The following is a 60,948-nucleotide window of genomic DNA, read 5'->3' as shown; positions in this document are numbered from 1 at the left end:
ATGAACCGATTGAAAGTTATCGGAAAGTATCACAGATGGGTTGATGCGCGACTAATATTCGGAAGTGCGCCGGCTCGAATCTCCGTACAAGAAACACCAAATTATAGAAAATGTTTTTTCTAACGTAAAAAACGGTGTAAGCGTGAATTATTTATGTTTTCTAATCCCAGAAAAGGGAATCAAAGCTAAATCGCAAAGGTACTGTCCAAGAGTAAAAGAGTGTAATCATCATTTCGCAAGTTGGTTGACAAATAACTGTCGAAAATTATATGTTGATTACTTCGTTTAACTGGTTAACCAAGCCCGATAATGTTGTGAGCATTGAAATAGAAAGTTCTCTTACGACAAACAAAAAACATGTATGATTATATGAGAGTATCCGAAAGTATTTATGACGTGAGTATAGGGACCTTTAAAGTGACTAAAATATACATATTGAAGCGAATTTAGTACAGCGATTGCCATTGCTCTCGCTCTGAAAGTATTAGAAAGGCTCGGTTTGCGTCGGGTCGACCAATCGCAGAAGCATTTCGCTTCACTCGGGAGTTGCTGTTTGCCGCCTATTGGCTGATGTGCTTTCTTATGTTCGGTTTAGATTGCTTAAGCTGTTCCTCTGCCACTTAATTGAACTTCTTCAACTTCTTCAACTGTAATACTTTTCTCTTAGAAAGTAACTTTATCAAATTGCAAAATTTATTTGTAGCAACAGAGGCAATCGGATTGACAGGGCTGCACAGGGATGCCTCAAGACTTTCTTGCAAACGGCAATTTCTCGGATCCCCTCTAATATAAAATATAAATCAGTAATCAGTAATGAAAGCACACGTACATATAACTCGCAATCGATAGTCATATAAATGCAGCAATCTATCACTGTCCTCTCAGTTTAATTTGAAAATCCGCGGTGTTCTCAACCTTCATTTGCATCCAATCAGATTAGAACCGTTGTTGACTCCTATTTGTACTTGCAATTACATGCATAAGCGCATTTAAGTGAGTTAATCACATTCCGTTAAATTCAATACATACGTATATAAATATATATTTTTGATTTGAACACTAATCAAAATAACCAAAATTTATCGATTAGGCAAGTGAATGAATACAGTGAACACTCAATGTAACGATTTTCTGAAGTTTTTTGTAAAAATATTGTACACAGCTAAGACAAAGAAGTTTCGAATATGAAAGTCTATCTGGAAACTCAAGGCAAACAGCTAAATTTCCGCCATAAAAAAGTACCTCTGCATAGTGAAATGGTTACTCAATAGGGGAACTAAAGTGTGATCAATTTAGAGGTATCGGATTTTAAATTGAAATAAAACAACGAAAATTAAAATTGATTGAACAGTCTCTATTATTTTTGTGTAGGACCATTCATGATGTTTGTTTTTTAAAGATAATCTCTTTCAAATGTTGGTCGCAACTGGGCCGTAATTTGGCTATCCGTAAGCACACATTTCGAATGACTGACGGTCAGTATCTCGTGAATAACTTTAGTAATGTTAGCTTCCAATGCCTCAAGCTGGATTTCTGGTTTATCCATAAAGCATTTAGACTTTACATAACCCCACAAATAAAAGTCCAAAGGTGTGATATCACACGATCGACGTGGCGAATTCACCGGTCCCTGACGAGAGATAAATTGCACACTGAAACGACGACCCAGTAAATCCTTTGTTTCACAGGCTGTGTGACAAGTAGAGTAGAATGGGGTAAGATAGGTATGGGGGCACAATAGGTAGGTGGGGTTTTCGTCGCACTGTTTTTCCAGAGGTCACTCGTCTTATGTGAATTGAATACGTGGTGGGGAACAACGTTCGCGACTGTCATTTCGGCCGTCACCATTGATTAGTTATCCTAGTTCTGGCGTCGTGTAGTTTTTTGTGAGGTTTTCTCCGACATAGCATTTTTTTTATTCTACAGTGCAGTGCATTTAATGTATGTAAATATTTGTCAGGTGAGTTTTATTTTACGTAGAAAATAATGCTGAACACGAATAATGTGTTAGTTTTTTGATATTTTTGTTTTTAAAAAAACTATCGACACTAACATAAAACATGTGCTTGGGGGCACTATAGGTCAGCCGTCTGGGGGCATTATAGGTCACTACTTTTAATTGAATAAAATAAATTTTAATTGTTTTTGCAGCGAAATGGTGCGTAATTATGTGCGAAAAACGCCGAAACGAAGTGAAGAAGACGTAAAAAACGCAATCGCGGCAGTCCGAGATGGCGCTAGTGTTCGATCAGCCTCTAAACAATTTAAAATTCCGTTCGAAACATTGCGTGCTCGCGTGATGAATTAAAGAAAAATTCCTAACTTTTATAACATGTGCAGTGTTCATACTCTATGAATAAAAGTTAAAACGTTTATTTCCAAGCCATGTACATTGTTCTTTTCCCCTCACATATAGTGACCTATCGTGCCCCCCGATTTTGAAAATATCGAAAAAAAGTACCTTTGTCTTATTGAATGCAGCTTCCAAAATATTTAGCCAAACATAAGTCATTATAACCAAAATGTTAGCAGATAAATAACCTTTCAAAATCTTGCTTATTTTTCAAAATCAATGCAAAAACACCGTAGCAAGAGCTCTCCAAAAAAAAATGACCTATCTTACCCCATTCTACTCTACTAGAAGTAAACTAGCGCCGTGTTTTTGTGGGCATCATGGACTTCAATTTCCGGCATCAAAAAGTCGTTCATAATGGCGCGTAAGAATTCGCCATTCACTGTTACATTGACATCAGCCTCGTCTTTGAAGAAATATGTGTCGATGATTCCTCCAGCCCATGGGTCGCACCAAACGGTTGTTTTCAATGGATGTAATGGCTGTTCTAGAATGGCTTCGGGTTGCTCTTCAGCTTATTGCTTTTGCTTATTGACGTAGCGAATGGACCTCATCGCTGAACGGTTAAGTAGGCTATAAGTTGGCCTGAGTGCGCGATGAACACTTTTCACAGAGCGTCGATTTTCGTAATACAATTGTCCGATTTGTAAACGTTGTTAAGACTTAAGTCTTTCCATGATGAAATGTCAATGAATACTGAATAAAATGATGTATTTAGTTCGACTGTAGTCATGCGTGATCTGTCAAAAACGCCATTGGAAAGGGTACTTCCAATCTGATGAGTCGCAAAAAAAGGTTTTATTTTGCATGAAATTAAAGAAGCTGATTTTATTTCTACAAAACCCTAGATGATGCGATACTAATAAGGCGAAAAAATATTAAAGGTAAAGAAGTAAGTGGTGGTTGAAGATATGTTGGATAAGGGTTTTAAAAAGTAACTATATAATTTTTTTACAAAACTGCATTTAATGAGAATGAGGATTTTAAATCGCAAAATTTATTGCTGTCACGGGGAATACCACTGAACTTTAGAATATTAGTACTAACGCGCTTATATCACCAATCTACATTAATTAAATTCGAAAATTTGCAGATATGATTGATTTATTGCCATATACCATACCTCCAATACATCAGGACTATTTTCGAAATCTTGATCATAATGAGGAAAGTTCAAATATGTTAATAGTACGAGTATAAATAATGTTGGTTGAATGTTAATGTTGAAATAAAGCCTTTTAGTTTTTTTATTTTTACTTTAATTCTTCCGGAATTTAATAAGAATTGCATAAAAATAAATTGATTTGTTTCAATTGAAATTCCATAGTTAGTATTTTGTAAATGTAAGATTTTTACTTTTTGCTGATTTTGAAAGTGATATAAGACCTTTTGTAGGCAATAAAAGTATGCATTTTTGTTAAGGGGTTATATACAGTTAGAAGGCCGAAAAAAGCGAATTTTCTAGAATTTTTTCTGAGAAAACTTTTAAATTTATTGATCTAAAAATTTTTACGCATATTATGTAACCTTTTAACTGTATTTTACGGCTTAGTATTGGTAAAAATATTTATTTGGAAAGGAGCTACAGCTGATATCCGGGAGCTTCTTTCAAAAAAGGCGTTTTGAGGTGACCACTATATCTCTGAACTGGATCCTCTGAAATTAAAAAACCAAACCGATTTCGTTAAAGAAATGTTAAATCTAGTAACTAATCGAAAGAATAAGCAAAATAAATTTTTTGAGACAAAATGGCGGTTTCTCAAACAAAAAAAACCAAACGGATGTTTGACCAAAATTTCGGCCTTAAATTGTTTATAAAAAAATATTTATCGGTGAGAAAAAATCTTCGTTTAATTACTAAAAAATATATTTAAGTAACTCCGGTTAAAGTTTGAGAATCGGTTTAGCCGTTTTCGAGTAATGTTGGTCACCGACTTTGAAAACACCATTTTGAGAAAAACGCGCTTAAAGTTTGAAACGCACTGCTCTGCCGCTCCGGCATTGTACTTTCAAGCACTCTGAAACGCCTTCTCAAATTTGCGTGTAACTTCGAAAAATATTCACCGGAACGATATTAAATTTTCTGTGTGTATTCTTAAACATACATATGTATATTAAGAAAAAAAAAAATAAAAAAATCGATTTTTTTTAATTCTAACTGTATATAAATTATGAATTTAAATCAATGTAATGTTTAAAAAACACTAAACTAGTGTAATAATATTCACTCTTTTTTTCAAATTATTCAAGTACAAAACCTTAAATATCTCCACATTAAGTAAAATACACTTAACCCACTTTCAAAGAAAATGGCTCAAATAAAGATCATAAAAAATACAAAAATTTAAAGACTTATTTAATCGCCTTCACATACAAAGCATTTTTCGGAGCCACTGTTTTTAGTATGCAATTTATTCTCTTATTTATAATTATTGATAAGAATTGCAATGCCATATACAATAATTTGTAGGAAACCCGAGTATTAGTTGCTTTCTTGAAAAAAAAACTACGAAACATCGTAATTTGTTGTTTAAAACACTTCAGATACTGCAACTACCTATACAGAGGTTTGTAACAGTTCACTATCTCTTATTTTCAATTTATTATTATTTATTTATTTGTTTATCAAACAGAAAACTGAAAAGTCCCTGTCCTAACAAAGGAAACATGTTTTTTTTTGTTCAAAATTAGCTTTATTCATCAACGTAATTTGCATCAAGAACAACGCAATGAGTCCAGCGCCGCTCTAGCATTTCAATATTAATTACTTTTGTAGAATGATTTATCTTTTGCCTCAAATTAGGGCTCCGTTTCAGCGATAACCTCTTCATTCAAGCAAAATTTCTTACTGGCGATCATTTTTTTCTAGGTCTGCGAATAGCCAGTAGTTGCTGGGTGCCAAATCTGGCGAATTCTGTGGATGTGGGAACAATTCGAAGTTCAACTCATGTAGTTTTGCCACTGCTCAGAATCATCGGCATGTTCTTGTTTTTCGTCAACACTGACAAACGCGGCATCGAATTTGAACAGAGCTTTCTCATAGTGAAATGCTCATGCAATATAAAGCCAACACGTTCCTTTGATATCTTTACGAGGGCAGCTAACTCACGCAACTTCACTTTTCGATCATTCAACACGACTTTGTGGATTTTTAATGTTTTCTGGTGTTACCGTCTCATTTAAACGTCCACTGCGTTGTTCATCATCGGTGTCTCGGTGTCTCTACGACCACATTTGAAGTCAGCAAACCACCGTTTTATTGTTGTGTCTGATGGAGCTAAATCCCCATAACACTTTTCAGGTCATTGCTGCGCTTCAACGGTATTTTCTCCCATCAAAAACAACGAGTTCCATCTATGTGTTATGCCCGGGACTTTTCAGCCCATGTGTTAGTCTGTAAGGGTCTTTAAATCATAGAATTAAATAAATAAACCTAAACGCCATGTTTACTAGAATACCTGGAAGTTCCAAAATATGACACGAATGGGAAATTGACACAAAGGACGTACAAGGCGCTCACTGCCAAATTCGCACATAACTACGACAAAATGCTACGGGAAGGGGACTTAAAAGCTTAAAAATCGATATTATACAAGGTGAAGTCCAAAACAAACAAGACTAGTGTCATAAAAATGTTTTTGATGGCGCCATCTTTTTAATGAGCTAGTGCGTTAGAAGTTACATCCCTAGCTTAGAGAGTTGTGAGGACATAAATGACAATGAACATACGGGCCGCCCAAAATCAGTAACCACCGAAAACTCCATCGAAATTGTTCGTAAATGTATCAAAAATGAACCGAAATCATTGTTGAAATTTATGGAATCGATTTATCGCATTTGCACTAAACATTTGGGCTTACGAAAAGTCTGTGCACGTTTCATTCCGCAAAGTTAACTGAAGACCAAAAATTGTTCAGAATTCAAAATTCGAAAGACCCTATAAAGAGGCAAGAAAAGGCGAGAACTTCCTTTACAACATTACTGGTGATGAAACGTAGTGTTTCCAACATGAACCAGAAACTAAGAGTCAAAGGGGCGAATGGAAGGCCCCAGACGAGCTACCACCCAAAAATTCGCGTTTGGAGAAGTCAAAAATCAAGTCGATTCTCATTTGGTTTTACGACTCCAAGGGAATTATCGAAGAAGTGTTCGTGCCAACGGGCCAATCTGTCAATACAATTTTCTATCTTGGCGTTTTGAAGCGTTTGTTGCATCGCATTCGTCGAATTCGCGCTGAATACCGCTTATTGAATGTTAAGGCACCATCTCATCGATCCACTCTTGTGACTGATTTTTTGACTAGAAACCGCATTTAGCCATCAATCACTCACCGTATTTGCTTCCTGTGACTTCTACCTATTCGGAAAATTGCATTTGGCCATGAAAGGAAAACGTTTTGCGTCCGTAGAGGCCATCCAAAAGGCTTGTACCGACATCCTGAAATACATTCCGGTCAATGACCTGAAACACTTTTTCGAAAAGCTTTGAGATCGCGCCAAACAGTGTATTGAGGCCTGAGGGGACTATTTTGAATAAATAAACTCGAAGTTATCAGAACAAAGCTCCTGTTATTTCCATTTTAGCTCAGCCTTGTTTATTTTGGGCTTCGTCTTGCAGATATAAAAAATAAATAACATATAATTGGCGAGTATACTTCTGCTAGGTGTTTGACCGAGCTCCTCCACCTATTTGTGACGTGCGTCTTGATGTTGCCCCACAAATGGAGGGACTTACCGTTTTAAGCCGCCCCGGAACGGTAGATGGTTTTTATGAGGAGCGTTTTCATGGCAGAAATACACTAAGAAAAAAATGTTCTATTATTTGATGCATGGATATTCGAACCTACGCACTCCCGAATGCTAGTCAAACATAAATATATTTTGCCTAAAAAGTATTCATTTAAAAAATTTTCAATTGGAGCAAATTTTTTGTTATAACTGGCCATATAAAAAAATCTTATCGCAAAAATTAATTTCGTGGAAAAAGTTATTTTAAAATATAGTAGGTTTATTATACATATGTATGTGAAAAATAACTGTATTTTTCCTTTTGTATTTCTTTTACTTGGTCCGAGATTTAGGAATATCCACTGTCCGATCGCAATGGCGCCTCAAATGACGATTATCGCTATATGTTTTTTATCATTTTGGATAAATGCAACTCAATCTGAAACGGATTTCGATGGTCTATTAAATAAAGTATTCAATGATACTGATGGAAATCTATTAGGAAATGTAGAGTTAGAACCACAAGGCAAGATATGTGGAATTGGCAAAGAATGTGTTCAACGCAAGCTCTGTAAGGAGGATGGTACCGTTAAGAGGTTTGGTCAGGGTATGGTTGACCTAAAAATCGACCTTGAAAATCCTTGTACTTATTTGGAAACATGTTGTAAAGTAGACGAAATGGTAAGCGATCCCCACAATGTTCTTTTTAAAATACTTGCACATACACACATACAAATAAATATATTACAGTTAGAGCAAGCCACACCAGAGATAGTACCACTCGTACAAGAAAGTCATTGTGGCACCCGCAATGCGGAGGGCGTGTTCTTCAAAATTACTGGTGCTACAAATGGAGAGGCAGAATTCGCTGAATTTCCGTGGATGGTTGCCATTTCAACAATTGAGGAAACTTATCAAATTTACACATGCGGCGGGGCAATTATCGCACCGAATGTAGTCCTTACAGCTGCACATTGTGTGTTGAACCAACCACCGGAAAAGTTGGTGGCACGTGCTGGTGAGTGGGATACACAGACCACTCAAGAACCGCAGCGACATCAAGATGCTCGTGTCAAGGAAATAATAAGTAATGAAGATTTCGATCCCAGCAAAATAGCTGGAGATATCGCGCTTTTAATATTGGAAACTCCTTACATTTGGGCTCCGAATGTGCAACCCATCTGCTTGCCAGATGCTAATAGAACTTTTGATAATTCTCGTTGCTTTGCCACCGGCTGGGGTAAAGACAAGTTTGGAAAAGCGGGTGTTTATCAGGTTATACTGAAAAAGATTGAATTGCCTATTGTACCACATGCCACCTGTGAAGCCAATTTACGTAGAACACGTCTGAGTCGTTTCTTTCAATTGGACAAGAGTTTCATATGCGCTGGTGGAGAGGGTGGCTCTGACACTTGCAAGGGCGATGGTGGCTCACCGTTAGTTTGTCCAGATCCAAAGAATCCCAATCGCTACTATCAAGCTGGTATTGTATCTTGGGGTATCAACTGTGGCGAGAAAAATATTCCAGGCGTGTATAGCAATGTGCCGTACCTGCGCAGCTGGATCAATGAGAAACTTGTTGCGAGAGGAATTGATTTTAAATATTTTACGCAGTAAAATTCTTTATGAATAAACTATATTTGTAGTATACAATTTGTGGAAGTCTTTTTCTACTTTACTGCTTTATGTTGCCGTAAATGGTATGAATGCCGCCATATTTTTACGTCCCGAAAGGGGTTTAATTTGAATATTGAATAAATGTTGACCTTTTTCATTGGTACATCTAAGCTTTGAAAATTATGAAATTGTACACAAACATAAAGAGTTTTCCAATAAGAGGTGTTATTGTTGAATAGATTACGCTATCGAGAGGATTAACGATTTTTTATGGCCGAAATTGGATGGTATTGATCTGGACAACGTTTATTTTCAACAAGGCGGCACTACGTGCCACACAAGCAACGAAACCATTGATATTTTAAGGGAAAAGTTTCCGGACCGTGTTATCTCTCGAAGAGGTGATCACAATTGGCCACCGAGATCTTGTGATTTAATAACCATCCGATCACATATATTAAAAATAGCATTTTTCTTTGAATATCAAAATAACACCTCTATTTGAAAATCCTATAGTTTTATTTAAAGGAAGGTTTCATTTCACTCATTAGTTGTTCCAGTGCCGATTTATTAAAACAAATGAATATTATTTCACACGATATTATCACATTATAAAGGTGTATAAATAACAAAAACAAAAGAGTACGAGGGCGTTTTATTATTGTAACTACCCGTGTTTGATGACAGAAGGTGTTCCTGAGGGAAGTTGGTGTAGAATCGTATGCTGTCATCTATCAAATGACGGCAAAACAAAATTTCAGCCTGATGATAGGTAAGTTTGGATTTGGCAGCTATTCGTTCGATAATTCGCTTTTTGTTTTTGGATGGGAAAAAATACGAGGAGATAAAAGCAAAGCTGAATGCTGTATATGGGGACGCTTCGCTATCTATGACTACAGTTACATAGATGTTGGTTCAACGGATTTGAACGTGGGGAACATCCGTTTTTGATGATTAGCGACCAAGACTCACGGCAGACGTGGTTACCGAAGAAATCATTCAAAAAGTACACGACATGATTCCCGCTGATCAACGAACGAAAGTGCGCAAAGTAACAGAGGTCATAGGTGTCACGACCGGAACGGCAATTAATATTTTACATGTTAAGTTGGCGATGAAAAAATTGTTGGCCCGATGGGTGCCATGATTGCTCAAAGGGAACCACAAGCGTATGCGGCTGTTAACTGCGAAGCAGTGTTTGGAGCAATTTAAGAGAGATCCGAACGAAAACTGGATTCATCATTACCAGAAACTAAGCAACAATCAAAACAATGGATTTCTTCCGGTGAATCTGCTCCGAAATAGGCGGAGGTAGTCCCTTCGGGCGGAAAGGTCATGGCGACAATTTTTTGCGAACGGTCTTCCTCATAGATTTTTTAGAAAAAGAATGAACTATCACTATAGTGAGTTATTGGACCGCTTTCACAGAAAAATTGAAGGAGACACGGCCACATTTGTGCGAAAAAGAAGGTGCTGTTTCACCACGATAACGCAGCAGCACATTATTCGGGAGTTGTCGCTGAATTTTGCATGAATTGCGTTATGAATTGCTGCCGCACCCTCCACATTCAGCCGATCTGGCTCCATGCGACTTTTTCTTATTCCCTAACATGAAGAAATGGTTCGCAACAAAAAAAAAATGAATTCAAACTAGGAAGTCATCGCCGAGACAGATGCGTATTTTGGAGAGTTCGACAAATCCTATTTTTTGGAGGGGTTAAAAAATGGCCGAAGCCTTGGGAGAGGTGTATCTTTCTAAAAGGCGATGTTGAAAAATAAAAATTAAAAAAAAAACAGGTGTCTTCATTTCTAACACGGGTATTTACTGAATCCCCCTCATATATCCTTTTCAAAGGTCAAAATGAAAGTGTAAATTAAATTTAAAAAAAATAATAATTGGAGTGTACACTTTTGTTAAGTGTTTGGCAGAGCTCCTCCTCCTATTTGTGGTGTGCCGCTTGTTGTTTTTCCACAAATGGAGGAACCTACAGTTTTAAGCCGACTCCGAACGGCAAATGGTTTTTATGAGGAGGTTTTTTTATTGCAGAAGTACACTCAGGGGTTTGCCATTGCCTACCGAGGACGACTGCTATTAGAAAACGTTAGGAAAAACATTTTCTTTACTTTTGCTGTTTCAGGCCCGGAGATCCACAACAACGCACTCCCGAATAGTAGTCACGCACCAACAGTGGACGCAAATAAATTGGCAAAACTAAATTTGGTAGTTGGTAATCCCATTTTTGCTCTGAATTACATGACGTTTTGGCATACTTTGAACCAAGTTTTCTAAAATTTCCGATGAAATATTAACCCGCTTTAAGTTTTTGCTGCTGCTTTTTGGTACCTTGGAGTCCAAAATCGAGTACAAGTGCTGCATCGAAATACAAGTGCTTTGGCCAGATCAGCTTTTAGATGGCGTTTTCTTCAAAAAAGCTAGTAGCAAGGCGGGACATGGGTTATCTTGTGGGAAGATAAACGACCCGAAATGCATTTTTTTCGCGCTTGTTGCCAAATTTTCGCTAACGACGTCAACATAAGCTGCTGTAGTCATTCTTCCATCGATGTTTACCAAATTACCCACACCGAATTTTGAGAAACAGCCTCAAACCATAAGAGACCCGTCACCATGCTTTACCGTTAAATATACGTACTTTATTTTCAAGCGATCCGCAGGCTTACACCACACTCGTTAACGTTTGTTTGAGTTAATCAGCTCGAATTTGGACTCATTCCACCAAATTACTTTGTCCCAAATTGCGGGGAGCATGTTTACATACTTTTTCGCAAACTGAAGTCGTTTTTCCTATTTGCAATGGAAACCAGGAATCATTTTTTGGCGGCATAGGTCAACGATGACTACATCCGGTGAGGCGGCTCTTGGAGTGTTTGAGAGAAAGTTTCCTTGGAAGATTTTTGGACTTTTGTACGTTAGTGAAGGCGAGTATCGTAAGCTGTATGAGCATTACGACGGACGACACAGGCATAAAGCGGTATCAGCTGGTGGTAGCTGAAGAAGAGAAAGGCCACTTCAGCGCCGAAAAAATCAGGTGGAGAAGGGCTTGGCTTGAATTGGTGTGCCCGAATGGCGCCGGTTAGCATGAGAAAGACACGACGGGCTTTGTTAAACTCGGCCAAATAAGAAGAAGAAGAAGAACTTTGGCTACCAAGTACCCGGTGGCAACAGAAGTCTACCCGCTCATTTTACACGCACTCACACTTCAGACGGCAACGAAGCAACATGGGTGGCGATCAAGGAGAAATAAAAGGTTTCGCCTTCCAAATTCGCTGTTTTGTCGAGCTCCATGAATAAGCAAAGAAGAGGAAGAGTAGTCGAAACCATTAGAAACTACCAAACGTAAAAAATTGCCACGGCGCCTTCAGCATAAAATCCCAAACAAACTGCATTTGGATGATTTAAATTACTTGTGCTTTCACAAATTTAACACGCGGTACTTCGTTTTCATTAGTTGGTTTAATTTAATGCTCACAAATCACAATATTACCAAGCCATCCACTGATTTTTCACAAGCATGTAATGGCTTTTCCTTCTGCTTATTTTATTCGATAATTTTGTATAGAAAAGTGGCTGACGTCAGACTTGTCAAAATGGCAAAAAATAAAACAAATATTTCGTGACGAGGTTTTTTTTCGTATATCACCATATCGTAAGCATATCGCTGTCATAACCCCAGTTACGTTAGCAAATCGCCGATTTCTTCAAAATCCCTGACCTTCAAAACGGTCTGATGTTGGCTACACCTCTGCATTCTGTACATCGTGACATGGCATTACACATACATACGTACATATTTGATAGTTTATATTACACTTACGCTTTGCTCTTCCAACAAACTTTCCATACTTAAAGATGTATCGTCCAATAACTCCAAACATTTTGCAATTTCTTGCGCGCTGATAGAACTCTTCAAAATAATTTAAACCATTAAATTATAAAAAAAAATAATTTTTTCTAGGCAAATAAAACTTACATTTTGAAGTTAAAAAACCAATAAAAACCCAAAAAGTCTAACTTTTCGCTATTGAACATTTCTCCGCAACCCAGTTACTATTTGCCCGACATGCTTATTCATATAAAGAGTGATCAATTTAGAGATATTGGATTTTAAATTGAAATAAAACAACGAAAATTCAAAGTGATTGGGCGATCTTTAATATTTTTGTGTAAAACCATTCATGGCACGTCGTTTTTAAAGATAATCCATTTCAAATGTTGACCGTAACTGCGCCGTAATTCGACCATCCGTAAACACTAATTTTGAGTGACTCTCTGAAGGACTTCAGTCTGTATCTCGTGAATAACTTTAGTAATATTGGTTTCCAATGACTCAATCGAAGCTGGTTTATCCACGAAATATTTAGACTTTAAGTGCACTTACAAATAAAAGTCCACAGGTGTTATGTTACACGATCTTGGTGGCCAATCCATTGGTCAGAAACGAAAGATAAATTACTCACCGAAACGACGACGCAATCCATTGGTTCACGGGCTGTTGCAAGTAGCGTCGTCTTGTTGGAACCAGCGCCGTGCTTTTGTGGAGATCATGGGCTTCACTTTTCGACAAGTCGTTAATCAGGGCCTGTTACATTGGCGCTTGTCTTTGAAGGAATATGGGCGGATGATCCAGCCCATAAGCTGCACCAAACGATTGTTTGGGGCTTGGGGTTGCTCTTTAGCTCAAATACGGCAATTTTGCTTATTGACGTAGCTATTAAGCCAAAAACGGGCCTCATCGCTGAACACCATAAGTTGGCCTGAGTGCGCGATGAACACTTTTCACAGAGCGCCGATTTTCGTAATACAATTGTACGATTTGTAAACGTTGTTAAGACTTAAGTCTTTCCATGATGAAATGTCAATGGATACTGAATAAAATGATGTATTTAGTTCGACAGTAGTCTCGCGTGATCTGTCAATAAAAACGCGATTGAAAAAAGTACCTCCACACTGATCACCCTTTAAAATAAAAAATAAATTTAAAAAAATATAAACTACAATAAATTAAAAAAAAATTATATAAAATTGAAAACAGGTACTTTCGTATCAGCAGCCAATAAAAGCCGCATAAGCACACAAGAATATGGCAGCCACCGTTCATATACATATGAAAAATGTCTGGCGGAGGCGACGTGTTATTCTACTTAAATTTGCTTTGGTTTGTTTGCGGTTTTACCAGTGCTTATGAAGGCCCACTTATACTCGTACATACTGATGTATGCATAAACATACATACATACGATTATACGCATATTAACGTATGTATGAATGTGAACAGTCAACAATGGGAATATCCCAAGAGTAACAATAGTTTAATACAATATTTTTTGTTTGTTTGCGTGACTGCTTGAATTGGTTTGTATTTTTAACGAAACAATTAAATGATTAACATCAATCTGGTTCTACAAGTAGTTTGAAAAAAGGCAAAGATTATAACTCGGCTGACTAGTACTGCTTTCAATGAGACCTAAACTGGTCCCTAGTAATGCTAGGAGATCTTATCGAGGCGGATGATTCAGATCCAACTCGTGACGTGTAGTTTCGTGAGTTTTAGTAAATTGTTAATTCTTTGATGCAGAATGGTTCTCTAACACGGCGAGAATACAAACCCGAAGCAGCTAAGTGACGATCTGCAAGCTTTGGCACAGAAGATGCTTCTATTCTAGTTTTGCCGCGTGAGATGTTGTAGGAAAATGTGCCGTTAGTACTCCAACTACTAATCTACAATCCATACTCGCGAGCGTTAAAAGATAATTAATAGGCCTCTTCTCTTCGCCAAACGTTAGCAAGTGGCGAATAGATGAAGCAACTGGTATAAATAGACATACATATCTTGGCAGAGCTGGGATTGAGTTGCCTACAATTACGCTTCTTTGTAAAATAGTGAGTTATACCAGTTTTATGGGGTGGAACCCTACTCACTAGCGGCGAATCTTGCTCGACAACTTTGTTGTTGCTTTCACATGCAAATTTTTCGTCAGGTGAGCCGAGCAGAGAAGTGCCAGAGAACACCTAGAACATAGAACACCCAGCACCCTATGAATATGCTGAGAAAAGAATGCGAAAATTAGACAGCGCGGAATAAATGCGAAATTATTGCGAGAAAAAAAAAACACTTGAGACATATACCTGTGGTCACATAATAAAGGTACTTCATTCTTTTACAATATTCGCAATAATTTTCATGCTAATTTTTCTTTCGTTAACTCTTTATCAAAATAAATGTAGTTCATAAGGGGTTGGGGTAGTCGGAATTTTCGAAAAATTCTATTATTTTTTTGCATTTTCTTAAAGCACAAACAGCGATAACTTTCACAATTATTAATTTTTTTGTTTGAAATTTTGCTAAGGTCAGGTCGAAACATGATGCATTAATGTTATATTTTTATTTTTGTATAATAAAGAAATTAACTAGCAAAAAAGATGATTTAAAAGCATTATTTTTTCGGGCCACTGACTACCCCTAACCCCATAATACAAAAAAAGCCTTGTCAGTCAAAGTTAGAAACTTTTTACAATATTCACAAACATTTAACAAAATTTAAAGATAACCTTCGATTGTTTCAATTTTTCAATCAAAATTTTTACAAGCTGAAGATTTTCATCACTGAAAATTTTATTTATTTAGTAAAACAGTTATTCAAAAACAAGATTTTTTTCTCCTCTTGATTGGCGTAATTTTGATCGAATTCAACAAAGCGCACCAGTCATTTCTTTCTCGTGCTAACTGATGCCAGTTAAATGTATCAAGTGAGGTCGAGTTCATATCCACCTGATCTTTTCAACACAGAGGAGGTCTTCCTCTTCCTCTGCTACCACCAGTTGGTACCGCATCGATTACTTTCAGATCCGGAGAGTTGTATCCATTCGGACAACATGACCCAGCCAACGAAGCCGCTGGATCTTTATTCGTTGCCCTATGTCTATGCCGTCGTAAAGCTCAAAAAGCTTACGATACTCGCCGTCACCAATGTGCAAGGGTCCAAAAATCATACACAGAATCTGTCTCTGAAACACTCCAAGAGACGCCTTGTCATCGTCCAAGCTTCTGCGTCACACGTTAGGACGGGCATGACAAGGCTCGGTAGAGTGTGAGTTTCGTTCGTCATGAGAGGACTTTACTACTCAATTGCCTACTTAGTGCAAAGCAGCATTTGTTGGTTAGAGAGATTCCACGTTGGATTTCGAGCCTGACTTTGTTATCGGTGTTAAAGCTGGTTCCCAAATAAACGAATTCTTTTACGATCTCGAAATTATAACTGTCAACAGTGACGTGGGTGTCGATACGCGAGTGCGTGTGCGAGTGTTTAATGGCAGGAGGTACTTTGTTTTGTCCTCGTACTTCACCATACCCATTCGCTTTGCTTCTTTTATCGAATTTGGATAAGGCAGAACTAACTAACGCACAAAAACAAGATTAGATGATTACCATGGCGCCACCTTGTATATGCACATATGTTTGATTAAGAGCATATGCGAATTGGTAAAACAATCAAAGTATTACTCATAAACAAAGTAAACATTTTTTGGCACAGAAGATGGGAATGGAGCCAAATGCCAAATGCCGCCAAGTGTATTTAAGATGATGAAAATAGCTTTATTTTTATTGATGATTTCAAAAATTATGTTGGTTTATATAGTATTAGGACGGTTGATTAAGTAGGTAAGGTGATAATGAGGCAAAGTGATGGGCATATAATTGATAAAGATGTTTGTAAAATTTATCATAGAATAAATCTTTCGGGTTTTCCAACCTCTTAAATACTTTGTAGTGCAAGGTCCGGCACTCGGAGTGTAGCCACTTTAACCCAATCGTTTTCATCGAGCCTGGTGAAATATTATCGGGAAGGTATTCTGGAGGTTACCTTGAAGCCGTGGGCAGGCAAACATTTCGGGGGCAGACCATGTCCATTTCAACAGGACTCGACACCGTCTCACAAAGCTCGAGTGAACCAAGAATGGCTCAAAAACAACTTTCCGAACTTCATAACGTCCGCACAATGGCTTTCAAATTCACCAGACGCGAATCCGATGTATTATTCTCTTTGGGCCATTTTGGAGAGCAAGGACCGAACTAATAGATTCACCAGTCTCGAGGCGCTGAAAACAGCCATTGTCCGCGAGTGGGCAGAAATACCTGTAAGCCACATTCAGGCAGCTTGCGATTCGTTTCTGGGCCGTCTCATGGCCATAGTCAAGGCAAAATATGGTCATATCGAGCAAAAGTAAATTGATCCTAATTTTGTATTATTTTCACACATTTTTTACTTCGAGATGCCGGACCCTGTATATAAGATAAGAGGGCGCTGCCACCTCAAATTTAACATTTAAGTTGTGACTAAGCTGTGTCGCATTTGGTCACCGAAATCTTGATATTATAATAATAATCCGATGGCTCCATGGGAGAAGGGGAGGGCATCGGAGTAAATATTTGCTTCGAAGTTTTGAAACATTAGGCAGCTAAGCCATCTGCGAAATAACGCACTATTTTCCAAACATTTTCACTAGAATTATGGCGATATACGTCGATTCATCGAAAATCAGTTTGATTTAAAACAGATAAAAAGGAACACAAATTCTATACAGTAGACCATGTGGAATGTGAATCCTGCTCTCTACACGTGTTAATTGTCCAATTCCAAATAAAAAAAGAGATTTTAGAAGTCAAATAGTACATAAAAATCAAAAAATTTATCAAAAGTCAAATGTACGATAAATTACTCCGTTTGCGACTATCTCCTGCTGACACACAATCTCTTCTAAGGAAATTCAATAAAATGCATTTGAAACTCCTTTAGATTAGGACGAAGGCGTATACTAGTGCCATTGCTGCGAATTAATCCAGTCAAGTTCTCCCTTAGCCAATTTTTCTTCTTCTCTCATTTTTATAATCATGACACTAACCACCTCTTCACATGACCATTTCAACCTACTCATCGAACACCACTCTCCCTTTGGCGCCACTCAGTCAAAACATCGTCTTTCCTAGACCTGCAGTTAGATGAGATTGATGAGGACGAGTGATGGGTTCACCGCTGTAGGCAGCGAACTTTTAGGGATCCCTGTGATCTAAAGCTCGAACATTTAGGGTATTTTCAGGATTTTTTTACAATAAAAAAATGAGAAACGATATTCAAATTTTTTAGGATTTTTATTTAACTTAAAGTACAGCCGATATGTTATTTAGACTATTAATAGGATGTCAGCAGTTCATGTCGAACCAAGGTCAAAATAGATAAGCATGAAAAAAGTCCTAAACTAGTGAGCTAGCAAGCTTCTCTACAGAGTTACATTTGTGTGTGTGCACACTCCTATATCAACAAATATATGTACATACATACATTTGTATATCCAAAAACTTGAATTTAAATCAAGTTCAAGAAAATATGTATGCATATACTCGTACATTAGGGCGGGTGAATTTTTTTTCGGCATTATCTCTACCAGATTCGTATTCACATAGATTTATAAGAAAAAAAGTCCCACAACATAGCTCTAAAGTCTTTCGAGCCCCCCGAATTCTAGAAGAGACTATCTTTATTTATTATTTCATTTTATATTAATTTATAAAGGTTAATATTTACTTAGGACGAGTATTATGTTATTTACAATCTTACACTTGAAATCTTATACTTGAAGATTTTTTGATACAAATAATTTATTTTTAATTTCTATTTTTTATTTAAAGAATTCAAAGATTGCGCTACTACGTACTGTGTTGGTACACTCTTTATGCGAACGTATGTGAAGTTTCAGTTCAATCTGTGAATTTATTCTTTGTTACCAAGCCTTTTAGTATCGACGTGTCACAAAGTTTTTTACAATGGAAAAATCAAGTAACGTGCAGTGATTGATTTTTTATTTTGGGAAGGTTTAAAAACAAAGGAAATTTATGAGCAAATGTTGAAAGTGCATACAAACTTTTCGCCATCAATTAGTACAATAAGAAGATGGGTGATGGAGGACTGGAGCCTTGAATACAGTCCGCTTCAAGGAAGGGCGTCCAAAAATAGCAACAACACCAGAAATCGTAGAAAAAATACTGGATTTCGCGTTGTAAAAACGTGATTGAAAGCCATTTAGTCGAACCCAGGAAAAGCTAGGCATCTCATTGGGCAAGGTAAACAATAGTTTGACAGAAGTATTGGGTTTCAGAAAGCTGTGTGGACAATGGGTGCCGCATTCGCAAACAATGGAGCAAAAACATATTCGAATGCGGCTATCTCAGTAACATTTAAAGCGCTTTCCAAAGGGTTAAGTGGATTTTGTGCATCAATTCATCCCTATGAAGGAAAAAATGCGTGAAAAAGGTCCAGTTTGGGAAAGGAAAAAATTATTTTTCATCAGGACAACGCACCGTGTCACAAGAGCATTTTGACAATGGCTAAAATCCAAGATTTCTGGTTCGAATAAGGTTCTAGCGACTTCCAAACCCAAAAAATCTTGCGTGGAAAGAGTTTTTGGTGTTCAGGGAGACTATACTGAATAATTAAAACCATAAAATTGCGGTTTTCTTATCGAACCGCAAAACTTATTGAACTACCTAATATATGTAGGCTTTTACTATTGTAATGGGGAAAGTTGCTGCATGTACGTTTTTGATATGTAAGTCAAACTAAGCTTGCAAAAAATAAATTAAAAAATTCTTCGAAAACTTATAATTTTTGCAAATGAGGTTGTGCGCCAATAATATTTGATCCTTGTGAACTCGACAGCCACGGTATCGAAACAGGCAAGCATTGGAGCGCGTAACGGTCAAAGTAAAGGTTTCCATCACTCATCACATCATTTTGGTTTTTATTTAGTAAAAAAGTTGTTCGAAAATGAAATTGGATGATTCATTTTGCGCCGCATTGTTCTTTAACATATTTTTCTAATGAAAAATAATTTTTTTTTATACTCTTTTTTTATAATTTTTTTTTTTCTTTAATTAAAAACACCTACTATTAATTTGATTTTAAATAGTCTTAGGTTATGTTGGACTGATCCTGTAGATCGCACATAGACTAGAAATTGATGCATAGTTTTAACTTACAACTCTTTCTAACTTCATTCTGTTTTCATATTAATCTTTGTATAAATTTCAATTTTTCAGATTCAAGAGACTCGAAATTGGTCTTAGAGTTATGCTCTAATAAAATCTGTGTCTTATAATTTCATGTAGAGTTCGAATCTGCCAAGAACGAACACGGAAAAAATAGTTTCATACAAATTGATCCGTCCTAATATATAAACATATACGAAAGTAAATTTATAAGTATTAACTCAGTCTTATTGAGTTACTTATAAAAACAGTTATTTGAATTCAAATTTTTTAATGTAACTTTTTAAATTTATTGGTAATTAATTCTGGTAAATCCTGTTCATTTTCCATACATTTGTACATAGTACATACATATGTATATATGTATGTGCATACCTACAATGCCGGTATAAGGTCGGTCGATCGCGTGTAATGAATACCTATATGAAACAATTATCAGGCATGTTTGTGGGGTTTTATCCATATACTCATATATTATATACCTATACATACATACAAATAAGCGATGTATGAATATTAATACTTTTCATATTAAATGTGTGCGAATACAAACAAACAAACTGAAAAAACCAATGAAAGCTTTTCATCAGAAATGTGCGAGAGTGTGTATACAAGTGTATGTATATATACATATACATATATATGCACATATGTACGCATCTCATCTTCACTATCACCGATTAGGTTCTCCGCTAGAAAACAGAGCGGGAGTCACAGCTTAAGCTACAAAGTTTTTGGCAAATTTTCTTGTTTTGATGTGAAGATTCTACTCATTGGCAATCAGTTGCTTTTTGATCGTCATCGCGTTCGTGTCGTGTTTGGACAATACACATAAATCAAAATCGATTAATTGAGAATATTTTTGTTGTTGCCGTTTTTTTTTTACTGTCTAACTACTATAGACACACATATATACGAGAAACTGTGGGAAGTAAGTGAATGAGAGAAAAATTTACATATACTAAGAAATAAGAAAGTAAGAGAAAAATGTTTCTCGTCAGCTGAGAAGATTTGTAGTGAGTAGTTCGTAGGGATGCCCACTGTGGGCATGAAACATCAAATGAGAAAAGAAGTTTTTCAAAAAACTCTTACCCTTTTTGCAGTCTGTCGCAAATTTGCGATTGTATTTCTGACTCAAATGAAATTTTCATGAAACCCTTCTATCATTAGGAGGTGGGATAAAGCTCTAAGGGCCTTATTTTGTGAAAAATTTTCAAAAAACTGGTTCTATCGAGGATAGAGAAAGGGCTGGCTGACCAGACTGAGGTGTTTTTGGAAACTTATATATCTGTGAATAAGCCAACTATGACTTCAGAGCTGAAACACAACATCTGGATCAAGGTTGCTAAACTAAATGAGATAATGTGTGAGCGAGTCCTTGAAAATTTTAATTCCCGTGTGACAGCCTGTAGAAGTGATCGTGGCACTGATATTATTTTTTATATATAAGCAGTATAAGAAATAAAAGTAGTGAAACCTGAAGGAATCTAAATTTTTATATTGGCGTCAAACTTTTGGTTTTACGGTGCGATAATGCGCCTTTTCATTTGACTAAAAATTCGACCCATGCCTTTGCCTGTTTTAGCTCCCTGCGACCTCAGTATACTCAATAAAATTGAAAAAAAAAAGAAAAACGGTCCTCGAATACCGCTTCGAGTTCATAGAAAAGATGATATGTGTGTATATCACTGCGTAACATGAAGGCCTTTTCGAAAATCCGGTTTAAATTTCAAGTTCCGAGGGTTGGGAAAAATGTTTTTGTTTTTTGTTGAAATTTTCATTAAGCTTAGCTCTTGTTTGTCGTACGCTCTGTTGCCGTGATCAATCAATTACTAAATTTCTCATAGCACATTATGAATCTCATCGACTTTGTTGCTTTTTATTTAATAATAAGCAGTCATACATACAAACTTGTGCGTAGTACATAGAGACTTGCACAAATGGCAGCAAGTTCGTTTTCATAGTCTTTCGTTTAGTGTAAATGGTTGAAATCGATTCTCAATTGTATATTGTATAAGAAATATAAGAATGCAAAATTGTAGGTGCATTCATTTGGAAGACAATATCGACATGCCGAATCACAAGCGGGAGCGGATGTGATTTACATTTGCAGATTTTATGCTAATATACTTCTATTATATAAATATTCATACAAATATTTCAATTCAGATGCATCAAATTAATTAATAATGGTAAATAGATTTACCACAAAATGATAGCCAGCACAGATACCCAAAAAAATGAATAGAAGTGGAAGAATAATGGAAGCAAGTGTTCTCGCAATTTAGCAGGTGGCACTTTATTTTTATGGTTTTGTTTAATTTCAATACTCTTGCAATTCCCGTATTCACTGAATAATTCACAAACAATTAACTTTGCAGACAAAGGTTTGTTTATTTTCGTTGCTCAAAGCAGCTGATTCTATTAAATTTGCCAAGATCAAAGTAGCGGTTAAATCTCTATTCACCAAAAAACAAGTTTTCATTTGCCTAAACTTGTAGCCCTTTGTTTATCTCCACAGGTTTAGAATGGGCAAATAACTAAATAAATATGTGTGTATACGTACCTGTGAATAGTATTAGTATAGTATTCGTATAAATATTTGTACATACATATGCACGTATGGTTGTAGCAGCATTGCTGGGGAAAACCAGTTTCCGCAATTGAGTATGAGAGTATTGAGAATAGCTTTGACGGGGATTTTATTTAACGAATTTCTTTTTTCGTTTTACTCTAAATATGATAACACCAAGGGCCGGTTTTTCAGCACTAGTTTAACTGTGGTGAATTTGTTAAACTGCAAAATTCACCGTTAAAACTAAAAAAAATGTTTCATTTATAAAATATTGAAAAGATTTTGATACAATAAATTATGAAAAATTGGGTTCGATGAGAACGCGAATATTGAACCATTTCAAACTGACATTATACCAAAATTCAATGACTTACAAATTTCCTAAAGATTCTAATTAAAAAGTTTGAACTTTATATGATTTTTTTTTATTTTGTACAAAGTGTCATACTTTAAGGGGTCCCGGTGGTCTAGAGCTCGACAGTTTAGAGTATTTTCAGTATTTTTTTTTTATAAAACAAAAATTAAAAAGGATATTTAAATTCTTTAGGATTTTTATTTAACTTCTTTTATATACAAAAATGAAAAAAAAAATTGTTTTGTAATTTTAATAATTTAAAAAACGGCGCTGAAGTTGACCCTCCCTGAAAATTGGACCTGGACGGTGTTGTCCATTTTGGCTCTTCTCTCTTCTATTTATCTGAAACACAAAAACCAATATAATATTAATGAGTATGAATGTATCTATGCCCCGTACTAGAATAAAAAAAAAATTGACAAAATGGCGCGGTTTTGAATTTGACGCTCTAAAAATCGTTTTTTTTTTTCAGTTTTTTAATCAAAAAAATAGCCATTGATGTTGTAAACAACATATTAAAATTTCAGACGATTCCGTTGAATATTTTTTTTTTGACAACACCAGGCCGAAAAAAGTAGTATTGAGATAATTGAGTTTAAAGTTTTGAGAGTGGGTACTTTCCATTGATTTCGTCGCGTGACGAATCTGACTCTACCTGCTAAAACGGCTGCAGAATCGAAAATACTGTGAATTCTTAAAAGCGCGTACTTTTGAAATATCAAAATCAAAATCGATTTTTTGAAAATTCTATACTACCGAAACTCCTTAAGGGGTTTGTTTTTTTTGTGGTATCACCTATACCAGTTTGATACCAGTACTTGTATGAACCATATTTTTTATAAATACAAAAAATTAAAAAACAATTTAATGTTAAGTACAGGATGGCGTAAAATTTGTCATCAATTTTGTTTTTGAATAATGTTTTTACTAAGTAAAAAATGATTTTGGGTGATGGAAATCTTTATTTGCAAATTAACGTGTTCCATTACTTCTTGTCTGTTGGTATACTGCGGCTGCATAACTAACAGGAATATGGTCGTAGAGAAAATAAAATCCAAAAAATAAACCCGAATTCTATGTTCTGTTTTGTTCTTTCGCCAAACTTTTATAATCTAATTGGGCGAATTTGTGGCATTTTCTGCCGTCCGCAAAAAGTGAGAACACAAATCAATCAGCATAGGAATTTGAAAACTCTATTGAATAATTTACCAATTCGTCCTGATTCATGATGCTGGCAATGGATTTGTATGTAATAAAATCATAAAATCGTTTATAATTTTCTTTTGATGGACGATTGCTGGTTTATTTCATTGACGTCGGAGTTTTTTGGTGTCAAAATAGCATATTTGCAAAGCTGTTTATGATTTTTATAATTTGTACCAATTGCTATGAAAATATTTGTCCCGACGCATCACGCTGCAAATATACACGTATTCAGCTTTTTTTTATTAATGTAGACGTTGCACAAAGCCGAAGTTTCGGACTTTCCTTCCCAACTCCCCACTAAAAACTCAGCCCTGCTTCGTTTCTCTTTGTGCTTGGAACTACCGTTAGGTAGTACTTCGCAGAGGGGTAGTGGCTTATTTTCTTTGTGTGAAAATTTCCACACAACGCAACTTTGTGATGATTTTCTTTGCTACATTGCAAACACCGGACCAATTTTTTTTGTTTTTGACTCAAGCAAGGTTCGATGCTTTGAGGCAAGCATTGAGCTCATCAGCTGCCGTTGGATAAATATTGATGGATTATATTCTTTCGATCCTTCTGGCAGAAAAATGTAAAACACAAATAGCGCTCCAAGCAGTATAAAGGCGTTGTTCCTAAGTTGAGGACTTGTCAGAAATCAAATGGATTAACGTAACCAACGCAAGGCAAATGTCTTGTCGAGGCCCTATGCCCCCGAGAGGAGTGAACAAGGAAAAAAAGTTCTTGCAGTACTTACATACTTTTTGTTTGTTATGCTCCCTTTACCAATTCCCGAATGGTTTTGAAATCAAGCAATATTTAAAAATTGGTTTGTATGAGTGATGCAATGCCTTCTTTAACAAAACCGCCCACATTTCATTGTTATTAAGGCGTTGAAATATTATGTATGCATGTGTGCCAAATCCGATCACTCTACCATAAATCGTTTCGAAACTATGCAATATTAAATAAATGGCCTGTATGGGAAGGTCCACACCCCCCTATTTAAAATTTTTTTTTTTATGCCTATATCCTTTCCGGCAATTGCGAGCAATAAGTTGACGAAGTTTTATTGCAATCGAATGATTGGTTTGGCTGCCTTTAAAACACGTACAAACAAATATTCATTTTTATATTTATATTTAATTACATTCTTTTTTTATTTCTTTAATATTAAATTCGTATAATAACTAGTTATACAAATATAAAGAAGCAGCAGCACTAGCATCATTGTCAGAGATGGAATGTTGCATTTTTCCGATTCTATTCTCTATATAATTCTTCTATATATTATATAATGAGGTGAAGTTTTTTCGAGAAAATAAAGCACTATTAGTTTAACTCTGGAAGGCGGTTGCTACGCATTTACTCGTACTAAAGCACTTGAAAACTGGGCCGATGTAACACAAGTTTTCAGCCAGAACTGCCACAATTGTTTCTTATGTAATTCGATCTAAAAACCATGAAAATCAAGAAACAACAATTTGAGTACTAATATTGTTTCTTTACAATATTTGGTTTGTTTTTTCAATTTCTTAAGACGAATTTGGCGAGTTGGATGACATATATGTATGTTTACAAATTGTTTTTTCAGATCAGAACGGAGATTTGGTGTGATAGGGTTTTATACGACCAGGTACTAACTTTGCCGAGGTTGTGCTGCAATTAAGGCAAAATATAATTTTTTTCATTACAACCATATCGATCTCATTTGTAGCTGTGTGCGTGTTTTTGTCAAGGGTAGACAGCTGCAAAATATTCTCTCTTTTCTAGCGCTGCTCTAGCGAAGTTATAGACAAAATTAATATGCCCAATGGTCGAATAGTGTTGACGAAATCCAAGCTGGTGTGTGGGGATTAGTTTCATCTGTCCAATGATCGGCTTGAGTCTTTTTAAGAATAGTTTTTCAAAAGCTTGTGTTAACGCGGCTAGTAGGATATTGGCCCATAGGAGGAAACCAAATCTGGAGGTTTATCTGGCTTTGGTTAAGGATGAGTTGGGCTACTTTCCAGGGCGCAGGAAAATACTCAAATTCTTGAAATTGCATTGAAAACGTAAATATTGTACATACACAATTCTTCCGGGACAGAAAAATTCTGCGTACACAGCTAGCAAAAGGTAACGAAATGGAAAGTCAAATCGTGATATCTGATATTTCTGTTTAGCTTAGGGAGAGTAGAGAGGCCATGGATAATGGGAGTGTTAGCCGAGCTCATAGTTGTCAACTTGGAGCTTTAAGCTCTAGACTTAATGATTTTTGAAAACAAGACAATGGTTTAGTGCTTAGTGCACTCTTGAATGTTTTTTTCTGAGCTCAAATGCTATGTGAATGCATTTCTTATAGAGAGTTAGAGGCATGAAATAATGCGAAATACTGAAAGTTGGCGATTGTTCTTCAAATATACGAATTCTCTTTGAAGCCATCCGTTGTATCAATTTTTTTTTAATTTTTGAAAATTACCGGCATATGGAAAATCCCATCTTGACTACTTTAGCGGCAAGCATTCCTGTCGGAAAGACTGAGTAAGCCGTGAGACAGCAGCAACTGTTTGCTGCCCTCGCATTGAGTGCAGGTAATACTCGTATACGGTTTTGAGTTATGACACTCTTCCCTCAAGTGCGCGATTTGTGCATGCAAACCCTATTTACAAATGAGTACATAGAACACAAACATACATATGCAAATACAATTTTTGTTGATTGGGTGGAAGGTCAATCTTTAATACGCCGATAAGAATATTTTTACACAAAGTACAAGTGATTACGAAAAATAGGTTTTTAAACAGCACTGACGTTCTCATTTTCTTATCAATTTATATATAATATTTCTTTATTATTGATTTCCGAAATGGGAATGTATGGGTGTATGTATGTATGTATATTTTCATGTCATAGGTACCTAAATTTTTATACAAAGTAAAACTACCTTTAAACGAAATGAAATATTTTCGCACAACATGAGCTGGATTCTGTTGAATCCTAAATAAATATATAGCCCTAAAAATTGAGCTTCTCATAAAAAATACTTTATATTTTATTAAAATTTTAATGGGAATATGTTTATGTTAAAAAATCGTTAAATCGTAAGAAAGGGATTTTTTAAAGCTTTTTTCCAATAAACATTCAAGAGTTTTATGAAAACGATTTAGTATCTAAAAGTGGGTAATTTGAGCTCTTAATGAAAATGAAAAGTTTGAAATGTGAAGAAAGTAGAACTAGTTGGCAGCTCAAAGCAACGTTTTCTGGAGAAATGTGTTTTGCGGTGGCCAACATTTTGCAAATCTGATTCGTCTGAAATGCAAAAATCAAATAGATTTCCTTTAAAAATCAAAATCCTTTAAAAATCAAATAAATAAATTTTCTTTAAAATTTTTGTAATTCGGGAAAATTATGGGATTAGATGATCGAATTTCAGAAACCAAACGAATGTAAGAAATTGTGAAAATTTTGTGTGCTACACTAGGCTAAACTTTTTACTAAGCATTTTTTTTAACATCAATATTTCTGATTTCAATAAAACTGTAATATATTTTGGCACAAATAAGATTCTTTCAGGCTATTAAATTCTTTCTTATAAACGTCAAAATGTGCATTAAAAATTCTAATAAATGTTTTCAAAAGTTAGTTAGACTTTTAAGATATTACTTATACAAAATCGAGCAAAGAGTTATTATGAAAAAAAAATGCTTATTTCAGGAGCAAAACTTTGCTTCCGCCAATTCTTCCTCAAAATTGAAAGCGTTTTTTTATTTACTTTTCGAAGTACTCCCAATCATTTACCACTACTTTTTGTTATTCTTCGATTATCGCAAGACCTTATTTCGTTTCATTTGTTTGAAGTCTAAAACATAATTATAGTTTTTACAGATCATTTAGATCTAATATAAGCCTAAATTACTACAGATAGTAAAATAAATAAATAAAAAAACATAGTTGAGAAATTTATAAAATTCCTTCTTTGACACCGATCAGTCAAGCGGAATAGAACTGAAGATCTCGCATTATTTCGTGTTTAGGGGTCCCGGTGGTCTAAAGCTCGAACATTTAGGGTATTTTCAGTATTTTTTTTTACAATAAAAAAATGAAAAACGATATTTAAATTTTTTAGGATTTTTATTTAAATTATTTAAATTATTTAAATAAAAAATATTAATCAGTATGACTGTAGCTATGCCCCGTACTAGAATAAAAAAAAAACAAAAATTGACAAAATGGCGCGGTTTTGAATTTGACGCTCTAAAAATCGTTTTTTTTCAGTTTTTTAATCAAAAAAATACGAAATAATTGAAATATTGTAATAATATGGTTCTACGAGTAGTACGGGCGATAGCCATTGAAGTGAAGTGAACAACATATTAAAATTTCAGACGATTCGGTGGAATTTTTTTTTCACAACAGACCGAAGAAAGTAGTTTTGAGATAAATGAGTTTAAAGTTTTGAGAGTGGATATTTTCCATTGATGCCGCCGCGTGACGAATCTGGCTCTACCTGCTAAACCGGCTATAGAATCGAAAATACTGGGAATATCATTCCAAAAATTTGTCAGTGTATTTTTAAAAGCCAATGCTTTCGAAATATCAAAAAAAAACATTGATTTTTTTTTAATCTAAAGAAATCTAGTAGGGATATGAAAGTGAATGGTTCGTAATAGGGATGAACAATCAATTTCTCCTTTAATTATACTAAAAGCAAAAGGCAGTAAGAGTAAAGACCTTCTACTCCCTAGAGTTAGGAGAAATTATAGGAAGGGATAGGATTTGAAAATTTTACCGACCTGAGTGCATATTTAAGGAAGACCTTCTGTACACATTCAATTCTCTCAATTGCAAATTGGTGACAAGGTCAGATAAATGTTGAATGCTCTAATCTAGAGCGAACAAAGGAAGTAAAAAGTAATTTGAGAGTGTAAGGGGTCGAGAACTTCAAGCTATTACGCCGTATTAAACCTTAGATTGAGTAAGAAGTGGATCTTTGAATTCATGAACAGATTGAAGTCAAGTATTAGTAGTATTAAAAAAATGTCAAATGCTTTAGAAAAGTTCGCGTAAACGCTATCGAATCAGCAAAAGTCGAAAAACAATGTTCACCAAAAGCAGCTAGGTTGGAAACTGTAGACCTACCCTTGAGAAAGCCATGCTGATTGGTGGAAATTAGCAATGTACATTCCTTTTGCTTATAGTTCCTTTGAAAAGTTTGGTTATAATAGAAAGTTTTGAGATCGGCCTATAATTGCACACATCATTTTGTTTTGCCACTTTTGAAAATTTGGGTAATAGTAGTGATTTTCCAATCGTTGATAAAAACTCCAGAAGATAGAGCTTTATTAAAAATTAGTTTGAGGGGAATAACAATAGGCGGGCAGTTTTTGAGAAGAATTACGGACAGCCAATCCATATCCGTCTGCGAAGAAGTTTTTTAAACCCAAGATCCCATTCTCAATGTCCAGAGAAAAAAAGGTTTAAATAGCCCAAATTCAAAGATGAACCTAGATTAACATAACAAGAAGAAAACGAGTATGCATCATCACTAGTGATATTAGATATCAAAAAATCGGCCAAAAAATTGGCTATGTCCACAGGTGTAGTATGCAGATTTGTCATTAAAACGAGCAGCAGAAAACCGTAACTGCAGTTACGCACGAAAGAAACCCTCGCCTTTTTTGTCTTTTTGACTTTTTCAACGATCACCACATATGATAGTACAGCGAGTGAGTTGAGACCTCCATTTTCAGTGTTACCAAGTATGTCTCACTCCTTTTGCAATACGAGACCCAGCGTATCGTGCCAGCTGAGAATTTTTTCGTTTCCACCTTGACAGTCCACGCTCGCCCCAAACGTATTAAACACATTCGATGCCAATCTCCTCCGATGGTATCACTCGGTTTAGATAGTTCATGGTATATTATACCTGGCTGGTTCAACCAAATAAAAGCATAATCTTGGCGTTGTGAACACTCGGCTTTTCCATAAACGTGGAAGTGCATTTTTATCTTTGCAAGCAAATAATTTTCACGGCCTCTACTCGTACTCTACCTATTGTCCTTGCTTCTGAAACATTCGCATGTATCTAGCGATATCTCTGACTCTTTAGCTAGGGTGGGCTCCGAGCCAAAGAAGTTGTCACTCCCTTCTGCAGCCATCAAAGCCACGGTTAGCAAACGGGTTACTCTAACCCACAAGCGAGCGTGGGAGGCTGAGAGGGGCTACAGATGGACAAACCTGATGTTACCTGTCAGATCCGACCGACTGTCGCTGATCCTCATCTCATTAAGCAAAAGGGACTGTAGGTAGCTGGTTAGACTGATGAAAAAGTAGGCATCTCAGATAGTACACTCTGCCCAGCATGTGGGAAGAAGGATGAGACGGTGCGTCTGCCCGGCCTTCGCTCAAACCAGGCTTGGGGTCTTTGGCACTGATATGTTAAGAAGCAAACACCTTGGCGCCTTAGCACCACAAGCTCTACTCAGATTTCTTCGGAGGTCGGGTAGATTTAAAGAAAATTAAAAAGGGAACCCGAGTGCAGTAGAATGGACTTAATGTTGTCTTAGTGCTGTGCTTGCACTTCTTGCCCCGAAGAAAAAAAAAAACAACTCTCAAGACACGTTCTTCCGCTAATTACAGCCTTAGCTTAAGCATTTAAAAATATTCGATAAGCCTCAGCTGTAATTTCCTTCGAATGGAAGCAGAAATTAAAACTTCCCATAAACGACGAGAAATTGGCAAGTGCCATATTTTACTGAAAATAAATTGATGAAGTAATACAAACTCACTCCGGTTGTACCCACAGGTGTCCAAATTTAGTAGGTTTTGTTGTAGTTGTGTCAGTATAAAACATTCCCTATCCATTTCTGGAGAATACTGTTGAAGTACTTGGTTGGATATAAATCCGCACCGTGACTGTCGGGGAGAGTGTAATATATAATCGCTCCCAGCATAAGACCTTAGTCTAAAATAAATAAGTATAATAAATTTTCTGATGGTCTCTATTTTTTCTATCGTGGAAATGTGAATATAATTGGTTTGCCTTGCCTTCCTTTGCCAAACATTCACATTCATTACTCAAAGTTTGGGTAAACTGAAGTTGTAAACATTTCTATAGCTAGCCACTCCTTCTAAAGCAGGCATATCTATGTGTGCTTGGTGAACTCGTTTATAATGCGGCATCAGTTTAAAAATCCATGCTTTTAATTTATAAAATGTCTGCTCTTTTCTTTCTTGCCAGTATTCAATAATTTAATTTTCTTATATATTAATTTCAGCCGCATATCAAAAATGGCTTCTAACTTGGCGGTTTTTGCCGTGTGTCTGCTATCTCTGTGGATAGTCACTTCCGACGGTCAATCAACGCCAAATCTAGATGATTTATTAAATAAAATCTTCACCACAGAACCAACACCGTTCCAACCAACACCTACCAAAACCACCGTTCTTCAGCCGGAACCTCAACCTCAACCGCAACCGGATCCTGGCAGTGGCAAAAATTGTGGAGTAGACAAAGAGTGCGTTGCGCGTTTCCTATGTAACGAAGATGGCGCAGTCAACACGGATGGTTCGACCCTGATTGACATTCGTTTCGATGGCGAAGAGCAGTGCACTTATTTGGAAGTGTGCTGTAATACACCAGACAAAGTATGCGTCTGCCATTTTAATGTGAAGTCCATAGATATGAGAAAATAAAACTATTATTTTCATTTCAGTTGGAGAAACCGAAGGTACCCATCAAGCCAGACGTGACACATGATGGTTGTGGTTATCGTAACCCAGATGGTGTCGGATTCAGAATTACAGGCGACAAAGAAGGCGAATCACAGTTTGGCGAGTTCCCTTGGATGGTAGCAATCTTGCGTGACGAAGTGATTGGCGGAGAAACTTTAAACATTTATGAATGCGGTGGCGCAGTAATCGCACCAAATGTAGTCTTGACAGCTACGCATTGCGTGCTAAATCTGGACCCAAGTGTATTGGTGGCACGTGCTGGTGAATGGGACACACAAACCAAACAAGAAGTACTCCCACATCAAGATGCGCGCGTAAAAGAGATCATCCGTCATGAACAATACAATAAGGGCGCTCTTTATAATGACGTAGCACTGCTCATCTTAGAAACGCCATACTATTGGGAAGAAAATGTGCGTCCTATATGTTTACCTGAACCGGATGCTAATTTCGATCACTCACGTTGTTATGCCACTGGCTGGGGTAAGGACAAGTTCGGCAAAGATGGCACTTATCAACTGATTTTAAAGAAAATCGATTTACCTGCTGTACCACGAGATACTTGTGAAGCCAATCTACGCAAAACTCGTCTGGGTAAATTCTTCAATTTGGACAAGAGTTTCTTGTGTGCTGGTGGCGAAAAAGGCAAAGACACTTGCAAGGGTGATGGCGGCTCACCGTTAGTTTGTCCAGATCCAAACAATCCCAATCGTTACTATCAAGCTGGTATTGTTGCTTGGGGTATAGGTTGTGGCGTAGAGAATGTTCCCGGAGTTTACGCCAATGTGCCTTACCTGCGTAACTGGATCAACGAGAAACTTTCCGCACGAGGAATTGATTTCAAATATTTTACAGCTTAAAGATCTCTTAGTTTTGCAGTCACACACACGCGCATTGTTGCTACAATACTTCAGGTTATTAATACAGTACTTTGATGATGATATTTGGAATGATTTGAGATTAAAAAATACAATTAAATTGATTTAAAACCCTAATAAGATTTATGAATATTGAATTTCAATGGAGGGACATGGGGTTGAAAATGAAAGAAAAGTATTTCGAATAATTTTAAGAACACATCAAATATACTCTCTTACAAAACTTGTCTGAAAAAAATTTTTTATAAAATCCTGTTAGATTAGTGAAGACTTGCAGTTAATTTTAATTTTTGATTTTTAAGGAAAGAAAACCAGGTCGTAACTTTGTGATCATTTCACTGGTACACATTTATACTCGGTGTTGTAAGTTCCATGCCAATATGGGGTGAATCATTAAAATAATTTCTTCTCTCATATCGATGATCCGGCTGTAGGCGAAAATATTCTTACAAGCTCTTTCATGCATCGATGCAACTAAAATAAATTCGAAAAATATCATTAGACGATATTACCGTAATCACTTTTAATAGCTTTCGACAACGCAGCTCGACTAGAATATAAAAAATAATACACTTCTGTTAGGTATTTGGCCGGGCTCCTGATGTTGTTCCACAAATGGAGGGACCTACAATTTTAAGTGGACTCCGAATAGCAGATGGTTTTTTATGAGGAGCTTTTTCATGGAAGAAATACACTCGGAGGTTTGCCATTGCTTATCGAAGTAAGATCGCTATTACAATAGAAAAAATATTTTCAATCGCTTTGCTGTTTCATGCTTGGAGTTTCGAACCTACGCACTCCCGAATGTACCAACCCATTCGGCTACGGCGAACGTGAAAAAATGTTGTAATTGTCACTCATTTTGCCCTCGTATTACATGACGTGAACCCTTCCAATAAAGTTGTACCACATATCTTAAATGTTCAAGAAAAGTTCAAGAAAATGGTTGTACAGGGTAAAATGCATAGACCTTTGCGTGTTATTTACAAAAACGGAACGAAGAATTCAGTTAAACAGCTATAGTAGCAAGCAAGAAGAGAAATAACGAGGCAAAATTGAGAGAAGCACTCTTTCTTGGATGTACAATCAATTTGATCCTGCAGCCACGGCCTGTTTACCACCTCCCATTAAATTTTGTATTTCTCGGAATATTTAGATGATGAGCAGGCGTGGGATCCTTTCTAAACTACCTGTACAGACAACTTGGCATTTTGTTCGACACAATCTGCATTATGGCTGGAACTGTGAAAAATTAGAAAAATTTGCATAAGAAATAAATTACGGCATTCGCTTCGATGGCAAAGAGCAGTGTATTTGCGTAAGAAATAACATTCCGACAGGGTTGGGCATTTTGCACTACCACTAAATGGCGCTGTCACTAATTTTTTAGTGGTAGTTAAAATAGGGGTTTCATTATCACTAAATCTTCAATTCACTAAATCCGCTTATTTCACTAATTATTTAGTGCACTATGCCCAACCCAGTTTTCCGATCAGCTACCGCTGCATTTATATATAATTTACATAACTAACATCTTTTATAACTACACAATTTGAAAATCCCAACTGAAGCTATTTACTCTGAGAATACACTTTCGAAAATATAGCCTCCTCATAAAATAATTTCGCATAGGCTGAACAATTCTGTTTTGCGTTGGCACATTTTTTTCGTAATAGTTATTTGCAAATCTATGAACCACAATTTAAAGGTGATTAGGATGCCTAATTTCCAATCTGTGTCGGCCATCTTGAGCTTCTAGACCTAATAAATCCGTGATATCCTCATGGAAAAACTACTTTTTATTTGAGAGCAAATTCCAAAGAAAACACATAGAATTTAAAACTTTTGCTACAAAAGTTAGCAGTTTGCCCATTCTGCTTTGTTTACGTGAGGTCGTCGACTTTGACAGTTCATATAAAGATACCCTTGAGTACATTGTCGGATGCATAATACGAAAATTGAAGTTGACCGATTGTTCGTGCAATGAGCCTACATTCATTCCCTTTGGTTGACACTTTATCTAAGTGCGGATTGGTTAAACAAGCACCGAGTGCTTGAACACAACTAAAATCTTAGGATCAGCGATTAACGATTTCAACGGCAGGTTAAGTGAAAATGTGAGCTTGCTCAATAATATTTAAGGATTTTTTTCAAATGCTGGATGCATTTCCGGTAAAATGAGCCAAAAAGGAAAATACAGGGTCCGGCACTCGAAATGTAACCAACTACAGAGCGCTCGCGTTGATGCCCGTGCATCAGCTGTCTGTTAGTTGGCTAAATGACAGTCCAGAGTATTGATTACAAGCGTGCGGAAGCATTTTGGGGAGGGTAAGCACGAAAAAAGAAAATCAGCAATGGATTTCAAACGTAATAGTGTAATTGCATTATATTTGGCTGGAAAATCGGAACCAGCGATTGTTCGTGAGCTCGAGCCCCTTAACGTAAATAAAGTCTTTGTCTATCGCACCATTACTCATTCGGGCAGCTTGCGATTTGTTTCTGGACCGTCTCAAGGCCATAGTCAAGGCCGTAATTCTGTATTATTTTCACACATTTTTTACTTTGCATTGAATAAAAGTAATTTTTCAAACTAGATTTATGACCTTTTTAATTGGTTACACTTCGAGTGCCGGAACCTGTAATGAACAGACGATAAGATAGTTGTAATTGAACTATGTATTGCTCTCGGTGTCTCCTTACATATATTTTTGCGTACATCTACATTTATTTACCTTTTTCTAGCACAGATTTTAAACTTGGAACTTTGCAGTTAATCTAATAGGGTTTTGTTTATTACTTCGGTGTAGGTTTAGAAGTGGAATTAAAGTATAACTAACCCTTTCCGAAGGAAATACATTTTTTAGCAGGCAAACGATGTCCTCAAAATTCGCAAATGGATGAACATGGGTATTTTGAGAATGGAAAAAATATCTTTTTTTTTGTGGGAAATTTATAGTTTTTAAGATATACCACGGGTTGTCAAATCTTTTGTGCAACATATTGAAAGTGGCAGATTTTGTTAAAATCCAACAGATTAAGTTGATTCAGGTGTATTTTATTTCTGCACGGTTTTGGTTATCAAAACTGTTTATTAAACTACGGGCTTTTGGACTTGCGATATTACTCCTTCTAAAACCTGAAAAAAGTATAACAAATTTGGGAAACATTACTAAATATAGATGCCAATTACATACATGTCAATATAAATTCTGTCAAAAAAGTACCGGGAATTGTTTAATAAAACGTAAAATAATTGTTTAATCGTAAACATTTATTTTGTCGCCTTCAAAATAGGCTCCATTCGAAGCAATACACCAACGTCAAAGGCCAACGTTTAGTTCAGTCAGCAAAGCACCTTTTAAATGCCTTTGAAGAGATCTTCTTCAGCTCCTCCATCGAATTCTCCTTAATGGCCTCTATCGACTCAAAGCGGCGTCCGCGGAGTGGCAATTCAAGTTTTGGGAAAATGAAAAAGTCTCAGGGGGTTAAATCTGTTGAATACGGTGGTTGTTCGATGATATTTGTCGAGTTTTGGTCAAAAAAAGTGTTCACTATATGCGCCTTGTGAGACCGTGCGTTATCATGGTGCAAGATCCACATTCTCTCTCAAACTTCCATAGTAATATTCTTTATTAGCCGTAGAACCATTTGGAACGAATTCCGAGTGCATAACACCATGATAATCAAAGGAAACGAGTAATATGAGTTTTGACCGACTTTAACGTGGTTTTTTGGTTTTAGGCTCATGTATAATTAATGTATACATGTGTGACAAATCCACGGAAATGGTTAAGTAAAAAATAGATCATAATATCATAAAATAACATAAAATTATTCTATGGTTTACATCGATCTTTTTTAAATTTTTTACTCCCTGTTCAGAAAGGGGATAAACTTTTGCCCTTTTCTCCTTACTTCCAAATTGCACCAATGGATTAAGTAGCATTTGAAATCAATTGACAAACTTTACACCATCTTTTAGTATTGAATCATGTTACAAATCGTTGCTGCCCATAAATTTAATGATATAAAAAAGAATGGGTAAAATAGACTAAAGCATAAAGAGGTAGCAAATTTTAAATTTTTTTAAAAATCTTTGACCATTATTGTTAACTCACCAGGGTTGAATACTTCTAAGAAAACGAATGCTCTTTTCTGTTTTTAAGTTTTTTATTGATTTATACAGAAGACGTTTTGACGTTTGCTTAATTATCATGCGCATTTTTGTATTTTTTTTTTTATTGAATGTTTAAAAACTTTTTTATTGTTATTGGAGACAACAGTTACTTATTTTTATACTATAATTAATTGGTGTTATTTATGCTAATAATTCTAATTTACACAGGTTAAAACTAAAGCACTTACAATACGAGTATATAAGTATTTAATTATGTATTTTTTTCTCAACGCTATTTAAGCATTCAATTTTGTATCTTAAAAAAAATATCTTAGAAAAAAAAAATCGAATTTTAATATTTAGCAAAGAAAAAACATTTGAAAAAATTGTGATGTTTGACTGACCTCTAGAATTTCAGAGCAATACTGCAATAAATAAAATAAAACCTCATTCAAAGTGAAGTCATTAGGTAAGTAATTAGATGTACTTTGTCTCTGCAATTTAGAGTTTGAATGTCAAAATCAGCTGATTGCTGCTATAGAAATTTATTTGTGGACAAAAACTTAGACGCCTAATTCCACAAATTGCAATCAGATTGTTAACAAAACAAATGACTTTGATATTCAAAGTGCTAGCCTAATGCAGGCTGTCTCTACTGGCCTTGCTCACTTTGTTTTGTTTTGCTTTACTCTGAAAGCAACTATGGCCTAATGGTAGCTTTGAACGCTGTCAGAATAATCGGCAACAAACGAAGGTACGCGAGATTCGAAACGTTGAACCGCTTCATGCGCGTGAAGCAAAGATGCCAACTTGGGCAACTTCCAAATATTATGGCAGTACATTTTTAATCTTTAATGACAGTTGTCGTAGCAAAGCAAGCTCGCAATGGGTCAAATCAGCTGTGATAGTAACACCACTGCAAATGAATTCTCCTTGACGTAACTGAACCTCGTTGCCATAGAAAAAAAGCATGTACATACTCGTATATATATGCAGACTCCTATCTGCTCCACCAACTCCTATCTGGCGCAAACGGCGTCCATTTAGCTCGCGCAAACTTAATCATTATACGCCGCCTTGTAAAGAGTTTTTCAATAAGGGCGGGTAGATGTTGAAATGGAATAAAATGGCGTTTGCTGTGTGGCACGTAGCGCCGTCCTGCTGGAACCACATGTCGTGTAGGTCCATAAGGTTCAATATGGCCCATAAGAAATTGGAAGGGCCTCCACGTTTACCGAAAAATGGGCGCAATACGCGCAACGTTTGCGTTAATGAACACTCATTTTGATAATAAAGTTTTATTATTTGAACGTGCTGTTCAATCGTGTAACTTGCCATGATGATTTGGCATAAACAACTGAATAATAAGCAAAAGATTTGACAGATGTCACCAAATCAAAATGGCTGCCACAGGGCGCCAAAATCGACCCGCGCCAATTGAAAAACCCTTTATTATAAATTCGACGATTTCATTTTGAATATCGCAACAAAGGTACACTAATTAAAAGTGAACTACAACTCAGCGCGGGACTACAACATCAAAAACTATAAACAAACGAATTCGAAAGGGCAACATTTTTTTCAATTCGACATTGCAGTACATTTCTTATGAGAGCACTGTCAAATTCAATCTTTTTAAATATCTTTCGCTCGCAACACAATTCGTTTTAGAAATCAGTCAATATTTGGAAAAGGATAAATTTTTGTTTTAAAAATATGCATATTTTCTACTTTAATTTTCGAAAAAATATTACCATAGGACAAAAAAAAAATAATACATAACAAATCTTTATAAAAATTAAAAAAAATGGGAACCTATGAGTATGTGTGTAGTTGAAAGTACATGTTTTATTACTTTAATTTCTTAATTTTAGCACACTTTTTATTTTTGTAATTTTCTTAAATTACGATTAGGTACAGATTTATTGCTAAAGATTTTGATTCAATTGATATATTAGCATTTGAAGTAAAATTATATATAAATATGTTATGTAAAAATATTAAGGATAAAAATTATATGTACGTACATACTTTCGAGTATGTACATATGTATGTATGTATGTATATATGTATGTACGTAAGTAACAAACTGGCTGGATAGCGTTGGTTTATCCATTGCAGCAGAGAAAACTGAAGCAGCCCTCATTAGTAACCGTGAGAAACCAGAGAGAGCCTCTTTCACCATAGGCACACATGAATTTAAATCGTCTCGTCAGCTTAAATATCTGGGTGTTATAATTGACGACCGGCACAGTTTTGAGCCACATGCGGAATAAAAAACTCACAAAGCATCAAGAATCTTCGGTGAATATGGGTGGGCAACAAACGAGCGCTACTAACTACATAGTAACACACCATGCACTCTGCTATATGCAGCTCCAGTATGGAAAAAGTCTTGGAGGTAAAATCATATAGAAGGCCATTCGAGGTCTTGTACAGACTTTGCGCACTAAGCGCATACAAACCCGCCTCGGATGAAGCACTCACGATGCCCATCAATATACTGGCGGAAAAACGAGCAAGAGTGTACGTGTTAAAAGAGCAGTGTCGCGCTAACATATCAGGGACCATAAAAAGAGAGGAGGCTACATCCTTACGCAAAAAATTCACAAAAATGTGTGCATTCTACTACAACTAAGCTACAAGGTAATAAAAGGTACTTAGCTGTACCACTTTAGTGTGCAGCAGCTGACCTTACGAGCAGTCAAGCTTCAATAAATAAAGTTACAAATGAGCTCAGGCAATTCTTGGTTCATCCTCCCTTTTTGAGGTAATCATGACCGAAACAGAATTGCTGCGGGCAGCGGCTAACAGTTTGACGAGTGATGAACAGCTGATCTACTGCTGTCGGAAAATTCGATTGGTTAAACTCAATTGCGACGCGACGGATTTCAGCTGGTATTACATGGTTACAATAAAATTAATTTTGTAGTGAAATCTCTTCGTAAGTCTTTTTTTTTTTTTTTTTTTTTGTGAAGTAACTCTTTGAAGCTCATTGTTACAAAACACAACTTCTTTCTACATTATTGATGTTTTGCGGATTTTCTTGTGCAAATCGAAGATTATTTGCTTGTTATTTGCCTGCTGTTGCTTGAAAACAAACAAAGCGCTCAGAAGAACAACCCCGACTCTTCAATGCGGCGGGAAAAATAGAAATGAATCTAAATATTTTACCCCCGAAAAAAATAACCGACGTAGTCGTGAGTTCCATGTGAACACGAAAAAAGTGCTGCCAAACTCAAATGTCAAATTTTGATATTGTGACAACAGCTCTCTTCAATGTAAACAAGACAATTTAGCAAATAATTTTTTAGTCAAGTTTGCTGAATTTTCAAATTAAAATGTATTCGTTGACATGTGCGGTTGTGTCAGTGCCGGATTTACACAAAATGCCGCCCTGTGCACCATGCAAAATGCTGCCCTAATTTTTTAAATTTGTGTGTGCGTGTTTGTATTGTAGTACAGAAAATCGTCGTCTACACAATAAACAGGTGTAACAAACAAATTTATTGTTGAGCAAAATTTGTATTGTTTAATTATAAATTAAGTGCTAAGAAAATGTAATAAATAGCATAAAATATAGTAGCACATCTTAAAAAATAGAATCCAATTGAACCTATAGAACAGCATACTTACTTAAACATATTATCAATCTTTATTAGATGAGCAAAACTAGATAGATTTGAGATAACATTCATGCACATTCTTTGGCATTTTTTACTTTCACGATTCCACACTGTTAGTAAAAGATTACAGAAAGTTGAAATCAACATTACTGATATAATTAATGACAATCGTGGGTTGATAAAAGTAGTAGCAGATACACGAATGCAATTTAAAGTTTCTGAAAAAGAAGCGTTGAACATATCAGAGAGTCAAGAATACCAGGCGACTGTTTCGAGAAGAAGAAGAAGAAAGTTACAAGCTGTCGAATCAAGAGATGGGGAAGTTCAGTTGACAGGAAGCGACAATTTTCGAGTAAATACCTTCAATATCATACTAGGCAACGTTGATTCAGAAAGGTGATGTGTAAAACTTGATCTCATAAAAGCAATCATTATGTTGTTAAATGTTACTTAAAAATTTAACAGTCACATCGTTGTCATCTGCAAACGAAGAATTAAAGCAATCATTCAACAGCTGTACTCGCTGTACGCGAGTTGTGAAAATGCATACATATGTATTTTATTCTGGACATGGACATAATATTAATCCTTATGAGACGTACCTTTGTTCTCTAAGACTAAACAATCTTTTTCCGGACCAGCTTTCTCTTCTGTACCATGTTTTTTCGTGAAATAATTATGTAATTTTGGAGTCTTGTTCAAAACTTCCTTCTCCTTATTATTTTTCTCGAGAGCACGCTTTTTATATGCGTGCCCACTCAGCCTTTGGCGCCCGTCACTCATATTTTCCGTACATATAGAATTATTATCTCCGGAAGAATCAAAAACAATCCAGATTAATTGGAAAAACGTTAAATATATCAAGATGGTATGTTGACTTAATAGCGAATAAACAGCACAGCTGGTCACAGCTGACAATAGCTTGCTATAGAATGAGAGGGGGTTGCAAACTGCGTTTGAATTGAATTGAAACTTTAGCGCCGGGCCTAATTTAAAACTGAGCGTAACTATGTTTAAAAATGAATCAGTTTATTTTAGATAACATAAGTTAGCTGCGGTTCAATATTAAACCTCGTTCACATTTTACAACATCTCATTCAGCGGAGATAATTTTATCATATGTTGTGATATGAACAGTTAGAAACTAAACCGAGATCAGCTTCTTATTTTCTCCATAAACGTTTTCCCTGAGGTGGGCTCTAATACCCGCCGCTCCTCGAGTATAATTTTTTTTTTTTTTTTGTTTTTTTAATTTTCTTCTCCAAATTTTGCCGCCCTTGTAGAATCTGCCGCCCTGTGCGCTGGCACCGTTGGCACTTAGTGTAAATCCGCCACTGGGTTGTGTTAATGGAGAATGAAAGTGAGAGAAGAAAACGGAGTCTCAGAATTGGGCGGAAAATATTGAGAGATGCTAGCAACCCTCTCGATATGGACGAACCAATTTAAGTGCTTTCCTTTTTGTTAAAGAAAAAGTTGACTCACATACGGTTTAAAATAAGTTTATCAAAAATTACCAGTTAAATAAAGCTGCACTTACATACGTTTTGAGTTTTATTAAAGACAGCGCAAGCTCAGCGAGGTCGTCCTCCAAACTCCAGTTCTCTGACTACCCGCTGTTTTACGGTTTATTGCAAAGGGAGGCTATCAGCACAGAGTTGGCAAAGATTTCCACGTACCAATGGGCTAGTCAACATTTAGCTATGTACTAAAAGACGTATTGACGTCACTACAAACACGATTGTGTCCTCAGTGGGCATGACATGAGTGCCAATGAAAAACGGCAAAGCAAAGTGGAATTCTTTCAAACGTTTAGATTTCCTGGCATTATATGGGACGCACAAAGATTTCGCCCACTAAAGAAAAATTCCTCTACTACAAGCGGAAGGCCTACTACAGTGTCAATGCCATGACTGATTTTTCCTTTATTAGCTCCAACAAAGTGGCATACTGCTGCCGTGTTGTTACAACTTTACACCTGTGGAGGTCACATAAAAGTGCATATACTTCAAACATTTTGTTTTATTTATAGTTTAGGTAATATAGGACTTATATTTTACAGCCTTTTTTTATTTCTCGTTCAAATCTCATATTTTGTCCGTTAGTGTAACGCCGTCGTAAAAAAATTGTACGAAACTCTAAAAGATTTGACGTCACGAGTGTATGCGATGAATGCTACTCTACGAATTTCGAATGTACGTTCGGAGGTATTCGAATCGTATCATAACAATTTCTTATTTTCTACGAAAGAGAGTCTACGATGAATTGCATGATAGGGCTGATTAATTCTCTGTTTTAAATTTTTATTGTTGAAACTTACGGCTTTATAGATTGAACGTAGCGAGGGCTCGTAAGGAGATAGGCCTTTATTACTTGGAGTTTGCTCACCTACTGTCTACTGTGACAAAAAGTCTAAAAGCGTACATACACACATACACTTATATATACGTACATACATTCATATATACGTATGAGTGTCCATTGCAAATACACGCTCCTCATTTGTGTAATTACTGAAATAATATGAAAACAAAAATATGTACATAATAAAGAAGTGAATTATAAAAATTACAAAAAAACCGTAATTACATTTACATTTACATATATTACGTTGTTAATAAAGCGTCAATTGATTTTTAGATCGACTAATAAGCGTTTTGCTGAGCTAAGCGCCCAATTATCTTTCAAGATATTTTTTTATGATAAGTTCATTTCATGCCTTGTTTATGTAGCATATTTTTAATTTTTTGTCTTCTTTTACTTTAATTTACTTTTAATTTTTAGTTCTTCAAATTTCGTATTGCATGTACTAGTATATGTAGAACAGCGAATTACATACTTATACATAAGAACAAATATACGAGTACTACAATATATAATACATTGACGAATACGAATACGAATACACCAGTTCCAAATTTGGTTGATAATAATATTTTTCATATATGTATATACTAACTAGCAAGGCATTGTTTGATTGATTGATTGATATACATATACATATACATTAATATATAATTTATAATATTTATCTAAATAGCATTTTTTATATATTTTATATACAGATTTATTCAAAGTTATTTTACATATAAATATATTTTTTCGAATGAATTTCAAATTATATATAGAATATATTATTAGTACAACAACACCAAAAATAGTATTTTGAGTTGTTTAACGATGACATTTCAAAACTGACCTCAAACTGAAACTGACCTGAAACTTAAAATATTTTTTTTTGTTTTGTGTATTACAACTTCGCTATTTAACCGCTCGTTGTATACTGCATAGCTTAACTTGGAAATCTACGCTTTTTTGTAAATATTTAATTTGTTTAAAAAACATAGTTTGGGGAAAAAGAAATCCACTTATTTTGCGTAAAATTTTTGCTCAAATGGCTTAAAACTGTTTTATGCAGCGACAACTCAAATGCCGGCCAACTTCGATTATTTCTGTGATTTTATTGACATTTTCGACGTCATCGACATTTCCTTTAGCATCAAAAATGCCTGCTTGGAATCGACGAAACCAAAATTGCTGGTAATTGGTTGTTACAGTAGCGGTACCAAAACACCATTTACAGTCTGTGTCAGAAGAAAAGAAACAGTTTGTTGTGAAGTGGACTCAGCGGTATAAGGTGTACAAAAATGTTGATGACTTTTCCGAGGGCGGCTTGAAGCGAGTGACGACAAAAAAGCTGGATAAAGTGATCGTTCAACTTTTAAAGCAGGACCCTCCTTTGTGGCTACGCCAAGCCCGATCAGTTCTTGCTAAAAAGGGAATGTCGGCTGAAGGAGGCAAACATATCCTACCAGCCCACATTATCAAAACCACTGCTCTCAGAAAAACATATTGAGAAACAACAAAACAAGAAACAGGCGTCACGGTATTGGACTGGCCTTCTCAGTCCCCAGATGCCAATCCCATTGAAAATGTGTGGGGAATTATGAAAACGCATCTTGTGGAAAGGATAGTCTACGATTTAAAACAACTCGTGTGTCAATTTCGCAAAATCTAGCACTGTTTGTCGACGAGGTACGCAGAAAAGCTGGTTCAAGGCATGATGAAGATGCCAGGCTATACTCGACAACGATGAGACTACACGGCTTATTGTGTAATTGCGACTCGTAGTTTTGTACATACTTTCATGTAAACAAAATTTTAAATATATGTCTTTTATACTTCATAAATAATCGCGGTTTGTTTTTTCGGACACAGACTGTACAATTTCAGCGACCTGGCTTGTATTTCCGCCTTTATCAAAGAATAAATGTTAAATTCACCGTTTTGTTTTTTTTTTTGACTTCCATTGTTAACACCCTGTAACTCACAACGGAATAGAACAAACAAAAAAACAGCGCAATATTTTTTTTAGTGTGAAATGCCCCCTTGACAACGAGCGTAAAATTTAAATTGCTTGTTCGATACTTTACGAAATATCGATTACTACAGCCATCTACCGAGAAAATAATGGATTTTTTCAGTAAACTAATATTTTAAACAATTAAAAGTCCATCAACAAATCAATAACGGATTTCTATTTCCCCAAACGATAATAAAAGATATGGGCATGTCTGCAGTATGATTTTTATAGCGCACCAATGAAAATCCACTCGTTTTATGCATCAATGTAAGTAGATTTATTAAATTACTTTGAAGCATTCTTATGTAAATGTTAATTAAAATTTTGACTAAAACAAAACTGATTTGCACAATATTATCATGTTTTTTCTGTATAAATACAACTCTAGTTTAAATACAATTTGCACATCATTTGAATTTTTTAATTTTAATTTATTAAACGTGGTTGTTTTGTATGTTAATTAAATTTTGCATCTCACAATTGTTCAATTTAGTATTTTCTATTTTATGTTTTTTTCTTTCATTTGTCTTATGTTGTTGAACCCTAAGCTCTAATTGCGATTTTCACAACCATTTGACTAGAATATTTATAATTACGCTACACGATAACGATTTTTTACGGTTCTATATATCATTAGAACATCTCAAAATCACAATAAATACATTTTACCTACACACAATATACATATTTATGTACTTGCAATGTTTCCATTTTATTCACCAAAAAAAACCGAGAAATTTCTAAAAAAACGTGTTTATTTCAAGCCATTAATTCAACGAAGTAAAACTGATTATAATTTTTCATTGTGTTAAAATTAGCGTTAACTAATTGAAGCCCAACGAATCAAACATTTGACTAATCAACTCAATTATTATCTGCCAGTGCTTTATGGTAGCTTTAAATACGATTAGTTTGTATGACAGACGCGCAAGGGGATCTGCTAAGAAGGTGTATTGCTAGGTTAGACGAGGTAAAGTGGCTGTAAGTTACGGCTCACCTAGGCCATATAGAGGGGCCTTGTGATACCAGCGGAACTATCCCTTCTTTACTCCGCAACATCCGCGATGCTGCTCGGAAAAACGATTCCGAATAAATTCAATCTTTTTCTACATACATCCTGACAGCCACAGCAAAATTCAAAATATGGTGCCCCAATACTACTGGCATGCCTTCCTATAAGACAGTGTCCACATAGGACTCCTACTAATATTCTTAAATATTTCCTATAAAATTTAAGTAAAATGTTAGTGCGGCCCATATTCCAATCTGGCCATGTTTGTCTACTAATGCTACAAGTTGCAACTGTCTCCAGCGATGATTGGCAATACTTAAGGTGTATCTATCTATTTGCAACTTACATGTTGCCAAGGGCATAGGTCATCAACTTTGTCTTGAGTGATTTGGAGCTTGGTGCCCAGTCTAGCTAATTCATCCGACTTACAGTTACCCTCAATGTTCCTGTGGCCCGGTACCCAGAGTAGAGTTATAGAGAAAAACTGTGCGAGTATTCTTAATTGTTCATAACACGCTACCACTGTTTTCGAAGAGTGCTCCTGCCTGACTATCGGAATATATGTAGATATTTCTGTTTGTAGATGTGTATTTATTTAGCGCTAAAATGGCTTCATTAATCGCCAAGACTTCAGCTGGGAATTCGCTGCAATCAGGTATGCGAAAATCTGCTGCCTATAGTATCCGAAAAGACACCGCCATCACTTGATCCATGAGCGTAGAACCGTCGGTATATGGTATATACCGACTCCACTTTTAATAAAATATTAAACCCTTTTCGCAGTGCTCTCTAAATGGAAATTTGGTTGCATAAAGGCTGTCAAGGGCTACTTAAAGCATGCTGCATTAAATGGATACACAAGACAGTTATATTTTTATTCTACGACCAAAATTCCTATGTTCAAAAAAATTAGACTTCATCCATCATTCACCACTTAAGCAGAGTACTAAGTTCGCATTTCACGTGAAATGTCTGTCAAATTCCATACAAACTGCATTGTCGTGAAATATGCGTGAAATTTCGTATGTATGTCGCGGCAAAGTACATAATACTCAATTTACGCCGGGAAAACTTTGCGCAACATTCCAGCAACATGATGCTAACAACATGTCAAATGCACATGACATTTAAAATTGAGCGAAAACTGCGAGTTATGCGGTTGACTTCGAAAAGAGCGTAAGTAAATGTTTTTTACATATTTTTTGTGTCAATATATAATATGTATATGTATGTATATTAATTAGTTTAAAAACACTTTTCTTATCAAAATTTGCCAGTTTCTACTGGGGCGCTGCTCCTAAATTCAACGTTTCTTTTCATTTCACAATCAATGTTGCTAGCAACATTTCACGGCAAGCCAAATGCAAGTTGCTGGTGAAATTTCATGGCTGTAAAGTTAGCGCTAGCCTTTAATTATCATAGAAGTATAAACAAGAAAAACTTTACCTGTAAAACTCTAAACGATGCAAGCAAACCCTTTGATTGCAAAATATCCTTCGAAGCTAAAGCTGAGCCACTGGAAATGACAAAAAAGTGATGGTGGTCAAAGTTTCCTAACTAGTGCAGCCCCTCTCCTCCAACTCCATCTCCACCAACACCAAATGAGTAGAAAAATTGTAAGCTCACGTTTTAACCTATAAATGCGAACCCCTTATATGCAATGAACTGAAAATTCGCTCTTAGCTTAGTTTTTTCTTTCATTGTTGCCCTTATCATTTTTAGCCAAATAATACTCTAAATGATCAAATTACCTTTTTCTATGATTATTAGTATAATAATCAGGTTCTTAAATAATATAAAATATAGAATGTAAAACATAAAATATAAAATATGAAATACAAAATATGGGAATAAGTTTTTGCCCTCCTAAAAGAGGGGTCGCTGCTGATACTATTTTTGTGTTCGCTCTGGTAATATATTGGTGATTTGAAGGTATATAGGTATGTGAGGTCTCGATGGCAGTAGTTGACAGCGTAAAGAACCTTTTTTATCTGACATCAAAAATGTCTACATTCGTCCCGAAAAAACAGCATTTGCGGGAAGTCATGCTTCATTACTACCTTTTCAAGAAAAATGCCTTTGAAACGTGTTGTATATTGATCAATATTTACGGTAATCACGCTCCATCAAATACAACTCGGAAAGCGTGGTTTCGACGCTCCCAAAGTGGCAATTTCGACGGCGTGATAAGGCGAATAATCGCGAAGAGGCACCGAAAAAATTCAAATATACTCAACTACAATAATTATTGGATGGCGACGCATGTCGAACTCTTAATAATATGTTTAGAGAGTTGCCTGTTGACTGATCAATCGTTGGTAAACGTTTGCACGCGATGGTGATGGTCCAGAAAGCAGGTAACTGGGTGCCACATCGATTGAAGGAGAGGAATATCGAGAGACGTTTGGTGACGTGAGAGATGCTTCTTGAACGGCAGAAAAGAAAAGGTTTTCTGCATCACATCGTCACTGGCAATGAAAAAGGGATATATTATGATAACCCTAAGTGCCTAAAATGTTGGAGCTTTGCCAGTGAACCAGGTCCATCGACAGCGAATAAAAAATATTCATGCAAAGGTTATGTTGTGCATCTGGTAAGATCAGAAGGACGTCATCTATTATGAACTCTTTAAACCACCTGAAACCATCATTAGCGATCGTTACCAACTATAGCTAATGCGTTTGAATCGAGCTCTGAAAGAAAAGTGGCTGGAATGGTAAGCTAAACATGACAAACTGATTTTGCTGCATGACAATGCCAGGTCACACGTTGCTAAATCGCCACAAAATTATTTAAAGGGACTGAATTAGGAAATGTTGTCCCACCCGCCGTATTCCCCAGACATTGCACCTTCGGATTATCATATGTTCCGATCAATGCAGTCAGCCCTTATTGGAGAGCGATTCACTTCTTACGAGTGATGAATGAATCAAGGCAAAAGAACTCGAATTTTTCGTGAAAAGAATACATATGCTGCCTGAAAGATGGAGTAAAGTTGTAGCCTCTAATGTCAGATAACATTTAATAATTTAAATAATTCGTAACTTTGGCTAAGAAAGAACGGAAACTTATTCCCATGCCCAATATAAAATAAAAAATGTAAATGTAAATGTAAATAAAATATAACCTTTAAAGTGCGCTCAAACTCATTTCGTTGTTTCTCAGCTGTCTCACAAAGCTACATTTCTTAGTTCAGACGACAGTTCTCGATTTTGTTCCCAAATTCTCGAACAGCCCGGGCGTATGAGCAACGAGTATTCGCACACCTGTCTGATGCTCTTTAGAAAATTTTCAAGCATGAGCTCGAGTTTTTCGAGTAATTTTAGCGATGCTTATTCAACAAAAAGGGTGTACGCGCCAATTATATATATATATATTATTCAACCAAATACGTCAACAGCTTCTTTTTAAGTTTTAAAAATTATTTATACACGGTGCTAACATCGTTCGAAATCTAAAGAAATCTTGACGAATTATTGTCGACACGACAGGTGTAATATTTTATGAAAGCAAATAGAAACAAAAAAAATTGCAATATATGTAAGTGGATACCAACCGATGATCAGTTAACGTATTTTCTTGAGTAATCCAGCTCAGTATTCCGATCAGTTATCACGAGAACGATCCGGATCATTTGTATGGGTTTTGGCAACACTGATATAAAACTTTAGTTCTGGTAATATGAAGAGAAGGAACTTAAACCATCTGTTGCATTCTTCACTAGAATTATTTTCGAAAACGCATTCGATATACTTAAACAAGATTCAGACCATTACTTAATCTCAAGGAAAATACAGACTTGGACTCAACCATTAAAATAATTATATGTGGATGTGTTCTGCACAACATTTGCTGTTGGGAGGATGACAGTAATGGAAGATGAAAAACCTGCAAGTAATACAAATTTTCAAGACAACGATATTTCAACTCATTATCGGAGTAATATGGTTTTTCAAGAGCTGATCTAATCAGATCTCTTTCAAGATCACGCGCAAAATTTTTTTCCGGGGGCTGGTCATAAGCCATTGGAGCACAGCTACTTTTACTACATACAATAATTTGACAAATTTTCAACAGTCGATTTCTCAAATGGTTTGTATTAGTGAGTATCTATATGTACATACATATATATGCATACAAAAGTAATGGTAATTATAAGTCAAGTTGTAAGTACTAAATTTTCATCAGCTGGCGATGGAGATGTGGCGAGTGAGGATTTCAATACCTTGCCGCACTTAAACTAGTTTTAAACATTTAAGAATTTTCAATACTTAACAGAAAAAAACTTTTGGTTTGTTTATCGCAATTAGCTTCAGAAATCTCTTTAAATTTAATTTTTTAATTAAATTAATTTACAAATCATTTTCAAGTATAAAAAGTCTTTCTACTTGAAGCTCGTGACTTTTTTAATGGAAGCAAGTAATATTTCAAATTTTGAAATTTCGGTCTAATTCTTAGGAAGACTTTGGAAATACATAATTTTATTCAACAATGAGTATTTAAATTTTTAACAGACATCACTTTTTCGGAAGTTAATAATTTTTGGATAAATACGCAAATATACTTGTACACATTTATTAACTAAATTATTACTTACATATCTTAAACTATGAAAAGATATATATACGTATGCATTTAAACAGCTATTAAATACTATTTTTAAATGTTAGAATGAATAAATGACTTAAGAATAACAAGTTTAGGTACATATCTGTGTGCGTAGACACATTGCAGTTTTTTATTTTTATTTTATTTTCACAACCCTCCTTAATCATAGAATGATTAAAGAAAGCGTACCAATATTAATGTGCGTAACAAGGTAAATGCAACCCTGCAACCAGTCGCACTTCCTACCTCTCAGGGCTGTTTTTAATTTTCATTCGTCATCGAAAACGGTAAATATATGCAATAGCTTATTAAATTTTAATAATTAGAATAGTTAAGAATTTAAATTGTTTTAACAAAAATGTTGTTGTTTTTTCAAAATACTGTACCCAGAAAGTTTAGGTGGGAGCAAAGTACTCGAGGTTCGGTAATGGAAGGAATTATTTTACAGTCAGTCGAAAAGTGTAAAGCCATCGTCGAAACAAAGTGTAAGTGTAAGTAGAAGTAGAAGTAGAAGTAGAATAGAATAGAGTAGAATTAGAAGAGAAAAGAAAAATAAGGAATTTTCCAATAGAGATGTCCCATCTTTAAAATGCCATATCAGCCATACATACGCGGTTTTTAAATAGTGGTTTAACATAACTTTTGCACATCCTAATCAAAGGAGTTCTGATATTTCCAAAGATTAGGAGGCCTCATATTTTTTGATTTTTGATTTCATTTGATCCGGTAAGGAGCCGGTCGATACCAACCGAGATTTCAGACAAGCTAATTCTTTATCTTGTGGCTTTTCCCACCTCTTGCTCGAAAAAATCTCTCGAGCTGCCGAGCAAAACCGCACTGACACTATCTTTCATAAGAATACCATACTACTAGCATATGCCGATGGAATCGATATTTTCGGCGAAACCAAACACGCCGTATACTCGACATATTCCAGTTTAAAGAGAGGGGCGAGCAGTATGGGTATTGCGGTGAATGAGGGCAAAACAAAGTACCTGCTGACAACACACAGGTTCTCTTCGCGAATTGGAAAATATATTAGTGTTGACAACCAACAATTCGATGTTGTGAAGGACTTTGTCTATCTTGGGACCAGCATTAACAACAGAAATGACGTCAGCCTGGAGATCAAGCGGGGAATAACTCTTGGCGTTACTTTATGTAACAACAGATGTTAATTTGAGCTCAATGGGCAACTGAGAAGTAGAGCTCTCTCTCTCGAAGGACCAAACTGGCACTCTACAAATCGCTCATCATTCCCGTCCTGCTATATGGCGTAGCAGTATGGACGATGTCAAGAGCAGATGAAAAAATGTTGGGAGCCTTCGAGAGAAAAATTCTACATAAGACCTTTGGCCTCCCTCCGTGTTAGTGAGGTCTATGATGTACGGTGCAACAGCGAGCTGTATTTGCTATATAGGGATACAGACATAGTTAAGCGTGTCTCACCCGTATGAAAGAAGACGCTCCAGCAAGAAGAGTTTACGACATGGTATTTCAACGTGGAATACGTGGAAGAGAAAGACAACATCTCCGTTGGAAAGACCAAGTGCTGCAGGACCTGTCATAACTCGAGAATTTAAACTGGCACCAACGAGCGCTATTTTGGATTCGACCAAACAAGACACACAGTTGTAGCACCACATAAGAAAGAGATGCCGCATTCACGCCTGCGATATTTTTGTTGTGAATACCGACTTACTTTAATTTATCCATTATTGCACAAGTGACTACTCCGATTTGCCGATTATTGTCATCGACTTAAAGTGGCGATCGACGACTTAGAACCTCTTTAAAAGAATTTTAATAACGCTACTCGTTCGTGATCTTCTTCTTATTCTTGCGTTCGTTCTTGCATCCTCTGCGATATTCGCAGCCGCTTATGCGTAAAATTTAATTTATTTTTCTTTAGCATCTTTCAAGCTTTATAGCCCATCTCATCGGAATCTGTGCGGGATGTGCATGAGGTGTATACTTTTCTTCGCCGAGAGCGAACTGTCTACTTAGTCCACTAGCAAGGATGATAGATTTACAAGGTTTGCCCTTTAACTATGGTGAAAAAGAAAATTGTGAGAGAGCTTCGATTGTCACGTCACGATCATGCAGCCGAAGTCTGCACCATCATTTCACAAGTATTCACACACTCGTCCAATTAGTCGTTGTTCAGACGGCACGCAGTGTCATGCTTTTTCATATATCACCAATACTATCTCAGTTCTTTTGCAAACACATCCCAAGTCACGTCAGCCCATCAGCAGATTCTGTCGCATACCGGTCTGTTTCAGCATCCAAATTAGTATTTGTTGATGCCACCTAGATATCGATACTTATACTTGCTTTTGGCGTGGGAACAAAGTATCGTGTACTAAATAAATATCGGTACTTTGGTAGGTAGGTAAGTGAAATGATTTAAGTACGAGACTGGTCATTTTGATGCCCTTATGAGACCTCTAACGGGCAGATATCTATAGCCAACCCGAGCTGTTGATGTAACGGAGAAGGTTGGTGGGATTTGCCGACAAATCAGCAACATAGGAGAAATTTGTATTATTACCGCCACAAATGAGATCACAAGTATTAGAAAAAATTAACAGATAAGAGGTTCATTGGACAAAGTTTTTCGAGAGAGTGCACGAAGTGCATATGGAAGGAATCGTATGCTCAATAACGTAATGGAAAAAATCCTATAACCAAATTTCAATCATAAAAGATTCCAGATTTTAAACTTCGGCTGTTTTGATTGCAGTTAATAAATAGGACACGCTCATTGAAAAACCCCTTACTCTCCTGACCAGGTCATAAAAATAGTAAATTGTAAATATTTTTTAAATCAAAATACAATCTATTTCAGTAGCCTATATTTGTTCTAAATATTTTAAAACCCACTAAGAAAAAGTTTCGAGCAGCTATATAAAATTGCGATAGTTTTTTTTTTTTTTATCAACAAGGGGTTGGAAAAAATCACATCATATTAATAAACTTCATATTCACTTCAAATATTTACACATAATATTTATATATATGTAAACCAAATTTTTTTTAGTTAATTTCCTTTGTCTTATGTAACTCTATAAACCCAGCAAAAAATAAAATAATAATAGTAGCTTAATTGGACCTTAATCCCAAAGACCCTCTAAGTGAATAATTCTTGACTTATTCTACTTGCAGCGCCTTTAAGCATTCGTATACAGTGTGTTTTGGTTACCGACCTTTGAGACTTTAAAACTTTTTATGCCCTCTGCACATCATTCCATTACGAATGAAACTGTAATTCACTGGTAATGGCAGTCATTTTAATTCTCCCAAGTACGTACGAATACTTTAATTCATTAATAGACTATATTAAAGTAGTCCAAGTGGTATATACGAGTGGTTCACTTGGAAATTTAATTTTCAAAATATATTTTAAAAAAATTAATAAAATACAAGAAAATATTTTTTTATTTCTATAATATTGGTTTTATTAGAAAGAGCATATCAGCCCCCGGAGATTCATTTGGCTGTCTCATTTGCTTTCCCAATAGCGCATTCTGCCAATCCAACTTGGCAAAACTTTATTTGGAGATTTCTGACTTCTCTCACAAATGCCTCATCCGATATTTGCCTCAAAGGAGGAATTGTTTCTGAAGCATTATCGATTTAAAAAATGAGCTTACGAAGCGAATACTAAAAACTCCGGACTGCTCCTCGACAAATTTTATTTGTTATTCAGCCGTCGAAATGAGAATACGATTCCATGCCAAAAAAGTTGCATAGTAAAATTAGCTTATTTTATTTAAAGTAAATTATTTCCAATGCATTGAGTGGGCGTTTACCGCTATTTGGACTTAGAGAACTAATATTTTGTACAACCTCTTATATTGCAAGTCAAAACAGCGGCTAGCTAAACTTTAAATTTACTTTAAAAACTTAAGCAGCTTAAGCTTTAAAAACTTAAAGTCAGGTTACATAATTCCACAAGTTAAATTTGGCAAAAAGATAGCGTCATTATAAAGTAATATGGATGATAGAACGGCAGCCCATGGCAGCCGGTTCTACGTTACCGGAATGACTCGGGTTTTTCCCGATCAAGGGCTGCCGCCCCAGTACACTAGCCCTGTCTAGTGTATCGTATATCACCCCACCCCTTACGTCACAGGAGCAAACTCCCGCAGCTAACCTGCTCCAAATACTTCTCCTCAGGGCTGGAGTCGAATCCAACCCTGGGCCAGAGGTATTCTACTGCTGCGTCTGCCATCAACGGCTCCACCCGAACTCCACCTCGGTTAGGTGCAATAAGTGCAACGGGTGGAGCCACCTTAAGACCTGCTCAGGCCTTAAGTCGCACAGGGAGTGGTCCACACGGTATGTGGCCACGTGTTGCTCCCGCCAACAGGCGTCTGATGCCTCCACGGCTACTACACCCCCTGATAGGCCGGCACTACCAACCGCCACCACAACCCACACCTCCACGGTGAGGAGCCTATCGGAGCAACACAACTCCCCTTTAACCCCTCCCATCCCTTCCTGCTCCAACCCCAGTGCGGGGACAAACCAGCAGCTCCTGGTCCCCCGTACAGTCTGTTCCGTGTGTCAGACCGTAATACCTCGGAATCTGGTATCAGTCCAGTGCAATTCCTGCAATGGCTGGTGCCATTTTCGGAGATGTTCCGGCCTGCGCACCACCCGTGAGTGGACAACTGCCTACGTTGCCCCCTGCTGCAGAGCTCTGCACCCACTACCTCCCCCGGAGGAGCGGCCGCCCACCACCATCAGGCCGCAACAACCACAGTGGATTGCACAGCAGGTCCAACGTAGACAACCCCACGCGTCCCTCACCCCCCGGATTACACTGACCTCACCGAGAAGCTTCAAGCTTCTCCAATTTAACTGCAACGGACTTACGAGTAAGGTCGACGAGATAGTCGACTTTATGAACCGGCACAGTATCAAGATAGCTGCGGTCCAAGAAACAAAGTTGCACGCTAGGTCATCTCTGATCACCAGGGATGGCTATAACGTGCACAGACATGATCGCGAGCGAGACAACGGTGGTGGCCTAGCGTTTATAGTCCACCACACTGTGCAGTATCGTCTTATCGATGAAGGAATCGACCCCAGGGACAGCACCTTAGAATGTCAAGGCATAGCTGTCCGGTCAGGCGATTCCGAGCTCGAAATTTTTAATATATACATACCCCCTGTCACCTGCTGCCCGGCAGGATATCACCCTGATATAGGTGCGCTCATCAGAAGTGAAAACCGATTGGTTGTAGGTGACTTCAATGCGCATCACGATCTTTGGCATTCAAGCCTGCCAAATGATCGTAGGGGACAGCAATTGGCAGAGCAGATAGACGACTCGACATTCAGCACAGTGAACGACGACGCCCCCACCAGGGTAGTGGGCAATTGTAGCAGCTCGCCTGACCTAACAATAGCTAGCGCGGGTCTGATAAATAGCATAACGTGGCGACCTATGCTATCGCTTGCATCAGACCACTTGCCCATTATCGTCTCGATCGAGAGACCTGCCGATTTCGTTTCCGCGAATCACCGGTCCTATTTTAACTTTATAAAAGCTAATTGGGTCGGCTTCACGGAATTCACCGAGGACACCCTCGCCGCTCTTCCCATCCCCACTGATGTGCGCGTCGGCGAACGCGCATTCCGCAAGGTGCGCACACAGCTGCTGCGGCTCGCTTCATCCCAGCTGGATGTTATAAGGACATCCGTCCCCACTTCCCAGCAGAAGCAGCCAGTTTAGCAAACGAGCGTGACCACCTACGCCAGGCCGATCCCGGGGATCCCCGCATAAGGGATCTCAATTTGGAGATCCGGCAACTGGTAAATCAACATAAGCGGACTAAATGGGTCGAGCACCTGAAGACTTGTAACCTCACCTCCGGAGTGAGTAAGCTCTGGTCCACCGTTAGGTCCCTGTCGAACCCGACGAAACACAACGACAAGGTGGCTATCACCTTCAACGGTTGTACTTCGTCGGACCCGAAGAGATGCGCGAGCTATTTTAGCCGGCTGTTTACACTGCATCCTCCGGGCGACAGAACCAAACGTCGTGTTACCAGAAGGCTGCACAAACTGACGAACGACAGTGCGCCACTTACTTTCTCCGGTGATGAGGTTCAGGGGGCCATCAACAAGTCGAAATCATCGAAAGCCATTGGCCCTGACGGACTTAACGCGCTGATGCTGAAGCATCTGGGACCCCTGGGAGTAGGATACCTCACAAGGGTCTTCAATTTGTCTCTGGCCACTCTCATCATCCCTGACAAGTGGAAAGCAGGGAGAGTGGTCCCACTATTGAAACCTGGGAAACCCGCCAACCAAGGGGAGTCTTATCGGCCGATAACTCTCCTTTCCCCAGTAGTCAAGACACTTGAAGCCCTCCTACTCCCACTCTTCACGACCCACCTGGCCCCAGCCCCACATCAGCACGGATTCCGACGAGTGCACAGCACCACCACGGCACTCACCGCCATAAACGCCCAGATAAATCGCGGGCTTAACCAAAACCGCCCCTGCGAGAGGACTGTCCTAGTAGCGTTGGACCTAAAGAAGGCTTTCGATACAGTCAGCCATTCCACGCTACTAGATGATATTTATCAGTCGACACTCCCGCCAGGGCTGAAGAGGTGGTCCGCGAACTACCTGAGCGGTCGGCACTCGTCAGTGATTTTTCGAGATCAAATGTCAAAGCAGAGGAAGATTAAGCAAGGCGTACCGCAGGGTGGTGTCCTTTCACCCTTGCTTTTTAACTTCTACATCTCGAAGCTCCCCCAACCACCAGCGGGAGTTTCCCTGATCTCATACGCTGACGACTGCACGATAATGGCGTCGGGCAATGACATCGATGGCCTGTGTTCCAAAGTGAACAACTACCTCACCGACCTTTCTCGCTTTTTCACTGCGAGGAATCTCCAACTTTCCCCCACTAAGTCCACGGCGACCCTTTTCACCACCTGGACAAAGGAGGTCAAGCTGTCCCTTAAGGTAAAAGTCGACGACACACCAATTCCGACTGTGAATAACCCCAAAATTTTGGAAGTAACCTTTGACAGCTTGCTCTCCTTCTCTGCGCACACAACCGCAATTGCCACTAAAGTCCAAAATCGCAACAAGGTCCTCAAATCGCTGGCCGGCAGCACTTGGGGCAAGGACAAAGAACTGTTGCTTTCGACATTTAAGGCAATTGGCCGGCCGGTTCTAAACTATGCTGCGCCTGTCTGGTCGCCTGGTACTAGTGATTCGCAGTGGATAAAGCTTCAGACATGTCAGAATACCGCCATTCGGACAGCGACCGGGTGCCTCCTGATGTCACCCATACAACACCTGCACAACGAGGCACAAATGCTCCCAGTCGCGGAGCACAACAAATTGCTCAGCAAGCAGTTCCTGCTGGGGTGTTACCGCAGGTTTCACCCCTGCAGACACCTGCTTGAGCCTGAGCCGCCTCCCAGGCACGTCAGGAGACACCTCCTCGACTACGCTGACGAACTCCAGGACAAAACTGACCGAGACCTACTGGACCGGACAGTATTCAGACAGTCAATAAACGACATTCACCGGGAGTCCGTTACCACCTTCATGAACTCCCGTCCCGTGAATGCCGTAATCGGAGTCCAACCACCACCCATTGCAGATGAAGAGCTCCAGCTTCCCCGTGAGACTCGTGTAACATTGGCACAATTGCGTTCTGGATATTGTAGCAGGTTAAACTCCTACTTATCCAAAATTGACCCCGACATACCAAACACATGTCCGGCATGTGAAGGTACCCCGCACGACACTAACCACCTCTTCACATGCCCCCTTAATCAGACTCATCTAACCCCCCTCTCCCTCTGGACCCAACCCGTCGAAACAGCATGTTTCCTGGGCCTACTCCTAGATGAGCTAGACGAAGACGACAGATGATATACCTACACTGACAGGGCTAACTATGCTGTTAAAACAACAACAACAACATAGAACGGTCTAGAATCCACATACCATTTCTACAATTTCTTTCAATTTCTTTACAGATGGGTCCAAAATGTGATGTCTTTTGCCCGCAATTTGATATCTAAAAGTCTTTCAGAATCTCTAATTACTATAGTGTATTTCAAGCTAAAATCTATGCCAGCACAAAAGCAGCTGGACTAGCTCTGAAATTAACTCCATTTAATATTCGGACAAACATTTTCATTTATAGCCAAGCGGCTATACAGCAATTATGGCTCCTTGCACTACGTGTTCAACAGTCCAAATCCAAAATGTATGAACTCTGCGGAAATGGGCAGGTCACTATTTATTGGATACTATACACAAAGGAAAAGCAAGAAATGAGAGAGTCGATAAGCTTGCTAAGGCAAGTATTCACTTTTCGTGATTGAGCACGTCAGATATATACCCATCACTCTCCTTTCTAAAAACGGAACTAAATGAGGAACTAGCTCTGGAAACGCAGTTGATATGGAAACACTCAATCTCGTACAAAACTGCTAAAATTATGCGAAGGACTTGGAATACGAAAACTGCAAACTTTATTTTATCACTGTCTAGGAAAGACTGCAAAATATTGGTTGGAGTACTGGCGGGACACTGTCTCACCCCACATCACGCAGCCAAAATGCGATTAGTGATGCGCGTAGCACATGCAACGAAGCGAATGTTAGGGGTACTTTAGAACACCCACTTTGCCTCTGCCCTGCTCTTTGTAGCACTCGAAAAATTGTGCCTAATATCAACAGATTTTCCATCCTTGAAGGACATTGCTGACGGCATTAAAAATTACATAAAAGAATATCTTTGACTCCAAATATATATCACTGGGAACCCAATGGGCCGTAGAAGTACAAGTGATGAATACAGGTCAGTTAGCACTACTTCTCCTAACCTACGTAGTCATTGCGAATTTCTTAAGATAATTCAAGTCATCTTTACACTAACTAAGTTTTTTGTAAGTAGTTAAGTCGAGTTCATTATAGAAAATTCTCATCAGACAGTTGCGTGAGAACTTCGATATGCCTGGATGGCGTTGCATAACCACTTAGAAAATAAGTTTGCAAATATAATAATAATTATTTTTAATGAAATATATGTGCATAAACATTTTTTCACCTTTCGCTGAACTTGAAGCCTTGAATTACATTCATTTCCATTTCATTCTTCACTTAGTCATGCAATCGTACTTGGCAATTTTGCCAGATTTTTTATAGAAGATCTAAGAATGGAATAGTAATTTTTGTTTTACACTAATCCATTGCCGAGGATGTAGCCTAAGCACTAACAAAAATTTGTAGATATTACCTGTAAGCAGGCCGGTAACCGAAAACATTGTATATTACGTATATGTGTGTATGTTAGTATTTAAATTTATTGTAGTAAGAATGTAAGTATATAATCACATGCGAAAGTATTTATTTTTTGTTTTTAATTTTGTAAGTAATAACCTTTTATACAGAATGATATGTTAATGCAATTTGATACTACCGAAGTATGTATGTATGTGTGTATTTGTTTTCATGTACAACTACGTGTGTCTTGCAAAAGTAGTTTTTGGTTCCTGGGTTTGTAAGCAAATGATGACCGGATTTTCGACAGATGTACTTAAATAATGCCAATTGGTAGTTTTTTTGATAGCTCTACTATGCTGAAGAGATCCTCCAATACTTATGCACTTGTTTAGATATTCAGTATAGTGTGTGTGTGTGTGTGTTTGCACCCTGCAGAGAAACTCACCAGTTGTAGTGGGCAAAAATGCTATCAAATTACTGTTTATATTTAATCACGACCGATATTACGACTCACAAAAGGAAAACTGCCAAGAGTTCCTTCTAAAAGGTCGAAGTTTCAAATAATATTCGAATACAAATATTTTAAGATGCATTATATTATATTAAAATATGGCTATGCGAAAAACTGGGGCGGCAAAGACAAGTACTAGTATAGCAATTGTGCGAGAAGAAAAGCTATAGCATATTCTACCACCTGCCATTCTGTCCTCATAAGCCACAATTTTTTCTACAGTGTACTGCAGTTTTCCTCATTTGGTCACAAGTTGAGTTAAATTATTTAAGAAAACGCGTATAAAACTACCTTCACCATTAATAAAATAGTACATCAATAGTACGTAATAAAATTTAAAGGGTCATAATTTTGTGGAGCATTTAATCCAATATTCGGGAGTCTACGCACAAGCATATGCGGACGATGTTGCTTGTTTGGTAACAGGCTCTTCGCTTATGAACATCTGCAGGAAAGTGCAGAAAACTCTGGATCGGATTGACACTTGGTGCTGTGCGAACGGGCTGTCGGCAAATCCCGCCAAGACAGGTATTGTCCTCTTTACCAGAAGGAGGAAGCTTGATGGACTCGTTCTGCCAAAGCTAAAAGGAGTCACAATCCAGCTATCCAAGGAAATCAAATATCTTGGAGTAATCCTCGATAGCAAGCTCCTATGGAAATCACACGTTGAAACAAAGGCATCAAAAGCGCTGACAGCCTTCTGGCAGTGCAAAGGTGTCTTTGGGAAAACGTGGGGTCTCTCTCCTAGCAAGGTCCTATGGATCTACACGGCTATGATAAGACCCATTATCACCTATGCATCAGTGGTCTGGATGAGCAGACTATCCCTAGTGGGAGTCAAGAGGACCTTATCGAGACTACAACGCACTGTGGCCATCTGTTGCACCGGAGCTTTTCCGACTACTTCAGGCCCGGCACTAGATGCTCTGATTGGCTTACCACCACTTGATGCTTTCATCCGAGGAGAGGCCTT

The 60,948-nt window shown here is 37.1% G+C and overlaps 1 protein-coding gene across 1 annotated transcript; it reads left to right on the top strand.

Moving 5' to 3' along the window:
- Positions 1–889: 889 nt before the first annotated feature.
- Positions 890–32,586, top strand: LOC128864680 (uncharacterized). The gene is made up of 5 exons (XM_054104433.1): positions 890–993; positions 7,434–7,761; positions 7,831–8,693; positions 31,132–31,501; positions 31,570–32,586. The coding sequence occupies exons 2-5, from the start codon at positions 7,456–7,458 to the stop codon at positions 32,446–32,448; spliced, it is 2,418 nt and encodes an 805-aa protein (XP_053960408.1). The 5' UTR covers positions 890–993; positions 7,434–7,455; the 3' UTR covers positions 32,449–32,586.
- The last annotated feature ends 28,362 nt before the right edge of the window (positions 32,587–60,948 follow it).

The sequence above is a fragment of the Anastrepha ludens genome, chromosome 5 (assembly GCF_028408465.1).
Source record: "Anastrepha ludens isolate Willacy chromosome 5, idAnaLude1.1, whole genome shotgun sequence".
Taxonomy (NCBI): domain Eukaryota; kingdom Metazoa; phylum Arthropoda; class Insecta; order Diptera; family Tephritidae; genus Anastrepha; species Anastrepha ludens.
Note: the sequence above shows the minus strand (reverse complement) of the source record. Positions and strands in the feature narration are given on the sequence as shown.

Excerpts from the sequence above, each read along its gene's own strand:
- LOC128864680 (XM_054104433.1), top strand. The coding sequence starts at position 7,456 with ATGGCGCCTCAAATGACGATTATCGCTATATGTTTTTTATCATTTTGG. Across the intron at positions 7,762-7,830 it reads GTTGTAAAGTAGACGAAATG|TTAGAGCAAGCCACACCAGA; the intron begins GTAAGCGATCCC and ends AATATATTACAG. Across the intron at positions 8,694-31,131 it reads GATTTTAAATATTTTACGCA|CCGCATATCAAAAATGGCTT; the intron begins GTAAAATTCTTT and ends TATTAATTTCAG.